Source organism: Coregonus clupeaformis, chromosome 17 (genome assembly GCF_020615455.1).
Source record: "Coregonus clupeaformis isolate EN_2021a chromosome 17, ASM2061545v1, whole genome shotgun sequence".
NCBI lineage: Eukaryota > Metazoa > Chordata > Actinopteri > Salmoniformes > Salmonidae > Coregonus > Coregonus clupeaformis.
Genome location: NC_059208.1, coordinates 59,515,708 through 59,587,796, shown reverse-complemented (window position 1 = coordinate 59,587,796; position 72,089 = coordinate 59,515,708). Strand labels below are relative to the sequence as shown.

At 45.7% G+C, this 72,089-nt stretch overlaps 1 protein-coding gene across 1 annotated transcript; it reads right to left on the bottom strand.

Annotated features, from left to right (window-relative positions):
* Window positions 1-16,008: 16,008 nt before the first annotated feature.
* On the bottom strand, window positions 16,009-64,013 carry LOC121558452 (tribbles homolog 2-like). The gene is made up of 3 exons (XM_045226587.1): window positions 63,711-64,013; window positions 58,643-58,935; window positions 16,009-16,489 (listed from the first exon to the last, which is right to left on the bottom strand). The coding sequence occupies exons 1-3, from the start codon at window positions 64,011-64,013 to the stop codon at window positions 16,009-16,011; spliced, it is 1,077 nt and encodes a 358-aa protein (XP_045082522.1).
* Between the last annotated feature and the right edge of the window lie 8,076 nt (window positions 64,014-72,089).

Genomic DNA, 72,089 nt, shown 5'->3' with positions numbered 1-72,089 from the left:
CAGTACTCAGGGTAGAAATAGTCAGATGTCAGTACAGTACTCAGGGTAGAAATAGTCAGATGTCAGTTCAGTACAGTACTCAGGGTAGAAATAGTCAAATGTCAGTAAAGTACTCAGGGTAGAAATAGTCAGATGTCAGTATAGTACTCAGGGTAGAAATAGTCAGATGTCAGTACAGTACAGTACTCAGGGTAGAAATAGTCAGATGTCAGTACAGTACAGTACTCAGGGTAGAAATAGTCAGATGTCAATACAGTACTCAGGGTAGAAATATTCAGATGTCAGTACAGTACTCAGGGTAGAAATAGTCAGATGTCAGTACAGTACTCAGGGTATAAATAGTCAGATGTCAGTAGAGTACTCAGGGTATAAATAGTCAGATGTCAATACAGTACTCAGGGTAGAAATAGTCAGATGTCAGTACAGTACTCAGGGTAGAAATAGTCAGATGTCAGTACAGTAATCAGGGTAGAAATAGTCAGATGTCAGTACAGTAATCAGGGTAGAAATAGTCAGGTGTCAGTACAGTACAGTACTCAGGGTAGAAATAGTCAGATGTCGGTACAGTACTCAGGGTAGAAATAGTCAGATGTCAGTAGAGTACAGTACTCAGGGTAGAAATAGTCAGATGTCAGTACAGTACAGTACTCAGGGTAGAAATAGTCAGATGTCAGTTCAGTACAGTACTCAGGGTAGAAATAGTCAAATGTCAGTAAAGTACTCAGGGTAGAAATAGTCAGATGTCAGTACAGTACTCAGGGTAGAAATAGTCAGATGTCAGTACAGTACAGTACTCAGGGTAGAAATAGTCAGATGTCAGTACAGTACTCAGGGTAGAAATAGGCATATGTCAGTACAGTACTCAGGGTAGAAATAGTCAGATGTCAGTACAGTACTCAGGGTAGAAATAGTCAGATGTCAGTACAGTACTCAGGGTAGAAATAGTCAGATGTCAGTACAGTACAGTACTCAGGGTAGAAAAAGTCAGATGTCAGTACAGTACTAAGGGTAGAAATAGTCAGATGTCAGCACAGTACTCAGGGTAGAAATAGTCAGATGTCAGTACAGTAATCAGGGTAGAAATAGTCAGATGTCAGTACAGTACAGTACTCAGGGTAGAAATAGTCAGATGTCAGTACAGTACTCAGGGTATAAATAGTCAGATGTCAGTAGAGTACAGTACTCAGGGTAGAAATAGTCAGATGTCAGTACAGTACAGTACTCAGGGTATAAATAGTCAGATGTCAGTTCAGTACAGGACTCAGGGTAGAAATAGTCAGATGTCAGTACAGTACTCAGGGTAGAAATAGTCAGCTGTCAGTACAGTACTCAGGGTATAAATAGTCAGATGTCAGTACAGTACAGTACTCAGGGTAGAAATAGTCAGATGTCAGTACAGTACACAGGGTAGAAATAGTCAGATATCAGTACAGTACTCAGGGTAGAAATAGTCAGATGTCAGTACAGTACTCAGGGTAGAAATAGTCAGATGTCAGTTCAGTACAGTACTCAGGGTAGAAATAGTCAAATGTCAGTAAAGTACTCAGGGTAATAATAGTCAGATGTCAGTACAGTACTCAGGGTAGAAATAGTCAGATGTCAGTACAGTACTCAGGGTAGAAATAGTCAGATGTCAGTACAGTACAGTACTCAGGGTAGAAATAGTCAGATGTCAATACAGTACTCAGGGTAGAAATATTCAGATGTCAGTACAGTACTCAGGGTAGAAATAGTCAGATGTCAGTACAGTACTCAGGGTATAAATAGTCAGATGTCAGTACAGTACTCAGGGTATAAATAGTCAGATGTCAATACAGTACTCAGGGTAGAAATAGTCAGATGTCAGTACAGTACTCAGGGTAGAAATAGTCAGATGTCAGTACAGTAATCAGGGTAGAAATAGTCAGATGTCAGTACAGTAATCAGGGTAGAAATAGTCAGATGTCAGTACAGTACAGTACTCAGGGTAGAAATAGTCAGATGTCAGTACAGTACTCAGGGTAGAAATAGTCAGATGTCAGTACAGTAATCAGGGTAGAAATAGTCAGATGTCAGTACAGTACAGTACTCAGGGTAGAAATAGTCAGATGTCAGTACAGTACTCAGGGTATAAATAGTCAGATGTCAGTAGAGTACAGTACTCAGGGTATAAATAGTCAGATGTCAGTACAGTACAGTACTCAGGGTAGAAATAGTCAGATGTCAGTTCAGTACAGTACTCAGGGTAGAAATAGTCAAATGTCAGTAAAGTACTCAGGGTATAAATAGTCAGATGTCAGTACAGTACAGTACTCAGGGTAGAAATAGTCAGATGTCAGTACAGTACAGTACTCAGGGTAGAAATAGTCAGATGTCAGTTCAGTACAGTACTCAGGGTAGAAATAGTCAAATGTCAGTAAAGTACTCAGGGTAGAAATAGTCAGATGTCAGTACAGTACTCAGGGTAGAAATAGTCAGATGTCAGTACAGTACAGTACTCAGGGTAGAAATAGTCAGATGTCAGTACAGTACTCAGGGTAGAAATAGTCAGATGTCAGTACAGTAATCAGGGTAGAAATAGTCAGATGTCAGTACAGTACTCAGGGTAGAAATAGTCAGATGTCAGTACAGTACAGTACTCAGGGTAGAAATAGTCAGATGTCAGTACAGTACTCAGGGTAGAAATAGTCAGATGTCAGTACAGTAATCAGGGTAGAAATATTCAGATGTCAGTACAGTAATCAGGGTAGAAATAGTCAGATGTCAGTACAGTACTCAGGGTATAAATAGTCAGATGTCAGTACAGTACAGTACTCAGGGTAGAAATAGTCAGATGTCAGTACAGTAATCAGGGTAGAAATAGTCAGATGTCAGTACAGTACAGTACTCAGGGTAGAAATAGTCAGATGTCAGTACAGTAATCAGGGTAGAGATAGTCAGATGTCAGTACAGTAATCAGGGTAGAAATAGTCAGATGTCAGTACAGTACTCAGGGTATAAATAGTCAGATGTCAGTACAGTACAGTACTCAGGGTAGAAATAGTCAGATGTCAGTACAGTACTCAGGGTAGAAATAGTCAGATATCAGTACAGTACTCAGGGTAGAAATAGTCAGATGTCAGTACAGTACAGTACTCAGGGTAGAAATAGTCAGATGTCAGTACAGTACTCAGGGTAGAAATAGTCAGATGTCAGTTCAGTACAGTACTCAGGGTAGAAATAGTCAAATGTCAGTAAAGTACTCAGGGTAGAAATAGTCAGATGTCAGTACAGTACTCAGGGTAGAAATAGTCAGATGTCAGTACAGTACAGTACTCAGGGTAAAAATAGTCAGATGTCAGTACAGTACAGTACTCAGGGTAGAAATAGTCAGATGTCAGTACAGTAATCAGGGTAGAAATATTCAGATGTCAGTACAGTAATCAGGGTAGAAATAGTCAGATGTCAGTACAGTACAGTACTCAGGGTAGAAATAGTCAGTTGTCAGTACAGTAATCAGGGTAGAAATAGTCAGATGTCAGTACAGTAATCAGGGTAGAAATAGTCAGATGTCAGTACAGTACTCAGGGTAGAAATAGTCAGATGTCAGTACAGTACAGTACTCAGGGTAGAAATAGTCAGATGTCAGTACAGTACTCAGGGTAGAAATAGTCAGATATCAATACATTACTCAGGGTAGAAATATTCAGATGTCAGTACAGTACTCAGGGTAGAAATAGTCAGATGTCAGTACAGTACTCAGGGTTGAAATAGTCAGATGTCAGTACAGTACTCAGGGTATAAATAGTCAGATGTCAATACAGTACTCAGGGTAGAAATTGTCAGATGTCAGTACAGTAATCCGGGTAGAAATAGTCAGATGTCAGTACAGTAATCAGGGTAGAAATAGTCAGATGTCAGTACAGTAATCAGTTTAGAAATAGTCAGATGTCAGTACAGTACTCAGGGTATAAATAGTCAGATGTCAGTACAGTAATCAGGGTAGAAATAGTCAGATGTCAGTACAGTAATCAGGGTAGAAATAGTCAGATTTCAGTACAGTACAGTACTCAGGGTAGAAATAGTCAGATGTCAGTACAGTACTCAGGGTAGAAATAGTCAGATGTCAGTACAGTAATCAGGGTAGAAATAGTCAGATGTCAGTACAGTACAGTACTCAGGGTAGAAATAGTCAGATGTCAGTACAGTACTCAGGGTATAAATAGTCAGATGTCAGTAGAGTACAGTACTCAGGGTAGAAATAGTCAGATGTCAGTACAGTACAGTACTCAGGGTAGAAATAGTCAGATGTCAGTTCAGTACAGTACTCAGGGTAGAAATAGTCAGATGTCAGTACAGTAATCAGGGTAGAAATAGTCAGATGTCAGTACAGTACTCAGGGTAGAAATAGTCAGCCGTCAGTACAGTACTCAGGGTATAAATAGTCAGATGTCAGTACAGTACAGTACTCAGGGTAGAAATAGTCAGATGTCAGTACAGTACACAGGGGTAGAAATAGTTAGATATCAGTACAGTACTCAGGGTAGAAATAGTCAGATGTCAGTACAGTAGTCAGGGTAGAAATAGTCAGATGTCAGTTCAGTACAGTACTCAGGGTAGAAACAGTCAAATGTCAGTAAAGTACTCAGGGTAGAAATAGTCAGATGTCAGTATAGTACTCAGGGTAGAAATAGTCAGATGTCAGTACAGTACAGTACTCAGGGTAGAAATAGTCAGATGTCAGTACAGTACAGTACTCAGGGTAGAAATAGTCAGATGTCAATACAGTACTCAGGGTAGAAATATTCAGATGTCAGTACAGTACTCAGGGTAGAAATAGTCAGATGTCAGTACAGTACTCAGGGTATAAATAGTCAGATGTCAGTACAGTACTCAGGGTATAAATAGTCAGATGTCAATACAGTACTCAGGGTAGAAATAGTCAGATGTCAGTACAGTACTCAGGGTAGAAATAGTCAGATGTCAGTACAGTAATCAGGGTAGAAATAGTCAGATGTCAGTACAGTAATCAGGGTAGAAATAGTCAGGTGTCAGTACAGTACAGTACTCAGGGTAGAAATAGTCAGATGTCAGTACAGTACTCAGGGTAGAAATAGTCAGATGTCAGTAGAGTACAGTACTCAGGGTAGAAATAGTCAGATGTCAGTACAGTACAGTACTCAGGGTAGAAATAGTCAGATGTCAGTTCAGTACAGTACTCAGGGTAGAAATAGTCAAATGTCAGTAAAGTACTCAGGGTAGAAATAGTCAGATGTCAGTACAGTACTCAGGGTAGAAATAGTCAGATGTCTGTACAGTACAGTACTCAGGGTAGAAATAGTCAGATGTCAGTACAGTACTCAGGGTAGAAATAGGCATATGTCAGTACAGTACTCAGGGTAGAAATAGTCAGATGTCAGTACAGTACTCAGGGTAGAAATAGTCAGATGTCAGTACAGTACTCAGGGTAGAAATAGTCAGATGTCAGTACAGTACAGTACTCAGGGTAGAAATAGTCAGATGTCAGTACAGTACTAAGGGTAGAAATAGTCAGATGTCAGTACAGTACTCAGGGTAGAAATAGTCAGATGTCAGTACAGTAATCAGGGTAGAAATAGTCAGATGTCAGTACAGTACAGTACTCAGGGTAGAAATAGTCAGATGTCAGTACAGTACTCAGGGTATAAATAGTCAGATGTCAGTAGAGTACAGTACTCAGGGTAGAAATAGTCAGATGTCAGTACAGTACAGTACTCAGGGTATAAATAGTCAGATGTCAGTTCAGTACAGTACTCAGGGTAGAAATAGTCAGATGTCAGTACAGTACTCAGGGTAGAAATAGTCAGCTGTCAGTACAGTACTCAGGGTATAAATAGTCAGATGTCAATACAGTACTCAGGGTAAAAATAGTCAGATGTCAGTACAGTAATCCGGGTAGAAATAGTCAGATGTCAGTACAGTAATCAGGGTAGAAATAGTCAGATGTCAGTACAGTAATCAGGGTAGAAATAGTCCGATGTCAGTACAGTACTCAGGGTAGAAATAGTCAGATGTCAGTACAGTAATCCGGGTAGAAATAGTCAGATGTCAGTACAGTAATCAGGGTAGAAATAGTCAGATGTCAGTACAGTAATCAGGGTAGAAATAGTCAGATGTCAGTACAGTACTCAGGGTATAAATAGTCAGATGTCAGTACAGTACAGTACTCAGGGTAGAAATAGTCAGATGTCAATACAGTACTCAGGGTAGAAATATTCAGATGTCAGTACAGTACTCAGGGTAGAAATAGTCAGATGTCAGTACAGTACTCAGGGTATAAATAGTCAGATGTCAGTACAGTACTCAGGGTATAAATAGTCAGATGTCAATACAGTACTCAGGGTAGAAATAGTCAGATGTCAGTACAGTACTCAGGGTAGAAATAGTCAGATGTCAGTACAGTAATCAGGGTAGAAATAGTCAGATGTCAGTACAGTAATCAGGGTAGAAATAGTCAGATGTCAGTACAGTACAGTACTCAGGGTAGAAATAGTCAGATGTCAGTACAGTACTCAGGGTAGAAATAGTCAGATGTCAGTACAGTAATCAGGGTAGAAATAGTCAGATGTCAGTACAGTACAGTACTCAGGGTAGAAATAGTCAGATGTCAGTACAGTACTCAGGGTATAAATAGTCAGATGTCAGTAGAGTACAGTACTCAGGGTAGAAATAGTCAGATGTCAGTACAGTACAGTACTCAGGGTAGAAATAGTCAGATGTCAGTTCAGTACAGTACTCAGGGTAGAAATAGTCAGATGTCAGTACAGTAATCAGGGTAGAAATAGTCAGATGTCAGTACAGTACTCAGGGTAGAAATAGTCAGCTGTCAGTACAGTACTCAGGGTATAAATAGTCAGATGTCAGTACAGTACAGTACTCAGGGTAGAAATAGTCAGATGTCAGTACAGTACACAGGGTAGAAATAGTCAGATATCAGTACAGTACTCAGGGTAGAAATAGTCAGATGTCAGTACAGTACTCAGGGTAGAAATAGTCAGATGTCAGTTCAGTACAGTACTCAGGGTAGAAATAGTCAAATGTCAGTAAAGTACTCAGGGTAGAAATAGTCAGATGTCAGTATAGTACTCAGGGTAGAAATAGTCAGATGTCAGTACAGTACAGTACTCAGGGTAGAAATAGTCAGATGTCAGTACAGTACAGTACTCAGGGTAGAAATAGTCAGATGTCAATACAGTACTCAGGGTAGAAATATTCAGATGTCAGTACAGTACTCAGGGTAGAAATAGTCAGATGTCAGTACAGTACTCAGGGTATAAATAGTCAGATGTCAGTACAGTACTCAGGGTATAAATAGTCAGATGTCAATACAGTACTCAGGGTAGAAATAGTCAGATGTCAGTACAGTACTCAGGGTAGAAATAGTCAGATGTCAGTACAGTAATCAGGGTAGAAATAGTCAGATGTCAGTACAGTAATCAGGGTAGAAATAGTCAGGTGTCAGTACAGTACAGTACTCAGGGTAGAAATAGTCAGATGTCGGTACAGTACTCAGGGTAGAAATAGTCAGATGTCAGTAGAGTACAGTACTCAGGGTAGAAATAGTCAGATGTCAGTACAGTACAGTACTCAGGGTAGAAATAGTCAGATGTCAGTTCAGTACAGTACTCAGGGTAGAAATAGTCAAATGTCAGTAAAGTACTCAGGGTAGAAATAGTCAGATGTCAGTACAGTACTCAGGGTAGAAATAGTCAGATGTCAGTACAGTACAGTACTCAGGGTAGAAATAGTCAGATGTCAGTACAGTACACAGGGTAGAAATAGGCATATGTCAGTACAGTACTCAGGGTAGAAATAGTCAGATGTCAGTACAGTACTCAGGGTAGAAATAGTCAGATGTCAGTACAGTACTCAGGGTAGAAATAGTCAGATGTCAGTACAGTACAGTACTCAGGGTAGAAAAAGTCAGATGTCAGTACAGTACTAAGGGTAGAAATAGTCAGATGTCAGTACAGTACTCAGGGTAGAAATAGTCAGATGTCAGTACAGTAATCAGGGTAGAAATAGTCAGATGTCAGTACAGTACAGTACTCAGGGTAGAAATAGTCAGATGTCAGTACAGTACTCAGGGTATAAATAGTCAGATGTCAGTAGAGTACAGTACTCAGGGTAGAAATAGTCAGATGTCAGTACAGTACAGTACAGTACTCAGGGTATAAATAGTCAGATGTCAGTTCAGTACAGGACTCAGGGTAGAAATAGTCAGATGTCAGTACAGTACTCAGGGTAGAAATAGTCAGCTGTCAGTACAGTACTCAGGGTATAAATAGTCAGATGTCAGTACAGTACAGTACTCAGGGTAGAAATAGTCAGATGTCAGTACAGTACACAGGGTAGAAATAGTCAGATATCAGTACAGTACTCAGGGTAGAAATAGTCAGATGTCAGTACAGTACTCAGGGTAGAAATAGTCAGATGTCAGTTCAGTACAGTACTCAGGGTAGAAATAGTCAAATGTCAGTAAAGTACTCAGGGTAATAATAGTCAGATGTCAGTACAGTACTCAGGGTAGAAATAGTCAGATGTCAGTACAGTACTCAGGGTAGAAATAGTCAGATGTCAGTACAGTACAGTACTCAGGGTAGAACTGGTCAGATGTCAATACAGTACTCAGGGTAGAAATATTCAGATGTCAGTACAGTACTCAGGGTAGAAATAGTCAGATGTCAGTACAGTACTCAGGGTATAAATAGTCAGATGTCAGTACAGTACTCAGGGTATAAATAGTCAGATGTCAATACAGTACTCAGGGTAGAAATAGTCAGATGTCAGTACAGTACTCAGGGTAGAAATAGTCAGATGTCAGTACAGTAATCAGGGTAGAAATAGTCAGATGTCAGTACAGTAATCAGGGTAGAAATAGTCAGATGTCAGTACAGTACAGTACTCAGGGTAGAAATAGTCAGATGTCAGTACAGTACTCAGGGTAGAAATAGTCAGATGTCAGTACAGTAATCAGGGTAGAAATAGTCAGATGTCAGTACAGTACAGTACTCAGGGTAGAAATAGTCAGATGTCAGTACAGTACTCAGGGTATAAATAGTCAGATGTCAGTAGAGTACAGTACTCAGGGTATAAATAGTCAGATGTCAGTACAGTACAGTACTCAGGGTAGAAATAGTCAGATGTCAGTTCAGTACAGTACTCAGGGGTAGAAATAGTCAAATGTCAGTAAAGTACTCAGGGTAGAAATAGTCAGATGTCAGTACAGTACTCAGGGTAGAAATAGTCAGATGTCAGTACAGTACAGTACTCAGGGTAGAAATAGTCAGATGTCAGTACAGTACTCAGGGTAGAAATAGGCATATGTCAGTACAGTACTCAGGGTAGAAATAGTCAGATGTCAGTACAGTACTCAGGGTAGAAATAGTCAGATGTCAGTACAGTACTCAGGGTAGAAATAGTCAGATGTCAGTACAGTACAGTACTCAGGGTAGAAATAGTCAGATTTCAGTACAGTACTAAGGGTAGAAATAGTCAGATGTCAGTACAGTACTCAGGGTATAAATAGTCAGATGTCAATACAGTACTCATGGTAGAAATAGTCAGATGTCAGTACAGTACTCAGGGTAGAAATAGTCAGATGTCAGTACAGTAATCAGGGTAGAAATAGTCAGATGTCAGTACAGTAATCAGGGTAGAAATAGTCAGATGTCAGTACAGTAATCAGGGTAGAAATAGTCAGATGTCAGTACAGTACTCAGGGTAGAAATAGTCAGATGTCAGTACAGTACAGTACTCAGGGTAGAAATAGTCAGATGTCAGTACAGTACTCAGGGTAGAAATAGTCAGATATCAATACAGTAATCAGGGTAGAAATATTCAGATGTCAGTACAGTACTCAGGGTAGAAATAGTCAGATGTCAGTACAGTACTCAGGGTAGAAATAGTCAGATGTCAGTACAGTACTCAGGGTATAAATAGTCAGATGTCAGTACAGTACAGTACTAAGGGTAGAAATAGTCAGATGTCAGTACAGTAATCAGGGTAGAAATAGTCAGATGTCAGTACAGTACTGTACTCAGGGTAGAAATAGTCAGATGTCAGTACAGTAATCAGGGTATAAATAGTCAGATGTCAGTACAGTAATCAGGGTAGAAATAGTCAGATGTCAGTACAGTACTCAGGGTATAAATAGTCAGATGTCAGTACAGTACAGTACTCAGGGTAGAAATAGTCAGATATCAGTACAGTACTCAGGGTAGAAATAGTCAGATGTCAGTACAGTACAGTACTCAGGGTAGAAATAGTCAGATGTCAGTACAGTACTCAGGGTAGAAATAGTCAGATGTCAGTTCAGTACAGTACTCAGGGTAGAAATAGTCAAAGGTCAGTAAAGTACTCAGGGTAGAAATAGTCAGATGTCAGTACAGTACTCAGGGTAGAAATAGTCAGATGTCAGTACAGTACAGTACTCAGGGTAGAAATAGTCAGATGTCAGTACAGTACAGTACTCAGGGTAGAAATAGTCAGATGTCAGTACAGTACTCAGGGTAGAAATAGTAATATGTCAGTACAGTACTCAGGGTAGAAATAGTCAGATGTCAGTACAGTACTCAGGGTAGAAATAGTCAGATGTCAGTACAGTACTCAGGGTAGAAATAGTCATATGTCAGTACAGTACAGTACTCAGGGGTAGAAATAGTCAGATGTCAGTACAGTAATCAGGGTAGAAATAGTCAGATGTCAGTACAGTAATCAGTGTAGAAATAGTCAGATGTCAGTACAGTACTCAGGGTATAAATAGTCAGATGTCAGTACAGTACAGTACTCAGGGTAGAAATAGTCAGATGTCAGTACAGTATTCAGGGTAGAAATAGTCAGATATCAGTACAGTACTCAGGGTAGATATAGTCAGATGTCAGTACAGTAATCAGGGTAGAAATAGTCAGATGTCAGTACAGTAATCAGGGTAGAAATAGTCAGATGTCAGTACAGTACAGTACTCAGGGTAGAAATAGTCAGATGTCAGTACAGTACAGTACTCAGGGTAGAAATAGTCAGATGTCAGTACAGTACTCAGGGTAGAAATAGTAATATGTCAGTACAGTACTCAGGGTAGAAATAGTCAGATGTCAGTACAGTACTCAGGGTAGAAATAGTCAGATGTCAGTACAGTACTCAGGGTAGAAATAGTCATATGTCAGTACAGTACAGTACTCAGGGGTAGAAATAGTCAGATGTCAGTACAGTAATCAGGGTAGAAATAGTCAGATGTCAGTACAGTAATCAGTGTAGAAATAGTCAGATGTCAGTACAGTACTCAGGGTATAAATAGTCAGATGTCAGTACAGTACAGTACTCAGGGTAGAAATAGTCAGATGTCAGTACAGTATTCAGGGTAGAAATAGTCAGATATCAGTACAGTACTCAGGGTAGATATAGTCAGATGTCAGTACAGTAATCAGGGTAGAAATAGTCAGATGTCAGTACAGTAATCAGGGTAGAAATAGTCAGATGTCAGTACAGTACAGTACTCAGGGTAGAAATAGTCAGATGTCAGTACAGTAATCAGGGTAGAAATAGTCAGATGTCAGTACAGTAATAAGGGTAGAAATAGTCAGATGTCAGTACAGTACTCAGGGTATAAATAGTCAGATGTCAGTACAGTACAGTACTCAGGGTAGAAATAGTCAGATGTCAGTACAGTAATCAGGGTAGAAATAGTCAGATGTCAGTACAGTACAGTACTCAGGGTAGAAATAGTCAGATGTCAGTACAGTAATCAGGGTAGAAATAGTCAGATGTCAGTACAGTACTCAGGGTAGAAATAGTAAGCTGTCAGTACAGTACTCAGGGTAGAAATAGTCAGATGTCAGTACAGTACTCAGGGTAGAAATAGTCAGATATCAGTACAGTACTCAGGGTAGAAATAGTCAGATGTCAGTACAGTACAGTACTCAGGGTAGAAATAGTCAGATGTCAGTACAGTACTCAGGGTAGAAATAGTCAGATGTCAGTTCAGTACAGTACTCAGGGTAGAAATAGTCAAATGTCAGTAAAGTACTCAGGGTAGAAATAGTCAGATGTCAGTACAGTACTCAGGGTATAAATATTCAGATGTCAGTAGAGTACAGTACTCAGGGTAGAAATAGTCAGATGTCAGTACAGTACAGTACTCAGGGTAGAAATAGTCAGATGTCAGTTCAGTACAGTACTCAGGGTAGAAATAGTCAAATGTCAGTAAAGTACTCACGGTAGAAATAGTCAGATGTCAGTACAGTACTCAGGGTAGAAATAGTCAGATGTCAGTACAGTACAATACTCAGGGTAGAAATAGTCAGATGTCAGTACAGTACTCAGGGTAGAAATAGGCATATGTCAGTACAGTACTCAGGGTAGAAATAGTCAGATGTCAGTACAGTAGTCAGGGTAGAAATAGTCAGATGTCAGTATAGTACTCAGGGTATAAATAGTCATATGTCAGTACAGTACAGTACTCAGGGTAGAAATAGTCAGATGTCAGTACAGTACTCAGGGTAGAAATAGTCAGATATCAATACAGTACTCAGGGTAGAAATATTCAGATGTCAGTACAGTACTCAGGGTAGAAATAGTCAGATGTCAGTACAGTACTCAGGGTAGAAATAGTCAGATGTCAGTACAGTACTCAGGGTATAAATAGCCAGATGTCAATACAGTACTCATGGTAGAAATAGTCAGATGTCAGTACAGTACTCAGGGTAGAAATAGTCAGATGTCAGTACAGTAATCAGGGTAGAAATAGTCAGATGTCAGTACAGTAATCAGGGTAGAAATAGTCAGATGTCAGTACAGTAATCAGGGTAGAAATAGTCAGATGTCAGTACAGTACTCAGGGTAGAAATAGTCAGATGTCAGTACAGTACAGTTCTCAGGGTAGAAATAGTCAGATGTCAGTACAGTACTCAGGGTAGAAATAGTCAGATATCAATACAGTAATCAGGGTAGAAATATTCAGATGTCAGTACAGTACTCAAGGTAGACATAGTCAGATGTCAGTACAGTACTCAGGGTAGAAATAGTCAGATGTCAGTACAGTACTCAGGGTAGAAATAGTCAGATGTCAGTACAGTACAGTACAGTACTCAGGGTAGAAATAGTCAGATGTCAGTACAGTAATCAGGGTAGAAATAGTCAGATGTCAGTACAGTACAGTACTCAGGGTAGAAATAGTCAGATGTCAGTACAGTAATCAGGGTAGAAATAGTCAGATGTCAGTACAGTAATCAGGGTAGAAATAGTCAGATGTCAGTACAGTACTCAGGGTATAAATAGTCAGATGTCAGTACAGTACTCAGGGTAGAAATAGTCAGATATCAGTACAGTACTCAGGGTAGAAATAGTCAGATGTCAGTACAGTACAGTACTCAGGGTAGAAATAGTCAGATGTCAGTACAGTACTCAGGGTAGAAATAGTCAGATGTCAGTTCAGTACAGTACTCAGGGTAGAAATAGTCAAATGTCAGTAAAGTACTCAGGGTAGAAATAGTCAGATGTCAGTACAGTACTCAGGGTAGAAATAGTCAGATGTCAGTACAGTACAGTACTCAGGGTAGAAATAGTCAGATGTCAGTACAGTACAGTACTCAGGGTAGAAATAGTCAGATGTCAGTACAGTACTCAGGGTAGAAATAGTCAGATGTCAGTACAGTAATCAGGGTAGAAATAGTCAGATGTCAGTACAATAATCAGGGTAGAAATAGTCAGATGTCAGTACAGTACAGTACTCAGGGTAGAAATAGTCAGATGTCAGTACAGTACTCAGGGTAAAAATAGTCAGATGTCAGTACATTACAGTCCTCAGGGTAGAAATAGTCAGATGTCAGTACAGTACTCAGGGTAGAAATAGTCAGATGTCAGTACAGTACAGTACTCAGGGTAGAAATAGTCAGATGTCAGTACAGTACAGTACTCAGGGAAGAAATAGTCAGATGTCAGTACAGTACAGTACTCACGGTAGAAATAGTCAGATGTCAGTTCAGTACAGTACTCAGGGTAGAAATAGTCAAATGTCAGTAACGTACTCAGGGTAGAAATAGTCAGATGTCAGTACAGTACTCAGGGTAGAAATAGTCAGATGTCAGTACAGTACAGTACTCAGGGTAGAAATAGTCAGATGTCAGTACAGTACTCAGGGTAGAAATAGTCATATGTCAGTACAGTACTCAGGGTAGAAATAGTCAGATGTCAGTACAGTACTCAGGGTAGAAATAGTCAGATGTCAGTACAGTACTCAGGGTCGAAATAGTCAGATGTCAGTACAGTACTCAGGGTAGAAATAGTCAGATGTCAGTACAGTACTCGGGGTAGAAATAGTCAGATGTCAGTACAGTACTCAGGGTAGAAATATTCAGATGTCAGTACAGTACAGTACTCGGGGTGTAAATAGTCAGATATCAGTACAGTGTTCAGGGTAGAAATAGTCAGATGTCAGTACAGTACTCAGGGTAGAAATAGTCAGATGTCAGTACAGTACTCAGGGTAGAAATATTCAGATGTCAGTACAGTACTCAGGGTAGATATAATTAGATGTCAGTACAGTACTCAGGGTAGAAATTGTCAGGTGTCAGTACAGTACAGTACTCAGGGTAGAAATAGTCAAATGTCAATACAGTACAGTACTCAGGGTGTAAATAGTCAGATATCAGTACAGTGTTCAGGGTAGAAATAGTCAGATGTCAGTACAGTACTCAGGGTATATATATTTAGATGTCAGTACAGTACAGTACTCAGGGTAGAAATTGTCAGGTGTCAGTACAGTACTCAGGGTAGAAATAGTCAGATGTCAGTACGGTACTCAGGGTAGAAATAGTCAGATGTCAGTACGGTACTCAGGGTAGAAATAGTCAGATGTCAGTACAGTACTCAGGGTAGAAATAGTCAGATGTCAGTACAGTACTCAGGGTATAAATAGTCAGATGTCAGTACAGTACTCAGGGTAGAAATAGTCAGATGTCAGTACAGTACTCAGGGTAGAAATAGTCAGATGTCTGTACAGTACAGTACAGTACTCTGGGTATAAATAGTCAGATGTCAGTACAGTACTCAGGGTAGAAATAGTCAGATGTCAGTACAGTACTCAGGGTAGAAATAGTCAGATGTCTGTACAGTACAGTACTCGGGGTAGAAATAGTCAGATGTCAGTACAGTACTCAGGGTAGAAATAGTCAGATGTCAGTACAGTACTCAGGGTAGATGTACTTAGATGTCAGTAAAGTACTCAGGGTAGATATAGTCAGATGTCAGGACAGTAATCAGGGTAGAAATAGTCAGATGTCAGTACAGTACAGTACTCAGGGTAGAAATAGTCAGATGTCAGTACAGTACTCAGGGTAGATATAGTCAGATGTCAGTACAGTACAGTACTCAGGGTAGAAATAGTCAGATGTCAGTACAGTACTCAGGGTATAATGGTGTCAGATGTCAGTACAGTACTCAGGGTAGAAATAGTCAGATGTCAGTATAGTACTCAGGGTAGAAATAGTCAGATGTCAGTACAGTACTCAGGGTAGAAATAGTCAGATGTCAGTACAGTACTCAGGGTAGAAATAGTCAGATGTCAGTACAGTACTCAGGGTAGAAATAGACACTCTCCCACCCTTCTATTAGCCCCTGAGTTTCAACTCTGTTAATCCCTCAGCTGTTTACCAAAACAATGGCAGGGTGTTGGCTTTTTTATGGTTTGAACTGCAGATTTGATCTTTAATCTACTCTAATAAAACATCATCATGTGATTGTGAGCTGGTTTTCAGCACCAAATGACTTCTTGTGAACACACACAACGCACAATGATGGTGGAGTTCTTACACAATGCCCTTAATCTAACACACATAGATGAGACACTACAGCACTTTGAGTTTAAAGCTTGTGTCTGAGGTGCGGCAGTATACGACCAGAACAACAACAAAACATCTAAATAAAATAAAAACCCTCTTGAAGGTAACATTTCAACATGTTTTGGTCCGATTCCACTCGAGGGGTTGAGTCAGTCACGGTGATGCGTCCCATTGATCAACAGAACCGATCATCCTCCTCTTCCATATCACAGCAAGGCACTGTCTGTTCCACCGAGCCCACTTCCTGTTCACTGACCCCTGTTTCCTGTGCGTTGACGTTGGCGGCAGTGGTGTAGAACCACGGATGGATAAGCACCTCGGCGGCGGTCAGTCTGTCCCATGGATCTTTCCTCAACAGGCAGCGCAGCAGGCACTTGGCCCGGGAAGAGAGGCCCTCTGGTAGGCAGCAATGGCCCCGGCGGATCTTGGAGAAGAGGGTAGCTGGGTCTGGGTCGTGGAAAGGGTAGCGTCCCACCAGCATGGTGTAGAGCATCACCCCTAGCGACCAGACGTCCGCCTGCTTTCCGGAGTAGGAGCTGGAGCCATTCAGGATCTCTGGGCTGATGTAGGCTGGGCAGCCGTGGGTGTATGACATGGAGTCATCATCTCCTTCTAAAACCCTGCAGTCCTCCAGGCCTTCCAGCTTCACATGGGTCCTACAGGACAACAAAGAGCATGGGTTGGTTACTAGCAGAGAGGAAGAGGCGAAGCGAGAGGCTCCACTCTACTGATATAAGTGGACTTTGAGAAAATCTATTTTATACTGGAGTTGTGTCTGTTGTTCACATGCGTATCTGCCCTCTCATTGGCTAGAATGTTCCCACTTGATCTCGCTTCCTCCCGCCTGCCTTTCTGCCTTTGCGACAACAACTCCCTGTTAGAGGCCATCTCGTCATTATATAACGTATCTCTGTTATTAGTAATTGGATGGTAGATCCTAAGGCAGAAGGATCACCGGTCACACTTTATTTGGATAGTCCGGATTTTCCATCTGTAGATGTTCTGCAGATGGTCATACTATCAACAAACTATCTGTTGATAAGCAACTGCTTGCTAAGGTTAGGGTTAAGGTTAGGTTTAGAATAAGGGTTAGGGTAAGGGTTAAGTTTAGAATAAGGGTAAGGGTTAAGGTTACGGTTAGGATAAGGGTTAAGGTAAGGTTTAGAATAAGGGTTAGGGTAAGGGTTAGGATTAGTGCTAGGGTAAGGGTTAAGGTTACGGTTAGGATAAGGGTTAAGGTTAGGTTTAGAATAAGGGTTAGGGTAAGGGTTAAGGTAAGGTTTAGAATAAGGGTTAGGGTAAGGGTTAGGTTTAGTGCTAGGATAAGGGTTAAGATTACGGTTAGGGTAAGGGTAATGGCATCAACCAATTCAGATTAAGATCACCCGCTATTATTAATTCTGAGTTAGTGTAACTGATGTGAAATGGCTAGTTAGTGGTGCGAGGAGAGGGACGGACGCAACACTGTTACATTGATGCTATTGTTGTGGAAAAGGAGGAGGTCAAAGGGGGGTGAGTGTAACTGGTGTGAAATGGCTAGCTAGTTAGCGATGCGTGCTAGCAGTGTTTCAAGTGGTGACGTCACTCGCTCTGAGACCTTGAAGTAGTTGGTTCCCTTGCTCTGCAAGGACTGCGGCGTTTGTGGAGCGACGGGTAACGGTGCTTCAAGGGTGACTGTTGTCAAGCCCAGGTAGGCTCCCGAGTGGTGTAGTGGTCTAAGGCACTGCATCGCAGTGCTAGCTGTTCCACTAGAGATCCTGGTTCAAATCCAGGCTCTGTCGTAGCCGGCCGCGACCGGGAGACCCATGGGGCGGCGCACAATTGGCCCAGGGTAGGGGAGGGAATGGCTGGCAGGTATGTAGCTCAGTTGGTAGAGCATGGCGTTTGCACCGCCAGGGTTGTGGGTTCGATTCCCACGGGGGGCCAGTATTAAAAAATGTATGTATGCACTCACTAACTGTAAGTTAGTCGCTCTGGATAAGAGCGTCTGCTAAAATGTAGGGGCAAGGAGAGGGATGGAAGCAACACTGTAACATTAGCATATAGGTAGACAGCAGGTCAGACCAGTCTCTAAAACGCAGAGGGAGGGCGATAAATTATGCCCACATTTAGGACTAGACAATCAAATGAATGGAATGGTAATGGATACAGAAACATTTAAGTTGCTCTTTATATATATGGCGACCCCCCCCCCCTCCTCTGCCAACTCTATCAGATGAAAAAACTATTATAAACAGTCAGAGACACATCAGTCTGGTATAAACTTCTTTAACCAACATTCAGTTATATCCAGAATGTCTTTGGTTTGAGAAGCAACAGTTACAATAAAATACATTTTCGAAATCAAACTTCTAGCCTTTACATGAATAGGTCGAAGGCCACAGCTGCAGGATTTTCAGATCAGAGTCTCTAATAGGAACCATGTTCAGCAGGTAAATATCATGGGTTTAGCTTGAACTGGAATAGAGACAAGATTGAACTGAACCATCAGGTCTTGAACGAGAACGTGGATTAAAACAAGAGTCAATAATGGTTCCCTGTTGCGAGCAAGGACTGATATCCCATCATTTTTGTAGTATCTCTTCGATACTAGCCCCCTAGCTCCACTCCTGTTCGGGTGCAAGCCGTCCCTTTTTAAGAACTGAGGACAATAAAATAAAATCCTATGGGACGTGATCTGGTGGCTGCTGCAGGGTCTGGATGGGAGGGCAGAGGGCAGAGGGCAGAGGGCAGAGGGCAGAGGGCAGAGGGCAGAGGGCAGAGGGCAGAGGGAGGATGTGTTGGAATGATCCTCCTCCCCTACCTCTAACTCCATTCCACTTCGCTTCCAATGGTCTACACCAGGGTTCTTCAATTCCGGTCCTGGAGGGCCGAAACACCTCTGTTTTTCATCCTCTCCTTCTAATCAGGGGCTAATTCAGACCTGGGACACCAGGTGAGTGCAATTAACTACCAGGTAGAAATAAAAAACAGAAGTGTTTCGGCCCTCCAGGACCGGAATTGAAGAACCCTGGTGTAGACCAAGACGCAGTAGATTTCCGGTTCTCGTCGGCGTTAATACGGGATCCAAGGTAATATCTTCAGTAGCTGCTGCAGAGGAGCCCAGTCTCATAGAACACCCTGGAATTAGAATTGTTGCATCAAAAACAGCATGTAGTCTTGAAGTCTCCTTAGTCCGAGCGAGACGTCCTCTTAGGACCCTATTCTCCTCCAACAGCTCAATGATCCGCTCCTTTGAGGCACGAAGATGCATTTTATCACAAATATATAGGTCAGTATACTCAACCTCTTTGACTACAATGAACATGTCCCAGGTCTCACATGTTATGGCTTAACTGTCCATCTCCGGATATGACTCCAAAACAGAGGAGTCTTACATGCTTATACTCAGGTCAGAGACGGCGGTCCCAGCTACAAGAGCCAACCGCGATATGAGACGAGCTTTGCTGGTGACAGCCAGGTATCCTAGCTAGTCGGCGCTAACCAAGGCTAGCCTGCTAATGTTTGCTCCAGGAGACGGTAAAATCCAGCCGAACACGGTGTGTTTAGAAAAGCACAAAGACTATGGTCCCAGAAATAAAACACTTAAAACCAAGGTTTTAAAGGTATACAATTGTATAAAATGTGTCTTAAAACACTAAAGCACTGTATCAACACACCAAACGTTCTGCTTCATACTTCTGCTTCTGTTTCCTTGGTTATTAGTAGACCTTACAATGCTGTCCTACAGGACAATATAGAACATGGGTTGGTTTTAAGCAAGATATTTAAGCTTGTATGAAGGACAAGGGGCTAGGGCATGCCACCATCCTTACAGACAACACAGCATGGTTATTAGAGATAGGACAACACAGCATGGTTATTAGAGATAGGACAACACAGCATGGTTATTAGAGATAGGACAACACAGCCTGGTTATTAGAGATAGGACAACACAGCATGGTTATTAGAGATAGGACAACACAGCATGGTTATTATAGATAGGACAACACAGCATGGTTATTAGAGATAGGACAACACAGCATGGTTATTAGAGATAGGACAACACAGCATGGTTATTAGAGATAGGACAACACAGCATGGTTATTAGAGATAGGACAACACAGCATGGTTATTAGAGATAGGACAACACAGCAAGGTTTGGTTATTAGAGATAGGACAACACAGCATTGTTATTAGAGATAGGACAACACAGCATGGTTATTAGAGATAGGACAACACAGCAAGGTTTGGTTATTAGAGATAGGACAACACAGCATTGTTATTAGAGATAGGACAACACAACATGGTTATTAGAGATAGGACAACACAGCAAGGTTTGGTTATTAGAGATAGGACAACACAGCATTGTTATTAGAGATAGGACAACACAACATGGTTATTAGAGATAGGACAACACAACATGGTTATTTTGAGATAGGACAACACAGCAAGGTTTGGTTATTAGAGATAGGACAACACAGCATGGTTATTAGAGATAGGACAACACAGCATGGTTATTAGAGATAGGACAACACAGCATGGTTATTAGAGATAGGACAACACAGCATGGTTATTAGAGATAGGACAACACAGCAAGGTTTGGTTATTAGAGATAGGACAACACAGCATTGTTATTAGAGATAGGACAACACAGCATGGTTATTAGAGATAGGACAACACAGCAAGGTTTGGTTATTAGAGATAGGACAACACAGCATTGTTATTAGAGATAGGACAACACAACATGGTTATTAGAGATAGGACAACACAGCAAGGTTTGGTTATTAGAGATAGGACAACACAGCATTGTTATTAGAGATAGGACAACACAACATGGTTATTAGAGATAGGACAACACAACATGGTTATTTTGAGATAGGACAACACAGCAAGGTTTGGTTATTAGAGATAGGACAACACAGCATTGTTATTAGAGATAGGACAACACAACATGGTTATTAGAGATAGGACAACACAGCATGGTTATTAGAGATAGGACAACACAGCATGGTTATTAGAGATAGGACAACACAGCAAGGTTAGGTTATTAGAGATAGGACAACACAGCATTGTTATTAGAGATAGGACAACACAACATGGTTATTAGAGATAGGACAACACAGCATGGTTTGCTTATTAGAGATAGGACAACACAGCATGGTTTGGTTATTAGAGATAGGACAACACAGCATGGTTTGGTTATTAGAGATAGGACAACACAGCATGGTTTGGTTATTAGAGATAGGACAACACAGCATGGTTTGGTTATTAGAGATAGGACAACACAACATGGTTTGGTTATTAGAGATAGGACAACACAGCATGGTTATTAGAGATAGGACAACACAGCATGGTTTGGTTATTAGAGATAGGACAACACAGCATGGTTTGGTTATTAGAGATAGGAAAACACAGCATGGTTTGGTTATTAGAGATAGGACAACACAGCATGGTTTGGTTATTAGAGATAGGACAACACAGCATGGTTTGGTTATTAGAGATAGGACAACACATCATGGTTTGATTATTAGAGATAGGACAACACAGCATGGTTTGCTTATTAGAGATAGGACAACACAGCATGGTTTGGTTATTAGAGATAGGACAACACAGCATGGTTTGGTTATTAGAGATAGGACAACACAGCATGGTTTGGTTATTAGAGATAGGACAACACAGCATGGTTTGGTTATTAGAGATAGGACAACACAACATGGTTTGGTTATTAGAGATAGGACAACACAGCATGGTTATTAGAGATAGGACAACACAGCATGGTTTGGTTATTAGAGATAGGACAACACAGCATGGTTATTAGAGATAGGACAACACAGCATGGTTATTAGAGATAGGACAACACAGCATGGTTTGGTTATTAGAGATAGGACAACACAGCATGGTTATTAGAGATAGGACAACACAGCATGTTTATTAGAGATAGGACAACACAGCATGGTTTGGTTATTAGAGATAGGACAACACAGCATGGTTTGGTTATTAGAGATAGGACAACACAGCATGGTTTGGTTATTAGAGATAGGACAACACAGCATGGTTTGGTTATTAGAGATAGGACAACACAGCATGGTTTGGTTATTAGAGATAGGACAACACAACATGGTTTGATTATTAGAGATAGGACAACACAGCATGGTTTGGTTATTAGAGATAGGACAACACAGCATGGTTTGGTTATTAGAGATAGGACAACACAGCATGGTTTGGTTATTAGAGATAGGACAACACAGCATGGTTTGGTTATTAGAGATAAGACAACACAGCATGGTTTGGTTATTAGAGATAGGACAACACAGCATGGTTTGGTTATTAGAGATAGGACAACACAACATGGTTTGATTATTAGAGATAGGACAACACAGCATGGTTTGGTTATTAGAGATAGGACAACACAGCATGGTTTGGTTATTAGAGATAGGACAACACAGCATGGTTATTAGAGATAGGACAACACAGCATGGTTATTAGAGATAGGACAACACAGCATGGTTTGGTTATTAGAGATAGGACAACACAGCATGGTTTGGTTATTAGAGATAGGACAACACAACATGGTTTGATTATTAGAGATAGGTCAACACAGCATGGTTTGGTTATTAGAGATAGGACAACACAACATGGTTTGATTATTAGAGATAGGACAACACAGCATGGTTATTAGAGATAGGACAACACAGCATGGTTTGGTTATTAGAGATTGGACAACACAGCATGGTTTGGTTATTAGAGATAGGACAACACAACATTGTTTGGTTATTATAGATAGGACAACACAACATGGTTTGCTTATTAGAGATAGGACAACACAGCATGGTTTGGTTATTAGAGATATGACAACACAACATGGTTTGGTTATTAGAGTTAGGACAACACAGCATGGTTTGGTTATTAGAGATAGGACAACACAGCATGGTTTGGTTATTAGAGATAGGACAACACAACATGGTTATTAGAAATAGGACAACACAACATGGTTTGGTTATTAGAGATAGGACAACACAGCATGGTTATTAGAGATAGGACAACACAGCATGGTTATTTGAGATAGGACAACACAGCATGGTTTGGTTATTAGAGATAGGACAACACAGTATGGTTATTAGAGATAGGACAACACAGCATGGTTATTTGAGATAGGACAACACAGCATGGTTATTAGAGATAGGACAACACAGCATGGTTTGGTTATTAGAGATAGGACAACACAGCATGGTTTGATTATTAGAGATAGGACAACACAGCATGGTTATTAGAGATAGGACAACACAGCATGGTTTGGTTATTAGAGATAGGACAACACAGCATGATTTGGTTATTAGAGATAGGACAACACAGCATGGTTAATAGAGATAGGACAACACAGCATGGTTATTAGAGATAGGACAACACAGCGTGGTTTGGTTATTAGAGATAGGACAACACAGCATGGTTTGGTTATTAGAGATAGGACAACACAGCATGGTTTGGTTATTAGAGATAGGACAACACAGCATGGTTTGGTTATTAGAGATAGGACAACACAGCATGGTTTGGTTATTAGAGATAGGACAACACAGCATGGTTTGGTTATTAGAGATTGGACAACACAGCATGGTTTGGTTATTAGAGATAGGACAACACAACATTGTTTGGTTATTATAGATAGGACAACACAACATGGTTTGGTTATTAGAGATAGGACAACACAGCATGGTTTGGTTATTAGAGATATGACAACACAACATGGTTTGGTTATTAGAGTTAGGACAACACAGCATGGTTTGGTTATTAGAGATAGGACAACACAGCATGGTTTGGTTATTAGAGATAGGACAACACAACATGGTTATTAGAAATAGGACAACACAACATGGTTTGGTTATTAGAGATAGGACAACACAGCATGGTTTGGTTATTAGAGATAAGACAACACAGCATGGTTTGGTTATTAGAGATAGGACAACACAGCATGGTTTGGTTATTAGAGATAGGACAACACAACATGGTTTGATTATTAGAGATAGGACAACACAGCATGGTTTGGTTATTAGAGATAGGACAACACAGCATGGTTTGGTTATTAGAGATAGGACAACACAGCATGGTTATTAGAGATAGGACAACACAGCATGGTTATTAGAGATAGGACAACACAGCATGGTTTGGTTATTAGAGATAGGACAACACAGCATCGTTTGGTTATTAGAGATAGGACAACACAACATGGTTTGATTATTAGAGATAGGACAACACAGCATGGTTTGGTTATTAGAGATAGGACAACACAACATGGTTTGATTATTAGAGATAGGACAACACAGCATGGTTATTAGAGATAGGACAACACAGCATGGTTTGGTTATTAGAGATTGGACAACACAGCATGGTTTGGTTATTAGAGATAGGACAACACAACATTGTTTGGTTATTATAGATAGGACAACACAACATGGTTTGGTTATTAGAGATAGGACAACACAGCATGGTTTGGTTATTAGAGATATGACAACACAACATGGTTTGGTTATTAGAGTTAGGACAACACAGCATGGTTTGGTTATTAGAGATAGGACAACACAGCATGGTTTGGTTATTAGAGATAGGACAACACAGCATGGTTATTAGAAATAGGACAACACAACATGGTTTGGTTATTAGAGATAGGACAACACAGCATGGTTATTAGAGATAGGACAACACAGCATGGTTATTTGAGATAGGACAACACAGCATGGTTTGGTTATTAGAGATAGGACAACACAGTATGGTTATTAGAGATAGGACAACACAGCATGGTTATTTGAGATAGGACAACACAGCATGGTTATTAGAGATAGGACAACACAGCATGGTTTGGTTATTAGAGATAGGACAACACAGCATGGTTTGATTATTAGAGATAGGACAACACAGCATGGTTATTAGAGATAGGACAACACAGCATGGTTTGGTTATTAGAGATAAGACAACACAGCATGGTTTGGTTATTAGAGATAGGACAACACAGCATGATTTGGTTATTAGAGATAGGACAACACAGCATGGTTATTAGAGATAGGACAACACAGCATGGTTATTAGAGATAGGACAACACAGCGTGGTTTGGTTATTAGAGATAGGACAACACAGCATGGTTTGGTTATTAGAGATAGGACAACACAGCATGGTTTGGTTATTAGAGATAGGACAACACAGCATGGTTTGGTTATTAGAGATAGGACAACACAGCATGGTTTGGTTATTAGAGATAGGACAACACAGCATGGTTTGGTTATTAGAGATAGGACAACACAGCATGGTTTGGTTATTAGAGATAGGACAACACAACATGGTTTGATTATTAGAGATAGGACAACACAGCATGGTTTGGTTATTAGAGATAGGACAACACAGCATGGTTTGGATATTAGAGATAGGACAACACAGCATGGTTTGGTTATTAGAGATAGGACAACACAGCATGGTTTGGTTATTAGAGATAAGACAACACAGCATGGTTTGGTTATTAGAGATAGGACAACACAGCATGGTTTGGTTATTAGAGATAGGACAACACAGCATGTTTATTAGAGATAGGACAACACAGCATGGTTATTAGAAATAGGACAACACAACATGGTTTGGTTATTAGAGATAGGACAACACAGCATGGTTATTAGAGATAGGACAACACAGCATGGTTATTTGAGATAGGACAACACAGCATGGTTTGGTTATTAGAGATAGGACAACACAGTATGGTTATTAGAGATAGGACAACACAGCATGGTTATTTGAGATAGGACAACACAGCATGGTTATTAGAGATAGGACAACACAGCATGGTTTGGTTATTAGAGATAGGACAACACAGCATGGTTTGATTATTAGAGATAGGACAACACAGCATGGTTATTAGAGATAGGACAACACAGCATGGTTTGGTTATTAGAGATAGGACAACACAGCATGGTTTGGTTATTAGAGATATGACAACACAGCATGATTTGGTTATTAGAGATAGGACAACACAGCATGGTTATTAGAGATAGGACAACACAGCATGGTTATTAGAGATAGGACAACACAGCGTGGTTTGGTTATTAGAGATAGGACAACACAGCATGGTTTGGTTATTAGAGATAGGACAACACAGCATGGTTTGGTTATTAGAGATAGGACAACACAGCATGGTTTGGTTATTAGAGATAGGACAACACAACATGGTTATTAGAGATAGGACAACACAGCATGGTTATTAGAGATAGGACAACACAGCATGGTTATTAGAGATAGCACAACACAGCATGGTTATTAGAGATAGGACAACACAGCATGGTTATTAGAGATAGGACAACACAGCATGGTTTGGTTATTAGAGATAGAACAAAACACCATGGTTTGATTATTAGAGATAGGACAACACAGCATGGTTTGATTATTAGAGATAGGACAACACAGCATGGTTATTAGAGATAGGACAACACAGCATGGTTTGGTTATTAGAGATAGGACAACACAGCATGGTTTGGTTATTAGAGATAGGACAACACAGCATGATTTGGTTATTAGAGATAGGACAACACAGCATGGTTATTAGAGATAGGACAACACAGCATGGTTATTAGAGATAGGACAACACAGCGTGGTTTGGTTATTAGAGATAGGACAACACAGCATGGTTTGGTTATTAGAGATAGGACAACACAGCATGGTTTGGTTATTAGAGATAGGACAACACAACATGGTTATTAGAGATAGGACAACACAGCATGGTTATTAGAGATAGGACAACACAGCATGGTTATTAGAGATAGCACAACACAGCATGGTTATTAGAGATAGGACAACACAGCATGGTTATTAGAGATAGGACAACACAGCATGGTTTGGTTATTAGAGATAGGACAACACAGCATGGTTTGATTATTAGAGATAGGACAACACAGCATGGTTTGATTATTAGAGAGATTATTAGAGATAGGACAACACAGCATGGTTATTAGAGATTTGGTTATTAGAGATAGGACAACACAGCATGGTTTGATTATTAGAGATAGGACAACACAGCATGGTTATTAGAGATAGGACAACACAGCATGGTTTGGTTATTAGAGATAGGACAACACAGCATGGTTTGATTATTAGAGATAGGACAACACAGCATGGTTATTAGAGATAGGACAACACAGCATGGTTTGGTTATTAGAGATAGGACAACACAGCATGGTTTGGTTATTAGAGATAGGACAACACAGCATGGTTTGGTTATTAGAGATAGGACAACACAGCATGGTTATTAGAGATAGGACAACACAGCATGGTTTGGTTATTAGAGATAGGACAACACAGCATGGTTTGGTTATTAGAGATAGGACAACACAGCATGATTTGGTTATTAGAGATAGGACAACACAGCATGGTTATTAGAGATAGGACAACACAGCATGGTTATTAGAGATAGGACAACACAGCGTGGTTTGGTTATTAGAGATAGGACAACACAGCATGGTTTGGTTATTAGAGATAGGACAACACAGCATGGTTTGGTTATTAGAGATAGGACAACACAGCATGGTTTGGTTATTAGAGATAGGACAACACAACATGGTTATTAGAGATAGGACAACACAGCATGGTTATTAGAGATAGGACAACACAGCATGGTTATTAGAGATAGGACAACACAGCATGGTTATTAGAGATAGGACAACACAGCATGGTTATTAGAGATAGGACAACACAGCATGGTTTGGTTATTAGAGATAGAACAAAACACCATGGTTTGATTATTAGAGATAGGACAACACAGCATGGTTTGATTATTAGAGATAGGACAACACAGCATGGTTATTAGAGATAGGACAACACAGCATGGTTTGGTTATTAGAGATAGGACAACACAGCATGGTTTGGTTATTAGAGATAGGACAACACAGCATGATTTGGTTATTAGAGATAGGACAACACAGCATGGTTATTAGAGATAGGACAACACAGCATGGTTATTAGAGATAGGACAACACAGCGTGGTTTGGTTATTAGAGATAGGACAACACAGCATGGTTTGGTTATTAGAGATAGGACAACACAGCATGGTTTGGTTATTAGAGATAGGACAACACAACATGGTTATTAGAGATAGGACAACACAGCATGGTTATTAGAGATAGGACAACACAGCATGGTTATTAGAGATAGCACAACACAGCATGGTTATTAGAGATAGGACAACACAGCATGGTTATTAGAGATAGGACAACACAGCATGGTTTGGTTATTAGAGATAGGACAACACAGCATGGTTTGATTATTAGAGATAGGACAACACAGCATGGTTTGATTATTAGAGATAGGACAACACAGCATGGTTATTAGAGATAGGATAACACAGCATGGTTTGGTTATTAGAGATAGGACAACACAGCATGGTTTGATTATTAGAGAGATAGGACAACACAGCATGGTTATTAGAGATAGGACAACACAGCATGGTTTGGTTATTAGAGATAGGGACAACACATCATGGTTTGATTATTAGAGATAGGACAACACAGCATGGTTATTAGAGATAGGACAACACAGCATGGTTTGGTTATTAGAGATAGGACAACACAGCATGGTTTGGTTATTAGAGATAGGACAACACAGCATGGTTTGGTTATTAGAGATAGGACAACACAGCATGGTTATTAGAGATAGGACAACACAGCATGGTTTGATTATTAGAGATAGGACAACACAGCATGGTTTGGTTATTAGAGATAGGACAACACAGCATGGTTATTAGAGATAGGACATAACAGCATGGTTATTAGAGAAAGGACATCACAGCATGGTTATTAGAGATAGGACAACACAGCATGGTTATTAGAGATAGGACAACACAGCATGGTTATTAGAGATAGGACAACACAGCATGGTTATTAGAGATAGGACAACACAGCATGGTTATTAGAGATAGGACAACACAGCATGGTTTGGTTATTAGCGATAGGACAACACAGCATGGTTATTAGAGATAGGACAACACAGCATGGTTTGGTTATTAGAGATAGGACAACACAGCATGGTTTGGTTATTAGAGATAGGACAACACAGCATGGTTTGGTTATTAGAGATAGGACAACACAGCATGGTTTGGTTATTAGAGATAGGACAACACAGCATGGTTTGGTTATTAGAGATAGGACAACACAACATGTTTTGGTTATTAGAGATAGGACAACACAGCATGGTTATTAGAGATAGGACAACACAGCATGGTTTGGTTATTAGAGATAGGACAACACAGCATGGTTATTAGAGATAGGACAACACAGCATGGTTATTAGAGATAGGACAACACAGCATGGTTATTAGAGATAGGACAACACAGCATGGTTATTAGAGATAGGACAACACAGCATGGTTTGGTTATTAGAGATAGGACAACACAGCATGGTTATTAGAGATAGGACAACACAGCATGGTTTGGTTATTAGGAGATAGGACAACACAGCATGGTTTGGTTATTAGAGATAGGACAACACAGCATGGTTTGGTTATTAGAGATAGGACAACACAGCATGGTTTGGTTATTAGAGATAGGACAACACAGCATGGTTTGGTTATTAGAGATAGGACAACACAACATGGTTTGGTTATTAGAGATAGGACAACACAGCATGGTTATTAGAGATAGGACAACACAGCATGGTTTGGTTATTAGAGATAGGACAACACAGCATGGTTATTAGAGATAGGACAACACAGCATGGTTATTAGAGATAGGACAACACAGCATGGTTATTAGAGATAGGACAACACAGCATGGTTATTAGAGATAGGACAACACAGCATGGTTTGGTTATTAGAGATAGGACAACACAGCATGGTTATTAGAGATAGGACAACACAGCATGGTTATTAGAGATAGCACAACACAGCATGGTTATTAGAGATAGGACAACACAGCATGGTTATTAGAGATAGGACAACACAGCATGGTTTGGTTATTAGAGATAGGACAACACAGCATGGTTTGATTATTAGAGATAGGACAACACAGCATGGTTTGATTATTAGAGATAGGACAACACAGCATGGTTATTAGAGATAGGATAACACAGCATGGTTTGGTTATTAGAGATAGGACAACACAGCATGGTTTGATTATTAGAGATAGGACAACACAGCATGGTTATTAGAGATAGGACAACACAGCATGGTTTGGTTATTAGAGATAGGACAACACAGCATGGTTTGATTATTAGAGATAGGACAACACAGCATGGTTATTAGAGATAGGACAACACAGCATGGTTTGGTTATTAGAGATAGGACAACACAGCATGGTTTGGTTATTAGAGATAGGACAACACAGCATGGTTTGGTTATTAGAGATAGGACAACACAGCATGGTTATTAGAGATAGGACAACACAGCATGGTTTGATTATTAGAGATAGGACAACACAGCATGGTTTGGTTATTAGAGATAGGACAACACAGCATGGTTATTAGAGATAGGACATAACAGCATGGTTATTAGAGAAAGGACATCACAGCATGGTTATTAGAGATAGGACAACACAGCATGGTTATTAGAGATAGGACAACACAGCATGGTTATTAGAGATAGGACAACACAGCATGGTTATTAGAGATAGGACAACACAGCATGGTTATTAGAGATAGGACAACACAGCATGGTTTGGTTATTAGCGATAGGACAACACAGCATGGTTATTAGAGATAGGACAACACAGCATGGTTTGGTTATTAGAGATAGGACAACACAGCATGGTTTGGTTATTAGAGATAGGACAACACAGCATGGTTTGGTTATTAGAGATAGGACAACACAGCATGGTTTGGTTATTAGAGATAGGACAACACAGCATGGTTTGGTTATTAGAGATAGGACAACACAACATGTTTTGGTTATTAGAGATAGGACAACACAGCATGGTTATTAGAGATAGGACAACACAGCATGGTTTGGTTATTAGAGATAGGACAACACAGCATGGTTATTAGAGATAGGACAACACAGCATGGTTATTAGAGATAGGACAACACAGCATGGTTATTAGAGATAGGACAACACAGCATGGTTATTAGAGATAGGACAACACAGCATGGTTTGGTTATTAGAGATAGGACAACACAGCATGGTTATTAGAGATAGGACAACACAGCATGGTTTGGTTATTAGAGATAGGACAACACAGCATGGTTTGGTTATTAGAGATAGGACAACACAGCATGGTTTGGTTATTAGAGATAGGACAACACAGCATGGTTTGGTTATTAGAGATAGGACAACACAGCATGGTTTGGTTATTAGAGATAGGACAACACAACATGGTTTGGTTATTAGAGATAGGACAACACAGCATGGTTATTAGAGATAGGACAACACAGCATGGTTTGGTTATTAGAGATAGGACAACACAGCATGGTTATTAGAGATAGGACAACACAGCATGGTTATTAGAGATAGGACAACACAGCATGGTTATTAGAGATAGGACAACACAGCATGGTTATTAGAGATAGGACAACACAGCATGGTTTGGTTATTAGAGATAGGACAACACAGCATGGTTATTAGAGATAGGACAACACAGCATGGTTATTAGAGATAGGACAACACAGCATGGTTTGGTTATTAGAGATAGGACAACACAGCATGGTTTGGTTATTAGAGATAGGACAACACAGCATGGTTTGGTTATTAGAGATAGGACAACACAGCATGGTTTGGTTATTAGAGATAGGACAACACAGCATGGTTTGGTTATTAGAGATAGGACAACACAACATGGTTATTAGAGATAGGACAACACAGCATGGTTATTAGAGATAGGACAACACAGCATGGTTTGGTTATTAGAGATAGGACAACACAGCATGGTTTGGTTATTAGAGATAGGACAACACAACATGGTTTGATTATTAGAGATAGGACAACACAGCATGGTTTGGTTATTAGAGATAGGACAACACAACATGGTTTGATTATTAGAGATAGGACAACACAGCATGGTTATTAGAGATAGGACAACACAGCATGGTTTGGTTATTAGAGATTGGACAACACAGCATGGTTTGGTTATTAGAGATAGGACAACACAACATTGTTTGGTTATTATAGATAGGACAACACAACATGGTTTGGTTATTAGAGATAGGACTACACAGCATGGTTTGGTTATTAGAGATATGACAACACAACATGGTTTGGTTATTAGAGTTAGGACAACACAGCATGGTTTGGTTATTAGAGATAGGACAACACAGCATGGTTTGGTTATTAGAGATAGGACAACACAACATGGTTATTAGAAATAGGACAACACAACATGGTTTGGTTATTAGAGATAGGACAACACAGCATGGTTTGGTTATTAGAGATAGGACAACACAGCATGGTTATTAGAGATAGGACAACACAGCATGGTTATTAGAGATAGGACAACACAGCATGGTTTGGTTATTAGAGATAGGACAACACAGCATGGTTTGGTTATTAGAGATAGGACAACACAACATGGTTTGATTATTAGAGATAGGACAACACAGCATGGTTTGGTTATTAGAGATAGGACAACACAACATGGTTTGATTATTAGAGATAGGACAACACAGCATGGTTATTAGAGATAGGACAACACAGCATGGTTTGGTTATTAGAGATTGGACAACACAGCATGGTTTGGTTATTAGAGATAGGACAACACAACATTGTTTGGTTATTATAGATAGGACAACACAACATGGTTTGGTTATTAGAGATAGGACTACACAGCATGGTTTGGTTATTAGAGATATGACAACACAACATGGTTTGGTTATTAGAGTTAGGACAACACAGCATGGTTTGGTTATTAGAGATAGGACAACACAGCATGGTTTGGTTATTAGAGATAGGACAACACAACATGGTTATTAGAAATAGGACAACACAACATGGTTTGGTTATTAGAGATAGGACAACACAGCATGGTTATTAGAGATAGGACAACACAGCATGGTTATTTGAGATAGGACAACACAGCATGGTTTGGTTATTAGAGATAGGACAACACAGTATGGTTATTAGAGATAGGACAACACAGCATGGTTATTTGAGATAGGACAACACAACATGGTTATTAGAGATAGGACAACACAGCATGGTTTGGTTATTAGAGATAGGACAACACAGCATGGTTTGGTTATTAGAGATAGGACAACACAGCATGGTTTGGTTATTAGAGATAGGACAACACAACATGGTTTGATTATTAGAGATAGGACAACACAGCATGGTTTTGTTATTAGAGATAGGACAACACAACATGGTTTGATTATTAGAGATAGGACAACACAGCATGGTTATTAGAGATAGGACAACACAGCATGGTTTGGTTATTAGAGATTGGACAACACAGCATGGTTTGGTTATTAGAGATAGGACAACACAACATTGTTTAGTTATTATAGATAGGACAACACAACATGGTTTGGTTATTAGAGATAGGACAACACAGCATGGTTTGGTTATTAGACATATGACAACACAACATGGTTTGGTTATTAGAGATAGGACAACATAGCATGGTTATTAGAGATAGGATATCACAGCATGGTTTGGTTATTAGAGATAGGACAACACAGCATGGTTTGGTTATTAGAGATAGGACAACACAGTGTGATTTGGTTATTAGAGTAGGAAAACACAGCATGGTTATTAGAGATAGGACAACACAGCATGGTTATTAGAGATAGGACAACGCAGCATGGTTATTAGAGATAGGACAACACAGCATGATTATTAGAGATAGGACAACACAGCATGGTTATTAGAGATAGGACAAAACAGCATGGTTATTAGAGATAGGACAACACAGCATGGTTTGGTTATTAGAGATAGGACAACACAGCATGGTTTGGTTATTAGAGATAGGACAACACAACATGGTTTGATTATTAGAGTTAGGACAACACAGCATGGTTATTAGAGATAGGACAACACAGCATGGTTTGGTTATTAGAGATAGGACAACACAACATGGTTTGGTTATTAGAGATAGGACAACACAACATGGTTTGGTTATTAGAGATAGGACAACACAACATGGTTTGGTTATTAGAGATAGGACAACACAACATGGTTATTAGAGATAGGACAACACAGCATGGTTATTAGAGATAGGACAAAACAGCATGGTTATTAGAGATAGGACAACACAGCATGGTTATTAGAGATAGGACAACACAGCAAGGTTTGGTTATTAGAGATAGGACAACACAGCATGGTTATTAGAGATAGGACAACACAGCATGGTTATTAGAGATAGAACAACACAGCATGGTTATTAGAGATAGAACAACACAGCATGGTTATTAGAGATAGGACAACACAGCATGGTTATTAGAGATAGGACAACACAGCATAGTTATTAGAGATAGGACAACACAGCATTGTTATTAGAGATAGGACAACACAGCATGGTTATTAGAGATAGGACAACACAACATGGTTATTAGAGATAGGACAACACAGCATGGTTATTAGAGATAGGACAACACAGCATTTTTTGGTTATTAGAGATAGGACAACACATCATGGTTATTAGAGACAGGACAACACAGCATGGTTATTAGAGATAGGACAACACAGCATGGTTATTAGAGATAGGACAACACAGCATGGTTATTAGAGATAGGACAACACAGCATGGTTATTAGAGATAGGACAACACAGCATTGTTATTAGAGATAGGACAACACAGCATGGTTATTAGAGATAGGACAACACAGCATGGTTATTAGAGATAGGACAACACAGCATGGTTATTAGAGATAGGACAACACAGCATTGTTATTAGAGATAGGACAACACAGCATGGTTATTAGAGATAGGACAACACAACATGGTTATTAGAGATAGGACAACACAGCTTGGTTATTAGAGATAGGACAACACAGCATGGTTATTAGAGATAGGACAACACAGCATGGTTATTAGAGATAGGACAACACAGCATGGTTATTAGAGATAGGACAACACAGCATGGTTTGGTTATTAGAGATAGGACAACACAGCATGGTTATTAGAGATAGGACAACACAGCATGGTTATTAGAGATATAACAACACAGCATGGTTATTAGAGATAGAACAACACAGCATGGTTATTAGAGATATGACAACACAGCATGGTTATTAGAGATAGGACAACACAGCATGGTTATTAGAGATAGGACAACACAGCATTGTTATTAGAGATAGGACAACACAGCATGGTTATTAGAGATAGGACAACACAGCATGATTTGGTTATTAGAGATAGGACAACACAGCATGGTTATTAGAGATAGGACAACACAGCATGGTTATTAGAGATAGGACAACACAGCATGGTTATTAGAGATAGGACAACACAGCATGGTTATTAGAGATAGGACAACACAACATGGTTATTAGAGATAGGACAACACAGCATGGTTATTAGAGATAGGACAACACATCATGGTTATTAGAGATAGGACAAAACAGCATGGTTATTAGATATAGGGCAACACAGCATGATTTGGTTATTAGAGATAGGACAACACAGCATGGTTATTAGATATAGGGCAACACAGCATGATTTGGTTATTAGAGATAGGACAAAACAGCATGGTTATTAGAGATAGGACAACACAGCATGGTTTGGTTATTAGAGATAGGACAACACAGCATGGTTTGGTTATTAGAGATAGGACAACACAGCATGGTTTGGTTATTAGAGGGAATAGGGTGCCATTCTCTGGTCTAAAGTAGTGCACTAGATAGGGAATAGGGTGCCATTCTCTGGTCTAAAGTAGTGCACTATTTGGGAATAGGGTGCCATTCTCTGGTCTAAAGTAGTGCACTATATAGGGAATTGGGTTCCATTCTCAGTTCTAAAGTAGTGCACTATATAGGGAATAGGGTGCCATTCTCTGGTCTAAAGTAGTGCACTATATAGGGAATAGGGTTCCATTCTCAGTTCTAAAGTAGTGCACTATATAGGGAATAGGGTGCCATTCTCTGGTCTAAAGTAGTGCACTATATAGGGAATAGGGTTCCATTCTCGGGTCTAAAGTAGTGCACTATATAGGGAATAGGGTGCCATTCTCTGGTCTAAAGTAGTGCACTAGATAGGGAATAGGGTGCCATTCTCTGGTCTAAAGTAGTGCACTAGATAGGGAATAGGGTGCCATTCTCTGGTCTAAAGTAGTGCACTATTTGGGAATAGGGTGCCATTCTCTGGTCTAAAGTAGTGCACTAGATAGGGAATAGGGTGCCATTCTCTGGTCTAAAGTAGTGCACTATATAGGGAATAGGGTTCCATTCTCTGGTCTAAAGTAGTGCACTAGATAGGGAATAGGGTGCCATTCTCTGGTCTAAAGTAGTGCACTATTTGGGAATAGGGTGTCATTCTCTGGTCTAAAGTAGTGCACTATATAGGGAATAGGGTTCCATTCTCTGGTCTAAAGTAGTGCACTAGATAGGGAATAGGGTGCCATTCTCTGGTCTAAAGTAGTGCACTATTTGGGAATAGGGTGTCATTCTCTGGTCTAAAGTAGTGCACTATATAGGGAATAGGGTTCCATTCTCTGGTCTAAAGTAGTGCACTATATAGGGAATAGGGTGCCATTCTCTGGTCTAAAGTAGTGCACTATATATGGAATAGGGTGCCATTCTCTGGTCTAAAGTAGTGCACTACATAGGGAATAGGGTGCCATTCTCTGGTCTAAAGTAGTGCACTATATAGGGAATAGGGTTCCATTCTCTGGTCTAAAGTAGTGCACTATATAGGGAATAGGGTGCCATTCTCTGGTCTAAAGTAGTGCACTATATATGGAATAGGGTACCATTCTCTGGTCTAAAGTAGTGCACTACATAGGGAATAGGGTGCCATTCTCTGGTCTAAAGTAGTGCACTATATAGGGAATAGGGTTCCATTCTCTGGTCTAAAGTAGTGCACTATATAGGGAATAGGGTTCCATTTGGGACACAGCCTTTTCCATCCATATTCATTATCTATGACCAATACAACCATCTGTTACTGGTCTGAGTTAGAGTGTCTCTTCCTGACAGTGATTACTGTCATATTACACTGACTGACTGAAGTCACAGATTGTTGTAAAATTGAAAACACTGTCTGTCTGCGTCCCTCAAAGAGTTCAGGCCAGAGGAAGCAAGGCCCTCACACACACAAACACGCTGAACAAACTAATTCAGTATGGATGGATCACTATCTATTAATGGCCTTGTTAAGAAAAGGGAAGCACCCAACTTTCCACCCAGCTTTCCTTCAACCCCCTTCCTTATCAAGGCTCACACTCGCAGACGTACTACACAAATATACACAGTTATATACATCACTTCACACCCAGACACATCCAGCCAAACACGCATTCACTCATACACTGTGCTGTGCTATAGCAATATTATTGGGCAGAGCTTCAATCCATGGGTGTCCCTGTGGACATTAACAGATCCTGGAGAGGACACGTTAACGATCTGAGGCGGCATGAGATGCATCCCATATAGAACCCTAGAGAGGACACGTTAACGATCTGAGGCGGCATGAGATGCATCCCATATAGAACCCTAGAGAGGACACGTTAACGATCTGAGGCGGCATGAGATGCATCCCATATAGAACCCTAGAGAGGACACGTTAGCGATCTGAGGCGGCATGAGATGCATCCCATATAGAACCCTAGAGAGGACACGTTAACGATCTGAGGCGGCATGAGATGCATCCCATATAGAACCCTAGAGAGGACACGTTAACGATCTGAGGCGGCATGAGATGCATCCCAAATAGAACCCTAGAGAGGACACGTTAACGATCTGAGGCGGCATGAGATGCATCCCATATGAACCCTAGAGAGGACACGTTAACGATCTGAGGCGGCATGAGATGCATCCCAAATAGAACCCTAGAGAGGACACGTTAACGATCTGAGGCAGCATGAGATGCATCCCAAATAGAACCCTAGAGAGGACACGTTAACGATCTGAGGCGGCATGAGATGCATCCCATATAGAACCCTAGAGAGGACACGTTAACGATCTGAGGCGGCATGAGATGCATCCCATATAGAACCCTAGAGAGGACACGTTAACGATCTGAGGCGGCATGAGATGCATCCCAAATAGAACCCTAGAGAGGACACGTTAACGATCTGAGGCGGCATGAGATGCATCCCAAATAGAACCCTATTCCCAACCTAGGGCCCTTAGGGCTCTGGTCAAAAGTAGTGATTATACAGGATACTGTATATAGGGAATAGAGTGCCATTTGGGCCCCATGTAGAGTATGGGGTTCCAACAGTGGCTAACAGTGTCTGGTCTGTCTGAGAGAGAGGCCTCAAACAGCCCTGGTGCACAGCGACAGAGAGAAAGAGAGTGAGTCATCTCCAGGTGGAGTGGTAGAGATCTCCCCTCCCCTCCTCTCTTCTCTCTTTCCTCCTCCCCTCTCTTCGCCTCCACTCCTCTCCTCTCCTCTCTTCCCCTCCCCGCTCGTCCTCTCCTCTCCTCTCCTCTCCTCTCCTCTCCTCTCCTCTCCCCTCCTCTCCTCTCCTCCTCCCCTCTCCTCTCTTCCCCCTCTCCTCCCTCCTCTCCTCTCCTCCTCTCTCCTCTCCTCTCCTCTCCTCTCCTCTCCTCTCCTCTCCCCTCTCTCCTCCTCTCCTCTCCTCCTCTCCTCTCTCCCTCTCCTCTCCTCCTCCTCCCTCTCCTCCTCCCTCTCTCCTCCTCCTCCTCCTCCTCCCTCCTCCTCTCCCCTCCTCCTCCCTCCTCCTCCCTCCTCCTCTCCTCTCCTCCCTCCTCCTCCCTCCTCTCCTCTCCTCCCTCTCCTCTCCTCTCTTCCCTCCTCCTCTCCTCCTCCCCTCCTCCTCCCTCTCCTCCTCTCCCCTCCCTCTCCTCTCCTCTCCTTCCCTCTCTCCCTCTCCTCTCCTCCTCCCTCTCTCCTCCTCTCCTCCTCTCCTTCCTCCCCTCCCTCTCCTCCTCCTCTTCCTCTCCTCCTCCTCCTCCCTCCCTCCCTCCTCCTCCTCTCCCCTCCCTCCCTTCCTCCTCCTCTCCTCCCTCCCTTCTCCTCTCCTTCTCCTTTCCTTCTCCTCTCCTCCTCTCCCTCCTCCTCCTCCTCTCCTCTCCTCCCTCCTCTCTCTCTTCCCCCTCCTCCCTCATCCTCCTCCCCTCCTCTCCTCTTTTTCCTTCCTCTCCTCTCCCCTCCAGAGCAGTGGGGAGAGCAGTGCTGAGAGGAGAGCAGTGGGGAGAGGAGAGCAGTGGGGAGAGGAGAGCAGTGGGAAGAGGAGAGCAGTGCTGAGAGGACATTAGTTGGGAGAGGAGAGTAGTGGGGACAGGAGAGCAGTGAAGAGAATAGAGCAGCGCTGATAGGAGAGCAGAGTGGAGAGGAGAGCAGTGGGGAGAGGAGAGTAGTGGGGAGAGGAGAGTAGTGGGGAGAGGAGAACAATGGGGAGAGGAGAGAAGTGGGGAGAGGAGAGCAGTGCCGAGAGGAGAGCAGTGGGGAGAGGAGAGCAGTGGAGAGAGGAGAGCAGTGCTGAGAGGACAGCAGTTGGGAGAGGAGAGCAGTGCTGAAAGGAGAGCAGTGCTGAGAGGAGAGCAGTTGGGAGAGGAGAGCAGTGGAGAGAGGAGAGCAGTGCTGAGAGGAGAGCAGTTGGGAGAGGGGAGCAGTGGGGAGAGCAGAGCAGTGCTAAGAGGGGAGCAGTGGGGAGAGCAGAATAGTGCTGAGAAGAGAACAGTGCTGAGAGGACAGCAGATGGGAGAGGAGAGAAGCGAGGAGAGGAGAGCAGTGGGAAGAGGAGAGCAGTGGGGAGAGGAGAACAGTGGGGAGAAGATAGCGGTGAGGAGAGGAGAGTAGTGGGTAAAGGAGAGCAGTTGGGAGAGTAGAGCAGTGGGGAGAAGTGAAGAGTGGGGAGAGGAGAGCAGTGCTGTGAGGAGATCAGTGCTGAGAGGAGAACAGTTTGGAGAGGAGAGCACTTGGGAGAGGAGGTCAGTGCTGAGAGGAGAGCAGTGCTGAGAGGAGATCAGTGCTGAGAGGAGAGCAGTGGGGAGAGTAGAGCAGTGGGGAGAGGAGAGTAGTGGGGAGAGGAGAGCAGTGTTGAGAGGAGAGAAGTGCTGTGAGGAAAGCAGTGGGGAGAAGATAGCAGTGAGGAGAGGTGAGCAGTGGGTAGAGGAGAGAAGTGATGTGAGGAGAGCAGTGGGGAGAAGATAGCAGTGAGGAGAGGTGAGCAGTGGGGAGAGGAGGGAAGTGGGGAGAGGAGAGCAGCACTGAGTGGAGAGCAGTGGGGAGAGGTGGACAGTGGGGAGAGGAGAGCAGTGCTGAGATGAGATCAGTGCTGAGAGGAGAGTATTGGGGAGAGGAGAGCAGTGAGGAGAGGAGAGCAGTGCTGAGAGGAGAGTAGTGGGGAGAGGAGATCATTGCTGAGAGGAGAGCAGTGGGGAGAGGAGAGCAGTGAGGAGAGGAGAGCAGTGCTGAGAGGAGAGCAGTGCTGAGAGGAGTGCAGTGGGGAGAGGAGAGCAGTGAGGAGAGGAGAGCAGTGAGGAGAGGTGAGCAGTGGGGAGAGGAGGGAAGTGGGGAGAGGAGAGCAGCACTGAGTGGAGAGCAGTGGGGAGAGGTGGACAGTGGGGAGAGGAGAGCAGTGAGGATAGGAGAGCAGTGCTGAGAGGAGAGCAGTGGGGAGAGGAGAGCAGTGAGGAGAGGAGAGCTGTGGGTAGAGGAGAGTAGCACTGAGTGGAGAGCTGTGGGGAGAGGAGAGCAGTGATGAGAGGACAGCAGTGGGGAAAGGAGAGCTGTGGGGAGAGGAGAGCAGTGGGGAGAGGAGACCAGTGCTGAGAGGAGAGCAGTGGAGAGAGGAGAGCAGTGCTGAGAGTAGAGCAGTGCGGAAAGGAGAGCATTGCTGAGAGGAGAGCATTGGGGAGAGTTGATCAGTGGGGAGAGGAGAGAAGTGCTGAGAGGATAGTAGTGGGGAGAGGAGAGCAGTTGGAAGAGTAGAGCAGTGGGGAGAAGTGAGCAGTGGTGAGAGGAGAGCAGTGGGGAGAAGAGAGCAGTGGGGAGAGGAGATCAGTGCTGAAAGGAGAGCAGTGCTGAGAGAAGAGCAGTGGGGAGAGGAGATGAGTGGGGAGAGGGGAGCAGTGGGGAGCGGAGAGCAGTGGGGAGAGAAGAGCAGTGCTGAGAGGAGAGCAGTTGGGAGAGGAGAGCATTTGGGGAGAGGAGAGCAGTGCTGAGAGGAGAGCAGTGCTGAGAGAAGAGCAGTGGGGAAAGGAGGGCAGTGGGGAGAGGTGAGCAGTGGGGAGAGGAGAGAAGTGCTGTGAGGAGAGCAGTGCTGAGAGAAGTGCAGTGGGGAGAGGAGAGCAGTGGGGAGAGGATAGCAGTGGTGAGAGAAAAGCAGTTGGGAGAGGAGAGAAGTGCTGTGAGGAGAGCAGTGGGGAGAAGATAGCAGTGAGGAGAGGTGAGCAGTGGGGAGAGGAGGGAAGTGGGGAGAGGAGAGCAGCACTGAGTGGAGAGCAGTGGGGAGAGGTGGACAGTGGGGAGAGGAGAGCATACCTGAGATGAGATCAGTGCTGAGAGGAGAGTATTTGGGAGAGGAGAGCAGTGAGGAGAGGAGAGCAGTGGAGAGAGGAGAGCAGTGCTGAGAGGAGAGCAGCGCTGAGAGGAGAGCAGTGGGGAGAGGAGAGCAGTGCTGATAGGAGAGCAGTTGGGATAGGAGAGCAGTGCTGAGAGGAGAGCAGTGCTGAGAGAAGAGCAGTGGGGAGAGGAGGGAAGTGGGGAGAGGAGAGCAGCACTGAGTGGAGAGCAGTGGGGAGAGGTGGACAGTGGGGAGAGGAGAGCAGTGATGAGAGGAGATCAGTGCTGAGAGGAGAGTAGTGGGGAGAGGAGGGAAGTGGGGAGAGGAGAGCAGCACTGAGTGGAGAGCAGTGGGGAGAGGTGGACAGTGGGGAGAGGAGAGCAGTGATGAGAGGAGATCAGTGCTGAGAGGAGAGTAGTGGGGAGAGGAGATCATTGCTGAGAGGAGAGCAGTGGGGAGAGGAGAGCAGTGAGGAGAGGAGAGCAGTGCTGAGAGGAGAGCAGCGCTGAGAGGAGAGCAGTGGGGAGAGGAGAGCAGTGGGGAGAGGAGAGCAGTGAGGAGAGGAGAGCAGTGCTGAGAGGAGAGCAGCGCTGAGAGGAGAGCAGTGGGGAGAGGAGAGCAGTGGGGAGAGGAGAGCAGTGGGGATAGGGGAGCAGTGGGGAGAGGAGAGCAGTGGGGAGAGGAGAGCAGTGCTGAGAGGAGAGCAGTGCTGAGAGGAGAGCAGTGGGGAGAGGAGAGCAGTGAAGAGAGGAGAGCAGTGGGGAGAGGATAGCGATGAGGAGAGGAGGGGAGTGGGGAGAGGAGGGCAGTGAAGAGAGGAGAGCAGTGGGGAGAGGATAGCGATGAGGAGAGGAGGAGAGTGGAGAGAGGATAGCAGTGAAGAGAGGAGAGCAGTGGGGAGAGGATAGCGATGAGGAGAGGAGGAGAGTGGAGAGAGGAGGGCAGTGGGGAGAGGTGAGCAGTGGGGAGAGGAGAGAAGTGGGGAGAGGAGAGCAGTGCTGAGAGGAGAGCAGTGGTGAGAGAAAAGCAGTTGGGAGAGGAGAGAAGTGCTGTGAGGAGAGCAGTGGGGAGAAGATAGCAGTGAGGAGAGGTGAGCAGTGGGGAGAGGAGTGAAGTGGGGAGAGGAGAGCAGCACTGAGTGGAGAGCAGTGGAAAGAGGTGGACAGTGGGGAGAGGAGAGCAGTGAGGATAGAAGAGCAGTGCTGAGAGGAGAGCAGTTGGGATAGGAGAGCAGTGCTGAGAGGAGAGTAGTGGGGAGAGGAGAGCAGTTGGGAGAGGAGAGCAGTGCTGAGAGGAGAGCAGTGCTGAGAGAAGAGCAGTGGGGAGAGGAGAGCAGTGCTGAGAGGAGAGTAGTGGGGAGAGGAGATCATTGCTGAGAGGAGAGCAGTGGGGAGAGGAGAGCAGTGAGGAGAGGAGAGCAGTGCTGAGAGGAGAGCAGCGCTGAGAGGAGAGCAGTGGGGAGAGGAGAGCAGTGCAGATGAGAGAAGTTTGGAGAGGAGGAGAGTGGGGAGAGGAGAGCAGTGCTGATAGGAGAGCAGTGGGAAAGGAGAGCAGTTGGGAGAGGAGAGCTCTGGGGAGAGGAGAGCAGTGGGGAGAGGAGACCAGTGCTGAGAGGAGAGCAGTGGGGAGAGGAGAAGAGTGGGGAGAGGAGAGCAGTGGGGAGAGTGGAGCAGTGGGGAGAGGAGAGCAGTGGGGAGAGGAGAGCAGTGGGGAGAGGAGAGCAGTTAAGAGAGGAGAGCAGTGCTGAGAGGAGAGCAGTGGGGAGAGGAGAAGAGTGGGGAGAGGAGAGCAGTGGGGAGAGTGGAGCAGTGGGGAGAGGAGAGCAGTGGGGAGAGGAGAGCAGTGGGGAGAGGAGACCAGTGCTGAGAGGAGAGCAGTGGGGAGAGGAGAAGAGTGGGGAGAGGAGAGCAGTGGGGAGAGGGGAGCAGTGGGGAGAGGAGAGCAGTGGGGAGAGGAGAGCAGTGGGGAGAGGAGAGCAGTTAAGAGAGGAGAGCAGTGGAGAGAGGAGAGCAGTGCTGAGAGTAGAGCAGTGTGGAAAGGAGAGCATTGCTGAGAGGAGAGCATTGGGGAGAGTTGATCAGTGGGGAGAGGAGAGAAGTGCTGAGAGGATAGTAGTGGGGAGAGGAGAGCAGTTGGAAGAGTAGAGCAGTGGGGAGAAGTGAGCAGTGGTGAGAGGAGAGCAGTGGGGAGAAGAGAGCAGTGGGGAGAGGAGAGCAGTGGGGAGAAGAGAGCAGTGGGGAGAGGATATCAGTGCTGAAAGGAGAGCAGTGGGGAGAGGAGATCAGTGCTGAAAGGAGAGCAGTGCTGAGAGAAGAGCAGTGGGGAGAGGAGATGAGTGGGGAGAGGGGAGCAGTGGGGAGAGGAGAGCAGTGGGAGAGAAGAGCAGTGCTGAGAGGAGAGCAGTTGGGAGAGGAGAGCATTTGGGGAGAGGAGAGCAGTGCTGAGAGGAGAGCAGTGCTGAGAGAAGAGCAGTGGGAAAGGAGAGCAGTGGGGAGAGGAGAGCAGTGCTGAGAGGATAGCAGTGGGGAGAGGAAATCAGTGCTGAGAGAAGAGCAGTGGGGAGAGGACAGCAGTGGGGAGAGGAGATCAGTGGGGAGAGGGGAGCAGTGGGGAGAGGAGAGCAGTGGGGAGAGGAGAGCACTGCTGAGAGGAGAGCAGTTGGGAGAGGAGAGCAGTGGGGAGAGGAGAGCATTCGGGGAGAGGAGATCAGTGCTGAGAAGAGAGCAGTGCTGAGAGAAGAGCAGTGGGAAGACGAGAGCAGTGGGGAGAGGAGAGCAGTGCTGAGAGGAGAGCAGTGGGGAGAGGAGATCAGTGCTGAGAGGAGAGCAGTGCTGAGAGAAGAGCAGTGGGGAGAGGACAGCAGTGGGGGAGAGGAGATCAGTGGGGATAGGGGGAGCAGTGGGGAGAGGAGAGCAGTGGGGAGAGGAGAGCAGTGCTGAGAGGAGAGGAGTGCTGAGAGGAGAGCAGTGGGGAGAGGAGAGCAGTGTTGAGAGGAGAGCAGTGTGGAGAGGAGAGCAGTGGGGAGAGTGGAGCAGTGGGGAGAGGAGAGCAGTGGGGAGAGGAGAGCAGTGGGGAGAGGAGAGCAGTTAAGAGGAGGAGAGCAGTGCTGAGAGGAGAGCAGTGGGGGAGAGGAGAAGAGGGGAGAGGAGAGCAGTGGGGAGAGTGGAGCAGTGGGGAGAGGAGAGCAGTGGGGAGAGGAGAGCAGTGGGGAGAGGAGACCAGTGCTGAGAGGAGAGCAGTGGGGAGAGGAGAAGAGTGGGGAGAGGAGAGCAGTGGGGAGAGTGGAGCAGTGGGGAGAGGAGAGCAGTGGGGAGAGGAGAGCAGTGGGGAGAGGAGAGCAGTTAAGAGAGGAGAGCAGTGGAGAGAGGAGAGCAGTGCTGAGAGTAGAGCAGTGTGGAAAGGAGAGCATTGCTGAGAGGAGAGCATTGGGGAGAGTTGATCAGTGGGGAGAGGAGAGAAGTGCTGAGAGGATAGTAGTGGGGAGAGGAGAGCAGTTGGAAGAGTAGAGCAGTGGGGAGAAGTGAGCAGTGGTGAGAGGAGAGCAGTGGGGAGAAGAGAGCAGTGGGGAGAGGAGAGCAGTGGGGAGAAGAGAGCAGTGGGGAGAGGAGATCAGTGCTGAAAGGAGAGCAGTGGGGAGAGGAGATCAGTGCTGAAAGGAGAGCAGTGCTGAGAGAAGAGCAGTGGGGAGAGGAGATGAGTGGGGAGAGGGGAGCAGTGGGGAGAGGAGAGCAGTGGGGAGAGAAGAGCAGTGCTGAGAGGAGAGCAGTTGGGAGAGGAGAGCATTTGGGGAGAGGAGAGCAGTGCTGAGAGGAGAGCAGTGCTGAGAGAAGAGCAGTGGGAAAGGAGAGCAGTGGGGAGAGGAGAGCAGTGCTGAGAGGATAGCAGTGGGGAGAGGAAATCAGTGCTGAGAGAAGAGCAGTGGGGAGAGGACAGCAGTGGGGAGAGGAGATCAGTGGGGAGAGGGGAGCAGTGGGGAGAGGAGAGCAGTGGGGAGAGGAGAGCACTGCTGAGAGGAGAGCAGTTGGGAGAGGAGAGCAGTGGGAGAGGAGAGCATTCGGGGAGAGGAGATCAGTGCTGAGAAGAGAGCAGTGCTGAGAGAAGAGCAGTGGGAAGACGAGAGCAGTGGGGAGAGGAGAGCAGTGCTGAGAGGAGAGCAGTGGGGAGAGGAGATCAGTGCTGAGAGGAGAGCAGTGCTGAGAGAAGAGCAGTGGGGAGAGGACAGCAGTGGGGAGAGGAGATCAGTGGGGATAGGGGAGCAGTGGGGAGAGGAGAGCAGTGGGGGAGAGGAGAGCAGTGCTGAGAGGAGAGGAGTGCTGAGAGGAGAGCAGTGGGGAGAGGAGAGCAGTGTTGAGAGGAGAGCAGTGTGGAGAGGATAGCAGTGAAGAGATGAGAGCAGTGCGGAGAGGAGAGCAGTGGAGAGAGGATAGCGATGAGGAGAGGAGGGGAGTGGGGAGAGGAGGGCAGTGGGGAGAGGAGAGCAGCGCTGAGTGGAGAGCAGTGGGGAGAGGAGGAGAGTGGAGAGAGGAGGGCAGTGGGGAGAGGTGAGCAGTGGGGAGAGGAGAGAAGTGCTGTGAGGAGAGCAGTGCTGAGAGAAGTGCAGTGGGGAGAGGAGAGCAGCGGGGAGAGGAGAGAAGTGGGGAGAGGAGAACAGTGCTGAGAGGAGAGCAGTTGGGAGAGGAGAGAAGTGCTGTGAGGAGAGCAGTGGGGAGAAGATAGCAGTGAGGAGAGGTGAGCAGTGGGGAGAGGAGGGAAGTGGGGAGAGGAGAGCAGCACTGAGTGGAGAGCAGTGGGGAGAGGTGGACAGTGGGGAGAGGAGAGCAGTGCTGAGATGAGATCAGTGCTGAGAGGAGAGTAGTGGGGAGAGGAGATCAGTGCTGAGAGGAGAGCAGTGGGGAGAGGAGAGCAGTGAGGAGAGGGGAGCAGTGAAGAGAGGAGAGCAGTGGGGAGAGGAGAGCAGTGAGGATAGGAGAGCAGTGCTGATAGGAGAGCAGTTGGGATAGGAGAGCAGTGCTGAGAGGAGAGTAGTGGGAGAGAGGAGAGCAGTTGGGAGAGGAGAGCTGTGGGTAGAGGAGAGCAGCACTGAGTGGAGAGCTGTGGGGAGAGGAGAGCAGTGATGAGAAGACAGCAGTGGGGAAAGGAGAGCGGTTGGGAGAGGAGAGCTGTGGGGAGAGGAGAGCAGTGGGGAGAGGAGACCAGTGCTGAGAGGAGAGCAGTGCCTAGAGAAGAGCAGTGGGGAGAGGAGAAGAGTGGGGAGAGGAGAGCAGTGGGGAGAGTGGAGCAGTGGGGAGAGGAGAGCAGTGTTGAGAGGAGAGCAGTGGGGAGAGGAGAGCAGTTAAGAGAGGAGAGCAGTGGAGAGAGGAGAGCAGTGCTGAGAGTAGAGCAGTGTGGAAAGAAGAGCATTGCTGAGAGGAGAGCAGTGGGGAGAGGAGAGCAGTGTTGAGAGGAGAGCAGTGGGGAGAGGATAGCAGTGGGGAGAGGAGATCAGTGGGGATAGGGGAGCAGTGGGGGAGAGGAGAGCAGTGCTGAGAGGAGAGGAGTGCTGAGAGGAGAGCAGTGGGGAGAGGAGAGCAGCGCTGAGTGGAGAGCAGTGGGGAGAGGAGGGGAGTGGAGAGAGGAGGGCAGTGGGGAGAGGTGAGCAGTGGGGAGAGGAGAGCAGTGGGGAGAGGAGAGCACTGCTGAGAGGAGAGCAGTTGGGAGAGGAGAGCAGTGGGGAGAGGAGAGCATTCGGGGAGAGGAGATCAGTGCTGAGAAGAGAGCAGTGCTGAGAGAAGAGCAGTGGGAAGACGAGAGCAGTGGGGAGAGGAGAGCAGTGCTGAGAGGAGAGCAGTGGGGAGAGGAGATCAGTGCTGAGAGGAGAGCAGTGCTGAGAGAAGAGCAGTGGGGAGAGGACAGCAGTGGGGAGAGGAGATCAGTGGGGATAGGGGAGCAGTCGGGAGAGGAGAGCAGTGGGGGAGAGGAGAGCAGTGCTGAGAGGAGAGGAGTGCTGAGAGGAGAGCAGTGGGGAGAGGAGAGCAGTGTTGAGAGGAGAGCAGTGTGGAGAGGATAGCAGTGGGGAGAGGATAGCAGTGAAGAGATGAGAGCAGTGCGAGAGGAGAGCAGTGGAGAGAGGATAGCGATGAGGAGAGGAGGGAGTGGGGAGAGGAGGGCAGTGGGGAGAGGAGAGCAGCGCTGAGTGGAGAGCAGTGGGGAGAGGAGGAGTGGAGAGAGGAGGGCAGTGGGGAGAGGTGAGCAGTGGGGAGAGGAGAGAAGTGCTGTGAGGAGAGCAGTGCTGAGAGAAGTGCAGTGGGGAGAGAGAGCAGCGGGGAGAGGAGAGAAGTGGGGAGAGAGAGCAGTGGGGAGAGGAGAGCAGTGGGGAGAGAAAAGCAGTTGGGAGAGGAGAGAAGTGCTGTGAGGAGAGCAGTGGGGAGAAGATAGCAGTGAGGAGAGGTGAGCAGTGGGGAGAGGAGGGAAGTGGGGAGAGGAGAGCAGCACTGAGTGGAGAGCAGTGGGGAGAGGTGGACAGTGGGGAGAGGAGAGCAGTGCTGAGATGAGATCAGTGCTGAGAGGAGAGTAGTGGGGAGAGGAGATCAGTGCTGAGAGGAGAGCAGTGGGGAGAGGAGAGCAGTGAGGAGAGGAGAGCAGTGAAGAGAGGAGAGCAGTGGGGAGAGGAGAGCAGTGAGGATAGGAGAGCAGTGCTGATAGGAGAGCAGTTGGGATAGGAGAGCAGTGCTGAGAGGAGAGTAGTGGGGAGAGGAGAGCAGTTGGGAGAGGAGAGCAGCACTGAGTGGAGAGCTGTGGGGAGAGGAGAGCAGTGATGAGAAGACAGCAGTGGGGAAAGGAGAGCGGTTGGGAGAGGAGAGCTGTGGGGAGAGGAGAGCAGTGGGGAGAGGAGACCAGTGCTGAGAGGAGAGCAGTGCCTAGAGAAGAGCAGTGGGGAGAGGAGAAGAGTGGGGAGAGGAGAGCAGTGGGGAGAGTGGAGCAGTGGGGAGAGGAGAGCAGTGTTGAGAGGAGAGCAGTGGGGAGAGGAGAGCAGTTAAGAGAGGAGAGCAGTGGAGAGAGTAGAGCAGTGTGGAAAGAAGAGCATTGCTGAGAGGAGAGCATTGGGGACAGTTGATCAGTGGGGAGAGGAGAGCAGTAATGAGAGGATAGTAGTGGGGAGAGGAGAGCAGTTGGGAGAGTAGAGCAGTGGGGAGAAGTGAGCAGTGGGGAGAGGAGAGCAGTGGGGAGAGGAGAGCAGTGGGGAGAGGAGAGCAGTGGGGAGAGGAGAGCAGTGTGGAGAGGAGAGCAGTGGGGAGAGGAGGGCAGTGGGGAGAGGAGAGCAGCGGGGAAAGGACAGCAGTGGGGAGAGGATACTAGACCCGAGAGGAGAGCAGTGGGGAGAGTAGAGCAGTGGGGAGTAGTGAGCAGTGGTGAGAGGAGAGCAGTGGGGAGAAGAGAGCAGTGGGGAGAGGAGATCAGTGCTGAAAGGAGAGCAGTGGGGAGAGGCGATCAGTGCTGAAAGGAGAGCAGTGCTGAGAGAAGAGCAGTGGGGAGAGGAGATGAGTGAGCAGTGGGGAGAGGAGAGCAGTGGGGAGAGAAGAGCAGTGCTGAGAGGAGAGCAGTTGGGAGAGGAGAGCATTTGGGGAGAGGAGAGCAGTGCTGAGAGGAGAGCAGTGGGGAGAGGAGATCAGTGCTGAGAGGAGAGCAGTGCTGAGAGAAGAGCAGTGGGGAGAGGAGAGCAGTTGGGAGAGGAGAGCAGTGTTGAGAAGAGAGCAGTGGGGAGAGGATAGCGATGAGGAGAGGAGACCAGTGGGAAGAGGAGAGAGGTGGGGAGAGGAGAGCAGTGGGGAAAGGAGAGCAGTGGGGAGAGGAGATCAGTGCTGAGAGGAGAGCAGTGGGGAGAGGATAGCGATGAGGAGAGGAGACCAGTGGGAAGAGGAGAGAGGTGGGGAGAGGAGAGCAGTGGGGAAAGGAGAGCAGCGCTGAGTGGAGAGCAGTGCTGAGAGAAGTGCAGTGGGGAGAGGAGAGCAGTGGGGAGAGGAGGGAAGAGGGGAGAGGAGAGCAGTGCTGAGAGGAGAGCAGTGGTGAGAGAAGAGCAGTTGGGAGAGGAGAGCAGTGGGTAGAGGAGAGTAGTGATGAGAGGAGACCAGTGGGGACAGGTGAGCAATGCTGAGAGGAGGGCAGTGGGGAGAGGAGGGCAGTGGGAAGAACAGAGCAGTGCTGAGAGGAGAGCAGTGGGGAGAGGAGAGCAGTGGGAGGAGCAGAGCAGTGGGGAGAGGAGAGCAGTGAAAAGAGGAGAGCAGTGCAGATGAGAGAAGTTGGGAGAGGAGGGCAGTGGGGACAGTAGAGCAGTGCTGAGAGGAGATGAGTGGGGAGAGGAGAGCAGTGGGGAGAGGAGAGCAGCGCTGAGTGGAGAGCAGTGGGGAGATGAGAGCAGTGGGGAGAGGAGGGCAGTGGTTAGAGGGGAGTAGTGCTGAGAGGAGACCAGTGGGGAGAGGAGAGCAGTGAAAAGAGGAGAGCAGTGCAGATGAGAGAAGTTTGGAGAGGAGGAGAGTGGGGAGAGGAGAGCAGTGCTGAGAGGAGAGCAGTGAAGAGAGGAGAGCAGTGCTGAGAGGAGCAGTTGAGAGATGAGAGCAGTGGGGAGCAGAAAAGCAGTGGGGAGAGGAGAGCAGTGGGGAGAGGAGAGCAGTGGGGAGAGGAGAGCAGTGGGGTGCTGAGAGGAGAGCAGTGGGTGAAGAGAGCATTGGGGAGAGTTGATCAGTGGGGAGAGGAGAGAAGTGCTGAGAGGATAGTAGTGGGGAGAGGAGAGCAGTTGGAAGAGTAGAGCAGTGGGGAGAAGTGAGCAGTGGTGAGAGGAGAGCAGTGGGGAGAAGAGAGCAGTGGGGAGAGGAGATCAGTGCTGAAAGGAGAGCAGTGGGGAGAGGAGATCAGTGCTGAAAGGAGAGCAGTGCTGAGAGAAGAGCAGTGGGGAGAGGAGATGAGTGGGGAGAGGGGAGCAGTGGGGAGAGGAGAGCAGTGGGGAGAGAAGAGCAGTGCTGAGAGGAGAGCAGTTGGGAGAGGAGAGCATTTGGGGAGAGGAGAGCAGTGCTGAGAGGAGAGCAGTGCTGAGAGAAGAGCAGTGGGGAAAGGAGAGCAGTGGGGAGAGGAGAGCAGTGCTGAGAGGATAGCAGTGGGGAGAGGAAATCAGTGCTGAGAGAAGAGCAGTGGGGAGAGGACAGCAGTGGGGAGAGGAGATCAGTGGGGAGAGGGGAGCAGTGGGGAGAGGAGAGCAGTGGGGAGAGGAGAGCACTGCTGAGAGGAGAGCAGTTGGGAGAGGAGAGCAGTGGGGAGAGGAGAGCATTCGGGGAGAGGAGATCAGTGCTGAGAAGAGAGCAGTGCTGAGAGAAGAGCAGTGGGAAGACGAGAGCAGTGGGGAGAGGAGAGCAGTGCTGAGAGGAGAGCAGTGGGGAGAGGAGATCAGTGCTGAGAGGAGAGCAGTGCTGAGAGAAGAGCAGTGGGGAGAGGACAGCAGTGGGGAGAGGAGATCAGTGGGGATAGGGGAGCAGTGGGGAGAGGAGAGCAGTGGGGGAGAGGAGAGCAGTGCTGAGAGGAGAGGAGTGCTGAGAGGAGAGCAGTGGGGAGAGGAGAGCAGTGTTGAGAGGAGAGCAGTGTGGAGAGGATAGCAGTGGGGAGAGGATAGCAGTGAAGAGATGAGAGCAGTGCGGAGAGGAGAGCAGTGGAGAGAGGATAGCGATGAGGAGAGGAGGGGAGTGGGGAGAGGAGGGCAGTGGGGAGAGGAGAGCAGCGCTGAGTGGAGAGCAGTGGGGAGAGGAGGAGAGTGGAGAGAGGAGGGCAGTGGGGAGAGGTGAGCAGTGGGGAGAGGAGAGAAGTGCTGTGAGGAGAGCAGTGCTGAGAGAAGTGCAGTGGGGAGAGGAGAGCAGCGGGGAGAGGAGAGAAGTGGGGAGAGGAGAACAGTGCTGAGAGGAGAGCAGTGGTGAGAGAAAAGCAGTTGGGAGAGGAGAGAAGTGCTGTGAGGAGAGCAGTGGGGAGAAGATAGCAGTGAGGAGAGGTGAGCAGTGGGGAGAGGAGGGAAGTGGGGAGAGGAGAGCAGCACTGAGTGGAGAGCAGTGGGGAGAGGTGGACAGTGGGGAGAGGAGAGCAGTGCTGAGATGAGATCAGTGCTGAGAGGAGAGTAGTGGGGAGAGGAGATCAGTGCTGAGAGGAGAGCAGTGGGGAGAGGAGAGCAGTGAGGAGAGGAGAGCAGTGAAGAGAGGAGAGCAGTGGGGAGAGGAGAGCAGTGAGGATAGGAGAGCAGTGCTGATAGGAGAGCAGTTGGGATAGGAGAGCAGTGCTGAGAGGAGAGTAGTGGGGAGAGGAGAGCAGTTGGGAGAGGAGAGCTGTGGGTAGAGGAGAGCAGCACTGAGTGGAGAGCTGTGGGGAGAGGAGAGCAGTGATGAGAAGACAGCAGTGGGGAAAGGAGAGCGGTTGGGAGAGGAGAGCTGTGGGGAGAGGAGAGCAGTGGGGAGAGGAGACCAGTGCTGAGAGGAGAGCAGTGCCTAGAGAAGAGCAGTGGGGAGAGGAGAAGAGTGGGGAGAGGAGAGCAGTGGGGAGAGTGGAGCAGTGGGGAGAGGAGAGCAGTGTTGAGAGGAGAGCAGTGGGGAGAGGAGAGCAGTTAAGAGAGGAGAGCAGTGGAGAGAGGAGAGCAGTGCTGAGAGTAGAGCAGTGTGGAAAGAAGAGCATTGCTGAGAGGAGAGCAGTGGGGAGAGGAGAGCAGTGTTGAGAGGAGAGCAGTGGGGAGAGGATAGCAGTGGGGAGAGGAGATCAGTGGGGATAGGGGAGCAGTGGGGAGAGGAGAGCAGTGGGGAGAGGAGAGCAGTGCTGAGAGGAGAGGAGTGCTGAGAGGAGAGCAGTGGGGAGAGGAGAGCAGCGCTGAGTGGAGAGCAGTGGGGAGAGGAGGAGAGTGGAGAGAGGAGGGCAGTGGGGAGAGATGAGCAGTGGGGAGAGGAGAGCAGTGGGGAGAGGAGAGCACTGCTGAGAGGAGAGCAGTTGGGAGAGGAGAGCAGTGGGGAGAGGAGAGCATTCGGGGAGAGGAGATCAGTGCTGAGAAGAGAGCAGTGCTGAGAGAAGAGCAGTGGGAAGACGAGAGCAGTGGGGAGAGGAGAGCAGTGCTGAGAGGAGAGCAGTGGGGAGAGGAGATCAGTGCTGAGAGGAGAGCAGTGCTGAGAGAAAAGCAGTGGGGAGAGGACAGCAGTGGGGAGAGGAGATCAGTGGGGATAGGGGAGCAGTGGGGAGAGGAGAGCAGTGGGGAGAGGAGAGCAGTGCTGAGAGGAGAGGAGTGCTGAGAGGAGAGCAGTGGGGAGAGGAGAGCAGTGTTGAGAGGAGAGCAGTGGGGAGAGGATAACAGTGAAGAGATGAGAGCAGTGCGGAGAGGAGAGCAGTGGAGAGAGGAGAGCAGTGGTGAGAGAAAAGCAGTTGGGAGAGGAGAGAAGTGCTGTGAGGAGAGCAGTGGGGAGAAGATAGCAGTGAGGAGAGGATAGCGATGAGGAGAGGAGGGGAGTGGGGAGAGGAGGGCAGTGGGGAGAGGAGAGCAGCGCTGAGTGGAGAGCAGTGGGGAGAGGAGGAGAGTGGAGAGAGGAGGGCAGTGGGGAGAGGTGAGCAGTGGGGAGAGGAGAGAAGTGCTGTGAGGAGAGCAGTGCTGAGAGAAGTGCAGTGGGGAGAGGAGAGCAGCGGGGAGAGGAGAGCAGTGGAGAGAGGAGAGCAGTGCTGAGAGTAGAGCAGTGTGGAAAGAAGAGCATTGCTGAGAGGAGAGCAGTGGGGAGAGGAGAGCAGTGTTGAGAGGAGAGCAGTGGGGAGAGGATAGCAGTGGGGAGAGGAGATCAGTGGGGATAGGGGAGCAGTGGGGAGAGGAGAGCAGTGGGGGAGAGGAGAGCAGTGCTGAGAGGAGAGGAGTGCTGAGAGGAGAGCAGTGGGGAGAGGAGAGCAGCGCTGAGTGGAGAGCAGTGGGGAGAGGAGGAGAGTGGAGAGAGGAGGGCAGTGGGGAGAGGTGAGCAGTGGGGAGAGGAGAGCAGTGGGGAGAGGAGAGCACTGCTGAGAGGAGAGCAGTTGGGAGAGGAGAGCAGTGGGGAGAGGAGAGCATTCGGGGAGAGGAGATCAGTGCTGAGAAGAGAGCAGTGCTGAGAGAAGAGCAGTGGGAAGACGAGAGCAGTGGGGAGAGGAGAGCAGTGCTGAGAGGAGAGCAGTGGGGAGAGGAGATCAGTGCTGAGAGGAGAGCAGTGCTGAGAGAAAAGCAGTGGGGAGAGGACAGCAGTGGGGAGAGGAGATCAGTGGGGATAGGGGAGCAGTGGGGAGAGGAGAGCAGTGGGGGAGAGGAGAGCAGTGCTGAGAGGAGAGGAGTGCTGAGAGGAGAGCAGTGGGGAGAGGAGAGCAGTGTTGAGAGGAGAGCAGTGGGGAGAGGATAGCAGTGAAGAGATGAGAGCAGTGCGGAGAGGAGAGCAGTGGAGAGAGGAGAGCAGTGGTGAGAGAAAAGCAGTTGGGAGAGGAGAGAAGTGCTGTGAGGAGAGCAGTGGGGAGAAGATAGCAGTGAGGAGAGGATAGCGATGAGGAGAGGAGGGGAGTGGGGAGAGGAGGGCAGTGGGGAGAGGAGAGCAGCGCTGAGTGGAGAGCAGTGGGGAGAGGAGGAGAGTGGAGAGAGGAGGGCAGTGGGGAGAGGTGAGCAGTGGGGAGAGGAGAGAAGTGCTGTGAGGAGAGCAGTGCTGAGAGAAGTGCAGTGGGGAGAGGAGAGCAGCGGGGAGAGGAGAGAAGTGGGGAGAGGAGAGCAGTGGGGAGAGGAGAGCAGTGGTGAGAGAAAAGCAGTTGGGAGAGGAGAGAAGTGCTGTGAGGAGAGCAGTGGGGAGAAGATAGCAGTGAGGAGAGGTGAGCAGTGGGGAGAGGAGGGAAGTGGGGAGAGGAGAGCAGCACTGAGTGGAGAGCAGTGGGGACAGGTGGACAGTGGGGAGAGGAGAGCAGTGCTGAGATGAGATCAGTGCTGAGAGGAGAGTAGTGGGGAGAGGAGATCAGTGCTGAGAGGAGAGCAGTGGGGAGAGGAGAGCAGTGAGGAGAGGAGAGCAGTGAAGAGAGGAGAGCAGTGGGGAGAGGAGAGCAGTGAGGATAGGAGAGCAGTGCTGAGAGGAGAGTAGTGGGGAGAGGAGAGCAGTTGGGAGAGGAGAGCTGTGGGTAGAGGAGAGTAGTGATGAGAAGACAGCAGTGGGGAAAGGAGAGCGGTTGGGAGAGGAGAGCTGTGGGTAGAGGAGAGTAGTGATGAGAAGACAGCAGTGGGGAAAGGAGAGCAGTTGGGAGAGGAGAGCAGCACTGAGTGGAGAGCTGTGGAGAGGAGAGCAGTGATGAGAAGACAGCAGTGGGGAAAGGAGAGCGGTTGGGAGAGGAGAGCAGTGGGGAGAGGAGACCAGTGCTGAGAGGAGAGCAGTGCCCAGAGAAGAGCAGTGGGGAGAGGAGAAGAGTGGGGAGAGGAGAGCAGTGGGGAGAGTGGAGCAGTGGGGAGAGGAGAGCAGTGTTGAGAGGAGAGCAGTGGGGAGAGGAGAGCAGTTAAGAGAGGAGAGCAGTGGAGAGAGGAGAGCAGTGCTGAGAGTAGAGCAGTGTGGAAAGAAGAGCATTGCTGAGAGGAGAGCAGTGGGGAGAAGTGAGCAGTGGGGAGAGGAGAGCAGTGGGGAGAAGAGAGCAGTGGGGAGAGGAGAGCAGCGGGGAAAGGAGAGCATTTGGGGAGAGGAGAGCAGTGGGGAGAGGAGAGCATTTGGGGAGAGGAGAGCAGTGCTGAGAGGAGAGCAGTTGGGAGAGGAGAGCATTTGGGGAGAGGAGAGCAGTGCTGAGAGGAGAGCAGTGGGGAGAGGAGATCAGTGCTGAAAGGAGAGCAGTGGGGAGAGGATACTAGACCCGAGAGGAGAGCAGTGGGGAGAGGATACTAGACCCGAGAGGAGAGCAGTGGGGAGAGTAGAGCAGTGGGGAGAAGTGAGCAGTGGTGAGAGGAGAGCAGTGGGGAGAAGAGAGCAGTGGGGAGAGGAGAGCAGTGGGGAGAGGAGAGCATTTGGGGAGAGGAGAGCAGTGGGGAGAGGAGAGCATTTGGGGAGAGGAGAGCAGTGCTGAGAGGAGAGCAGTGGGGAGAGGAGATCAGTGCTGAAAGGAGAGCAGTGGGGAGAGGCGATCAGTGGGGAGAGGAGAGCAGTGGGGAGAGAAGAGCAGTGCTGAGAGGAGAGCAGTTGGGAGAGGAGAGCATTTGGGGAGAGGAGAGCAGTGGGGAGAGGAGAGCAGTGCTGAGAGGAGAGCAGTGCTGAGAGAAGAGCAGTGGGGAGAGGAGAGCAGTGGGGAGAGGAGAGCAGTGTTGAGAGGAGAGCAGTGTTGAGAGGAGAGCAGTGGGGAGAGGATAGCGATGAGGAGAGGAGAGCAGTGGGAAGAGGAGAGAGGTGGGGAGAGGAGAGCAGTGGGGAAAGGAGAGCAGCGCTGAGTGGAGAGCAGTGCTGAGAGAAGTGCAGTGGGGAGAGGAGAGCAGTGCTGAGAGGAGAGCAGTGGTGAGAGAAGAGCAGTTGGGAGAGGAGAGCAGTGGGTAGAGGAGAGTAGTGATGAGAGGAGACCAGTGGGGACAGGTGAGCAATGCTGAGAGGAGGGCAGTGGGGAGAGGAGGGCAGTGGGAAGAACAGAGCAGTGCTGAGAGGAGAGCAGTGGGGAGAGGAGAGCAGTGGGAGGAGCAGAGCAGTGGGGAGAGGAGAGCAGTGAAAAGAGGAGAGCAGTGCAGATGAGAGAAGTTGGGAGAGGAGGGCAGTGGGGACAGTAGAGCAGTGCTGAGAGGAGATGAGTGGGGAGAGGAGAGCAGTGGGGAGAGGAGAGCAGCGCTGAGTGGAGAGCAGTGGGGAGAGGAGGAGAGTGGAGAGAGGAGGGCAGTGGTTAGAGGGGAGTAGTGCTGAGAGGAGACCAGTGGGGAGAGGAGAGCAGTGCAGATGAGAGAAGTTTGGAGAGGAGGAGAGTGGGGAGAGGAGAGCAGTGCTGAGAGGAGAGCAGTGAAGAGAGGAGAGCAGTGGGGAGCAGTTAAGCAGTGGGGAGAGGAGAGCAGTGGGGAGAGGAGAGCATTGGGGAGAGGAGATCAGTGGGGAGAGGAGAGCAGTGAGGAGTGGAGAGAAGTGGGAAGAGGAGATTAGTGGGGAGAGAATCGCAGTGAGGAGAGCAGTGCTGAGAGGAGAACAGTTGGGAGAGAAGAGCAGTGGAGAGAAGAGCAGTGGGGAGAGGAGGGCATTGCTGAGAGGAGAGCAGTGCGGAGAGGAGAGCATTGCTGAGAGGAGAGCATTGGGGAGAGGAGATCAGTGGGGAGAGGAGAGCAGTGCTGAGAGGAGCAGTGGGGAGAGGAGGGCAGTGGGGAGGGGAGAGTAGTGTTGAGAGGAGACCAGTGGGGAGAGGAGAGCAGTGGGGAGGGGAGAGTAGTGTTGAGAGGAGACCAGTGGGGAGAGGAGGGCAGTTGGGAGAGGAGAGCAGTTGGGAGAGGAGAGCAGTTGGGAGAGGAGAGCAGTGGGGAGAGGAGAGAAGTGCTGAGAGGAGATCAGTGCTGAGAGGAGAGGCCTACAAACCTGACTCAGTTACACCAGTTCTTCTGACCCACTGGGAATGTGATAAACTGAGATAAATCATTCTCTCTACTATTATTCTGACATTTTCACATTCTTAAAATAATGTGGTGATCCTAACTGACCTAAGACATGGAATTTTTACTAGGATTAAATGTCAGGAATTGTGAAAAAACTGAGTTCAGAATGAGACTGATGATGATTGATAATGATTGATATTTTGACTGTTTTTTACATATTGATAGGTAAAGACCTTTTAGAGTTTAATTCGGTAAATGTAACTCTATAAACAACTTATTCCGTGGTGCCCCGAATCGTAATGAGTGAATTGTTACATTATTAATTTAATAGAGTAACAATTAAACATAGTTAGTTGATTCGATAAATAACAGTTATGATATTAATGAAAGTCACGTCACGACCCCCTTATAATGCCTTATTACATCCTCCGCTGCCCACCCTGTCTTGCTGGGTACACTAGGGCCCTTTCACAGAGCTAAACTGAGCCAGGCTGAGCCAAGCTGAGTCAAGCTGAGCCAAGCTGAGTCAAGCTGAATCAAGCTGAGCCAAGCTGAGCCAAGGTGAGCCAAGCTGAGTCAAGCTGAGCCAAGCTGAGTCAAGCTGAATCAAGCTGAGCCATGCTGAGCAAAGCTGAGTCAAGCTGAGCCATGCTGAGTCAAGCTGAGTCAAGCAGAGCCAAGCTGAGTCAAGCTGAATCAAGCTGAGCCAAGCTGAGCCAAGGTGAGCCAAGCTGAGTCAAGCTGAGTCAAGCTGAGCCAAGCTGAGCCAAGCTGAGTCAAGCTGAGTCAAGCTGAGCCAAGCTAGGCCATGCTGAGTCAAGCTGAGTCAAGCTGAGTCAAGCTGAATCAAGCTGAGCCAAGCTGAGTCAAGCTGAGCCAAGGTGAGCCAAGCTGAGTCAAGCTGAGCCAAGGTGAGCCAAGCTGAATCAAGCTGAGCCAAGCTGAGTCAAGCTGAGTCAAGCTGAATCAAGCTGAGCCAAGCTGAGTCAAGCTGAGTCAAGCTGAATCAAGCTGAGCCAAGCTGAGTCAAGCTGAGTCAAGCTGAGCCAAGCTGAGCCAAGCTTAGTCAAGCTGAATCAAGCTGAGCCAAGCTGAGTCAAGCTGAATCAAGCTGAGCCAAGCTGAGTCAAGCTGAGTCAAGCTGAGCCAAGCTGAGTCAAGCTGAGCCAAGCTGAGCCAAGGTGAGCCAAGCTGAACCAAGCTGAGTCAAGCTGAGCCAAGCTGAGCCAAGCTGAGTCAAGCTGAGTCAAGCTGAGCCAAGCTGAGTCAAGCTGAGTCAAGCTGAGTCAAGGTGAGCCAAGCTGAGTCAAGCTGAGTCAAGGTGAGCCAAGCTGAGTCAAGCTGAGCCAAGTTGAGCCAGGCTGAGCCAAGCTGAGCCAAGCTGAGCCAAGCTGAGTCAAGCTGAGTCAAGCTGAGCCAAGCTGACTCAAGATGAGCCAAGCTGAGCCAAGATGAGCCAAGGTGAGCCAAGCTGAGTCAAGCTGAGCCAAGCTGAGCCAAGCTGAGCCAAGCTGAGTCAAGCTGAGCAAAGCTGAGCCAAGCTGTGCTGGGCCAAGCTGTGCTGAGCTTGCTTGGTTATATATCCACCATAAGTGCTGGAACGGTCAAAAGAAAGGCAATATCCGGTCCAGTCCGGTTTGGCTTGACAGGATAGTGTGTGAAAACGGTACACGTGTCATCTCAAGTCTCTCTCACCTTTTCCTGTCGGAGAAGACAAACTTGCGTAGCTTCAGGTCTCCTAATACGAAGCCATGCTGGTGACAGTGTGCCACGGCCGACGCCACCTGGTGAAAGAGCTGTGCCGCCTGCTCCTCGTCCAGACGCTTGCAGCTCTTAACGAAGGTGTGCAGGTCCCCGTGATCCTTCTCTAGGAAGACGTATGCCCAGCGCTCCCCCAGGACAATGTCTCGGATACGGGCGATGTTCCTGTGGACTGGCAGGATGCTGTAGGTCTGGATCTTCTCCTGGTACAGACCCATATCAAACACCTGGGAGAATAGAGAGAGGAGACAGGATGTATCAGGGTGGATTCAGATGTATTAGTTTAGAGTTGTGCCCCATTGGTGTGAGGCAACACGTATTATAGTTGTCTAACAAATCCAAACCTTTGAAAACAACTGATAACAAATGTTTAGTATTGACACCCGAGGAGAGACAGATGGTGGAGGCTATCAGCTTATTAGGGGACACAGGTCTCCCAAAATACACCTGGTTTTAATCTCATATGTGATCAAGGTTGCTCTTTATTTAAGCACCCTGGAACAGGAGAATGATAACTCTCCATTTCCACTCCGATGTTTGCATATCATATTTCAGCCATGGTGTGGCATATTCTACTGACGTGAATGTAAATGAGAAGAGTTGATAGACAGGGGTGAGGGTGGGATGTGTGAAGTCATCGGCTACATAACATAAACTCTAATGAAAGGTGAAGTAGTCTTTTACTGTATGATTATGCTATTACCGTGTTATTAGGCTATTACCGTATTATTAGGCTATTACCGTATTATTAGGCTATTACCGTATTATTAGGCTATTACCGTATTATTAGGCTATTACCGTATTATTAGGCTATTACCATATTATTAGGCTATTACCGTATTATTAGGCTATTACCGTATTATTAGGCTATTACCGTGTTATTAGGCTATTACCGTATTATTAGGCTATTACCGTATTATTAGGCTATTACCGTATTATTAGGCTATTACCGTATTATTAGGCTATTACCATATTATTAGGCTATTACCGTATTATTAGGCTATTACCATATTATTAGGCTATTACCATATTATTAGGCTATTACCGTATTATTAGGCTATTACCGTATTATTAGGCTATTACCGTATTATTAGGTTTTTATCGTATTATTAGGCTATTACCGTATTATTAGGCTATTACCGTATTATTAGGCTATTACCATATTATTAGGCTATTACCGTATTATTAGGCTATTACCATATTATTAGGCTATTACCGTATTATTAGGCTATTACCGTATTATTAGGCTATTACTGTATTATTAGGTTATTACTGTATTAGTAGGCTATTACCGTATTATTAGGCTATTACCATATTATTAGGCTATTACCGTGTTATTAGGCTATTACCGTATTATTAGGCTATTACCGTATTATTAGGCTATTACCATATTATTAGGCTATTACCGTATTATTAGGCTATTACCGTATTATTAGGTTTTTATCGTATTATTAGGCTATTACCGTATTATTAGGCTATTACCGTATTATTAGGTTTTTATCGTATTATTAGGCTATTACCGTATTATTAGGCTATTACCGTATTATTAGGCTATTACCATATTATTAGGCTATTACCGTATTATTAGGCTATTACCATATTATTAGGCTATTACCGTATTATTAGGCTATTACCGTATTATTAGGCTATTACTGTATTATTAGGTTATTACTGTATTAGTAGGCTATTACCGTATTATTAGGCTATTACCATATTATTAGGCTATTACCGTGTTATTAGGCTATTACCGTATTATTAGGCTATTACCGTATTATTAGGCTATTACCATATTATTAGGCTATTACCGTATTATTAGGCTATTACCGTATTATTAGGTTTTTATCGTATTATTAGGCTATTACCGTATTATTAGGCTATTACCGTATTATTAGGTTTTATCGTATTATTAGGCTATTACCGTATTATTAGGCTATTACCGTATTATTAGGCTATTACCATATTATTAGGCTATTACCGTATTATTAGGCTATTACCATATTATTAGGCTATTACCGTATTATTAGGCTATTACCGTATTATTAGGCTATTACTGTATTATTAGGTTATTACTGTATTAGTAGGCTATTACCGTATTATTAGGCTATTACCATATTATTAGGCTATTACCGTATTATTAGGCAATTACTGTATTATTAGGTTATTACTGTATTATTAGGCTATTACCATATTATTAAGCTATTACCATTAGGCTTTACCGTATTACTGTATTAGGCTATTACCATATTATTAGGCTATTACCATATTATTAGGCTATTACCATATTATTGGGCTATTACCATATTATTGGGCTATTACCATATTATTGGGCTATTACCATATTATTGGGCTATTAACATATTATTGGGCTATTACCATATTATTGGGCTATTACCATATTATTGGGCTATTACCGTATTATTAGGCTATTATCGTATTATTAGGCTATTACCGTATTATTAGGCTATTACCATATTATTAGGCTGTTACCGTATTATTAGGCTATTACCGTATTATTAGGTTTTTATCGTATTATTAGGCTATTACCGTATTATTAGGCTATTACCGTATTATTAGGTTTTTATCGTATTATTAGGCTATTACCGTATTATTAGGCTATTACCGTATTATTAGGTTTTTATCGTATTATTAGGCTATTACCGTATTATTAGGCTATTACCGTATTATTAGGCTATTACCATATTATTAGGCTATTACCGTATTATTAGGCTATTACCATATTATTAGGCTATTACCGTATTATTAGGCTATTACCGTATTATTAGGCTATTTCTGTATTATTAGGTTATTACTGTATTATTAGGCTATTACCGTATTATTAGGCTATTACCATATTATTAGGCTATTACCGTATTATTAGGCTATTACTGTAATATTAGGTTATTACTGTATTATTAGGCTATTACCATATTATTAAGCTATTACCATTAGGCTTTACCGTATTACTGTATTAGGCTATTACCATATTATTAGGCTATTACCATATTATTAGGCTATTACCATATTATTGGGCTATTACCATATTATTGGGCTATTACCATATTATTGGGCTTTTACCATATTATTGGGCTATTAACATATTATTGGGCTATTACCATATTATTGGGCTATTACCATATTATTGGGCTATTACCGTATTATTAGGCTATTACCGTATTATTAGGCTATTACCATATTATTGGGCTATTACCATATTATTAGGTTGTTACTGTATTATTAGGCTATTACCATATTATTAAGCTATTACCATTAGGCTTTACCGTATTACTGTATTAGGCTATTACCATATTATTAGGCTATTACCATATTATTAGGCTATTACCGTATTATTAGGCTATTACCATATTATTGGGCTATTACCATATTATTGGGCTATTACCATATTATTGGGCTATTACCGTATTATTAGGTTATTACTGTATTATTAGGCTATTACCATATTATTAAGCTTTTACCATTAGGCTTTACCGTATTACTGTATTAGGCTATTACCATATTATTAGGCTATTACCATATTATTAGGCTATTACCATATTATTGGGCTATTACCATATTATTGGGCTATTACCATATTATTGGGCTATTACCATATTATTGGGCTATTAACATATTATTGGGCTATTACCATATTATTGGGCTATTACCATATTATTAGGCTATTACCATATTATTGGGCTATTACCATATTATTAGGCTATTACCATATTATTAGGTTATTACCATATTATTAGGTTGTTACGGATACAGGCATCCTGTGTGTGTTTTTGTGTGTTTCCTCTCCTTCTGCCCTAATCACTGGTGTCCTTTATGTTCCTGATTGGTGGTCGTTGGGGTGTCTGCAGATTGCTGAGGTGGACCAGTCAGTGGACATTCCTCTGTATTGCACCACCTGTTTCTGTTTTTTTCACTCACATCACACCTCCCATTGTTTTAAAAGCCAGTCAGTTGTGTTTGCTGACAGAGACTCTTTTCGTTTGTGAGTATGGATACTGTGGTGTCCTGTGTTTTGTGTACTCACTCATTTGCTGGTTACTCTGTTTGGTAACTATGTTGTGTGTTTCTGGGAAAAGGGGAGTTTAAGCAAGTTGCCCTTGGGCGTACATTACCCGTAAGAAGACATTGTCTAAAAACATTAGTTAGACCTGAGCGGACCACCCACTGTAATTTTTGTATGGTTAGCAGAAGCTTAGCGGTTCTTGAGGCAGGCAAGATCAGTTTAGGGGTTTTTGACATTATTGTTTCATTCCTTGGGTCCTGCTCAGCCCTTTTTCCCAAACCTTTATTGTGTGTTCAAAATAAACATTTTGTGTTTGACGGTAGCTTATGGTTGTCGGTGTATTTTTTGTTCTCACTGTTTCCATGTCACGATTCTAATTTGCATTAATTATGTTACGGGTCTCTTTTCCATCCACCCTAGACTTTTAAAGCCACGGGGTTCGTAACAAGGTTATTACCGTATTATTAGGCTTTTATCATGTTATTAGGATATTACCATATTATTCAGTTTTTACGTTATTATTTTACCGTATTATTAGTCTATTACCTTATTATTAAGGTAGCTCAGTTGGTAGAGCATGGCGCTTGCAACGCCAGGGTTTTGGGTTCGTTACCCACGGGGAGCCAGTATGAAAATGTATGCGCTCACTAACTGTAAGTCGCTCTGGATAAGAGCGTCTGGTAAATGACTCAAATTTTTATGTAATTATTACTCAATGCACAAAAGGCGCAAGGGGTATTTGGATCATTGGCCATTTCTCATAAATGCATAACATAATGAAGAAATTAATGATTTGAGATTTTTTAAATAGGCTACTGTCACATTATTGTCTTAGTTAAAACATTGTATAATGACACCAAAGGGTTAATGAAGATCAGGATAGGGCATCATGTGAGATTGGTGCTGTTGAGCAACACACGACATCTTAGAAAACAGTAATTCATTCAAAGAAATTGCACAATGAATGGTTATGGTCTTTGGACTTACCTTGCACACCAGCGCGTCTCCCGTGTCAATGTTGAGTGCGCTGTGCATCCTGTCCTGATCGGCCATACGTAGGAGCAGAAACTGGCCTATCCGGGACGGACCTTGATGGGTCGGGCCGCTCATGGGGACCGGGGACAGCAGGGACCCTGGCGAGCTACCGAGGAGCCCCGCGTCACCCGGAGACTCACTCAGCCTGGCGTATTTGGACACCAGCTCTTCACGCGTTTCCGAGTCCACCCGTTTCTGTCCGACTCTTCTCGTGCGGATGCACGGGACCGGGTTGCTCCACTTAACGTTTATCATTCTAATACAGCAAATTATCACTCTGCAAAACGCGAATCATTGAACCGTGTATTGTATCCAAATCAGATTAATTTTATGATTAATGGGAAAATATGACTTTCATTATTGTAGCATCCTATGCGCGTGGAGCAGCTGCTGTCCCAACGGTTTTGACACAACTGCGACTCTTACTTCTCAGGCTAAAGCTATTTGTATGCTGCATCAAGAATCTGGTAGTGGAATGTTTCCTTCAAATACTACATTTTTTATTCCATCACCCAGTTTGGGGACAGCCCCAGTCCAGTCAGTCCCTAAAAAGTCTCCCAACGGTCCGTCTGGAATGGAGACAGATGTCCGGCGAGATCGCGTTGTACTTTCTGGTGTGAAATTCTCCCCGCTGTACCGAGTGAGAGACTGTCTAGCTCCAGCCCAGAGCAGAGAGAGCTACAGCACTGCTGATTCCAAAGCTCTACAGCGCCACTGGAACTCCACCCGGTCCAGCCTCCTTTTGAATGACACATGCTGCCTCTGGCGGATTGAGCAATGTGCGTGCACACACATACACACACATACACACACACACACAGTCTTTCTCTCTCTCTCTCTCTCTCTCTCTCTCTCTCTCTCTCTCTCTCTCTCTCTCTCTCTCTCTCTCTCTCTCTCTCTCTCTCTCTCTCTCTCTCTCTCTCTGTGTCTCTCTCGCTCTCTCTCTCTCTCTCTCTCTCTCTCTCTCTCTCTCTCTCTCTCTCTCTCTCTCTCTCTCTCTCTCTCTTCCTTCTCTCTCTCTCTCCCCCTCTCTCTCTCCCCTCTCTCTCTCTCTCTCTCTCTCTCTCTCTCTCTCTGATCTCACTCTCTCTCTCTCTCCCTCTCTCTCTCTCTCTCTCTCTCTCTCTCTCTCTCTCTCTCTCTCTCTCTCTCTCTCTCTCTCTCTCTCTCTCTCTCTCTCTCTCTCTCTCCTCTCTCTCTCTCTCTCTCTCTCTCTCTCTCTCTCTCTCTCTCTCTCTCTCTCTCTCTCACTCTCTCTCTCTCTCTCTCTCTCTCTGTCTCTCTCTCTCTCTCTCTCTCTCTCTCTCTCTCTCTCTCTCTCTCTCTCTCTCTCTCTCTCTCTCTCTCTCTCTCTCTCTCTCTCTCTCTCTCTCTCTCTCTCTCTCTCTCTCTCTCTCTCTCTCTCTCTCTCTCTCTCTCTCTCTCTCCCTCTCTGTCTCTCTCTCTCTCTCTCTCTCTCTCTCTCTCTCTCTCTCTCTCTCTCTCTCTCTCTCTCTCTCTCTCTCTCTCTCTCTCTCTCTCTCTCTCTCTCTCTCTCTCTCTCTCTCTCTCTCTCTCTCTCTCTCTCTCTCTCTCTCTCTCTCTCTCTCTCGCTCTCTCTCTCTGTCGATGTGCCCTTGAGCAAGGCACTTAACCCTAATTGCACGTATACATTTCTCTGGATAAGAGTGACTGCTAAATCAGTGGTTCCCAAACTGTGGGGTGTGTTGGCTCCCCCTCCCATAGAAAGCAAACACTTTTTAGCCAGGTTTTTTAGCCCATAGATTTTGTAGTAATGTTGTAGTCACTCAAATATCACATGAATACACAGTAGACAAAATGTATAGAATTGCAAGAAAATGTGCTTTAAAACTGCACAATTTTCTCTGCAACCCATGACAAAATGTGTAGAACTGCAGGAAATAAGTTTAAACCTGCACATTTCTCTCCGCCAACAAGAGGGGTGTGAACAGTTTGTGTCACCAACAGTGCTTGTGCCCATAGAAATAGATGTGGCGTGGGATGTTCCTCACTGCTGGAAGGGGGACCTGAGTGAAACAGTCTGGGAACCCTTGTGCTAAATGACTGAAATCTAAATGTCATTTAGCACAATGTGGTCCTCTGTAGCTCAGCTGGTAGAGCACGGCGCTTGTAACGCCAAGGTAGTGGGTTCGATCCCCGGGACCACCCATACACAAAAATGTATGCACGCATGACTGTAAGTCGCTTTGGATAAAAGCGTCTGCTAAATGGCATATTATTATTATATTATAAAAGGCTCAAAACTCTAGTAGGGATTTTCCATAGTAGAAGCAGCAGTATTTAGCAGCAGAACATGTCTCCCATGCAGTGCTTGTTAGTTGTGTTCATGACTCACCTCCATGAAGGTGCGAACCCTATAGTCTGACTCATTCACATACACTGCAGAACTTCTTGTTAACAAGACTATAGCTGGATCACAGAGAGGGAGAGAGAGAGGGAGAGAAAGAGAGAGAGAGAGAGAGAGAGAGAGAGAGAGAGAGAGAGAGAGGGGGGAGGAGAAAGAGAGAGAGAGAGAGAGAGAGAGAGAGAGAGAGAGGGGGGGATATATATATATAGAGAGAGAGAGAGAGAGAGAGAGAGAGAGAGAGAGAGAGAGAGAGAGGAGGGGAGAGAGAGAGAGAGAGAGAGAGAGAGAGAGAGAGAGAGAGAGAGAGAGGGGGGGATATATATATATATAGAGAGAGAGATAGAGAGAGAGAGAGAGAGAGAGAGAGAGAGGGGGGGAGAGAGAGAGAGAGAGAGAGAGAGAGAGAGAGAGAGAGAGAGAGTATTCCAATGGAGCCAGGGCTTAGTGTATGTCAACCAAAACCACAATGAACAAATCATGCTATAACAATAGCTACAGCACAATGAAATGTTTTCACAGCAGTAATCAAAGAGAATAGTCAGCATGACTGTAAAGTTAAAGTGAGAGTCAGAGGCTGTATCACAAATGGCACACAATCTATCCTGTACAGTGCACTACTTTTGTTAAAAAGTTATATAGCGAATAGGGTGCACATTTTCCACCTGCATGATGATGATGACTATCTGAGTATCTGTCTCCTGTCTGATGACCTGTATAGAGGGCCATGTGATGCCATATTGAATGGAGAAAGACAAAAGAGATTGGGCAATCCTCCCACCATAGCAGTGAGAGGTGCTGACCATAGCATAACATAACATAGCATAGCATAACATATCATAACATAGCATAGCATAGCATAACATAGCATAACATAGCATATCCTGTCATAATGTAACATAGCATAACATAGCATATCATAACATAGCATATCCTATCATAATGTAACATAGCATAACATAGCATAGCATAACATAGCATAACATAGCATAACATAGCATATCCTTTCATAATGTAGCATAGCAAAACATAGCATAGCATAACATAGCATAATTAAGTGATAATGCCAGAGAAGCCAGTGATTGGAGGATGTATTGGCAGGCAAACCATGCCAATTCATCCTCCAAACACCGGCTTCGAGGGCATTATCACTTTATACAAAGGGTAAATCAAATCAAATGTTATTTACATTTTATTTGTCACATGCGCCGAATACAACAGGTGTAGACCTTACCGTGAAATGCTTACTTACAAGCCAACAATGCAGTTTTAAGAAAAATAAGAGTTAAGAAAATATTTACTAAATAAACTAAAGCAAAAATAAGTAACACAATAAAATAACAATAATGAGGCTATATAAAGGGGTACCGGTACCGAGCCAATGTGAGGGGGTTACGGGTTAGTCGAGGTAATTGAGGTCATATGTACATGTAGGTGGGGGTAAGGGGGGTTCAATGTAAATAGTCCAGGAAGCCATTTGATTAACTGTTTAGCAGTCTTATGGCTTGGGGGTAGAAGCTGTTAAGAAGCCTTTTGTAACCAACATATTCAAATAATGATTAAAAACGTTATTTGATGAATTTATTCATACTATTTCATCCTTCCATGAGATATAGTCCTGACAGAAATCTAGGGTTGCTACCCAAGCAAGGCTGGTAGTTCGTTCTATCAGTTCGGTTGCCTGGTACGTGACCCAGGTGTTAAGTCTTTATGTTCTAAATCTATGGACGCGATCCAGTCTTCCGTTCTAAATGTTCTGTTCCATGATGGCTGGCAAAGTTCTTATCCGTTGCTTGCTAGCTAGCCAACTTCCTTCTAACACAGTCACGTCAAACAGTGCAGCCAGAATAACAGCAAAGTAGCTGCATTTTTGTTTGTTTAAGCTGTTTTCTAGAGATTTTTTGGGGATACATCCATAACAATGTGCTACTGTCGTCTACTGTCTGCTACTGTCTGCTACTGTCGTCTACTGTCGTCTACTGTCGTCTACTGTCGTCTACTGTCTTCTACTGTCTGCTACTGTCTGCTACTGTCGTCTACTGTCGTCTACTGTCGTCTACTGTTGTCTACTGTCTGCTACTGTCTGCTACTGTCGTCTACTGTCTGCTACTGTCTGCTACTGTCGTCTACTGTCGTCTACTGTCTGCTACTGTCGTCTACTGTCGTCTACTGTCGTCTACTGTCGTCTACTGTCTTCTACTGTCTTCTACTGTCTGCTACTGTCGTCTACTGTCGTCTACTGTCGTCTACTGTCGTCTACTGTCTGCTACTGTCTGCTACTGTCGTCTACTGTCTGCTACTGTCTGCTACTGTCGTCTACTGTCGTCTACTGTCTGCTACTGTCGTCTACTGTCGTCTACTGTCTGCTACTGTCGTCTACTGTCGTCTACTGTCGTCTACTGTCTGCTACTGTCGTCTACTGTCTGCTACTGTCTGCTACTGTCGTCTACTGTCGTCTACTGTCTGCTACTGTCGTCTACTGTCGTCTACTGTCTGCTACTGTCGTCTACTGTCGTCTACTGTCGTCTACTGTCTGCTACTGTCGTCTACTGTCTGCTACTGTCTGCTACTGTCTGCTACTGTCGTCTACTGTCGTCTATTGTCTGCTACTGTCTGCTACTGTCTGCTACTGTCGTCTACTGTCGTCTACTGTCGTCTACTGTCGTCTACTGTCTGCTACTGTCTGCTACTGTCTGCTACTGTCGTCTACTGTCGTCTACTGTCGTCTACTGTCTGCTACTGTCTGCTACTGTCGTCTACTGTCGTCTACTGTCGTCTACTGTCTGCTACTGTCGTCTACTGTCGTCTACTGTCGTCTACTGTCTGCTACTGTCTGCTACTGTCGTCTACTGTCTGCTACTGTCTGCTACTGTCGTCTACTGTCGTCTACTGTCTGCTACTGTCGTCTACTGTCGTCTACTGTCGTCTACTGTCTGCTACTGTCGTCTACTGTCGTCTACTGTCGTCTACTGTCGTCTACTGTCTGCTACTGTCGTCTACTGTCTGCTACTGTCTGCTACTGTCGTCTACTGTCTGCTACTGTCTGCTACTGTCTGCTACTGTCGTCTACTGTCGTCTACTGTCGTCTACTGTCGGCTACTGTCGTCTACTGTCGTCTACTGTCGTCTACTGTCTTCTACTGTCGTCTACTGTCGGCTACTGTCTGCTACTGTCGTCTACTGTCGTCTACTGTCGTCTACTGTCGGCTACTGTCTGCTACTGTCGTCTACTGTCGTCTACTGTCGTCTACTGTCGGCTCCTGTCTGCTACTGTCGTCTACTGTCTGCTACTGTCGTCTACTGTCGTCTACTGTCTGCTACTGTCTGCTACTGTCTGCTACTGTCGTCTACTGTCTGCTACTGTCTGCTACTGTCTGCTACTGTCTGCTACTGTCTGCTACTGTCGTCTACTGTCGTCTAAATTCGGGAGCATTCTGCATCAGTTCCATGAGGGGATGGTGAGTAACAGTTGGCGGTCAGGAGTCTGAACTCTTTGGAGTTGGCGCTAGTGAGGCAACGGGGTGTGCTTGTGCCGGTCCTATTCAATGTCTTCCTCCTGTGTGTCACAACACTCCTGCACAAGGACATGGAAAGAGTAGGGGGACCCTGGACTTCAGATTGGACATTAGGAGGCTCCAAGCTGCCACAAAGCTCAAATCTGAACTTGTACTTGAGCTCCAGTACGTGGATGACTTTGCACTTGTGGCACATACCACAGAAGCTTTATAAGCCACGCTCACAGCGTGAGAGCATACAGCAGAATGGGTCTGTCTGTTAACATCTCAAACAGAGGTCCTGTGGCAGTGGTCATCTGACCCTACACCTGAAACACATTCTCCATCTCAGACTCCTCACTGGCCATTGTACCACACTCTAAATACATTGGAAGCATCCTCTCGGAACATTGCAACGTCAAACAGGATATCCGGAATCGGATCAAATATGCCTCATCCTCCTTTGGATGGCTAAGGAAGAGGGTTTTTAACAATCTGCTGTACGGACAGCTACAACTGGGAGAGATGCTGTACGGACAGCTACAACTGGGAGAGATGCTGTACGGACAGCTACAACTGGGAGAGATGCTGTACGGACTGCTACAACTGGGAGAGATGCTGTACGGACAGCTACAACTGGGAGAGATGCTGTACGGACAGCTACAACTGGGAGAGATGCTGTACGGACAGCTACAACTGGGAGAGATGCTGTACGGACAGCTACAACTGGGAGAGATGCTGTACGGACAGCTACAACTGGGAGAGACGCTGTACGGACAGCTACAACTGGGCCATCGCTCTGCAGGTGGGCAGAACAAGTGGCAAAAGGACCAACTGAAGACATCACTGAAGATATGTGGGAGAAACCCTGTTGCTGCAGGCCTCTGTCTGTGGCAAACAGCGTGCATGGGATTACCCAGTCATCAGCGAAACCACAAACAGCATGCATGGGATAACACAGTCATCAGCGAACCCACAAACAGCGTGCATGGGATTACCCAGTCATCAGCGAACCCACAAACAGCGTGCATGGGATTACACAGTCATCAGCGAACCCACAAGCAGCGTGCATGGGATTACACAGTCATCAGCGAACCCACAAGCAGCATCAGATACCATGGACACAAAGGTGTGTGTGTGTTTGTACATGCACATTACTGCTACTAAAATCTCAACTGATGTGCAATGTTATTTATAGATGTAACCATGCAAACAAAAATAAGTAATTAGGATGTCCCCAGAATGTCACAAAATGGTCGCTTAAAGTGGTAAGGTTGTGTCATGGCCCCCTGGAGGTTTTTGCCTAGTTCCTGGGTTGTTCAGGTGACGTTCATGAGAACGTTTTTAGTACATTCATAGATTGTTGTATCATGGTTCTCCACCCCCCCCAAAAAACACTGCCAAAAGACAAAGAGCTGTGAATGGATCAAACACACACATTTTAAATACTTTATTTGAATCCACCAATCAAATATATATTAAAAAAGGTTCCAAACATTTCAAAGCCTGTATGCATGGCACTCCAGGGTACAGAAAGCACCTCCTTCTCTAAACAGCTAGGCTGCATTACGACAGCTGAAACAGAGCAGTACCTAAGTAACTGTTTGCCCTGGTCTTTGGTAGGCCCGCAATCTGGAGGCCACGCACTGCAAGCCTGGGTATGTGGCAGAGTCTGACAAATATCACTGCTACCAGTTTGCACCTGAGGCTGTCCAACCATAACAAGGGGCTGGTATTTAAGAAGCTTGCCGGCAAAGGTCTGCTCCATGTAGCTGTCAAATTAGCAGCCCACTTCCAAAATGAGCACCTCCCTTTGGCCTCCCACCACAATAACACAGGAAAACATATCAACATCAAACCAGCTTCCTCTTACAGAAGAATGTTTATGGATGTGTGCTGTTGGTGAAACAATCTGTCTCACCTTGTTGGCTATCAGGTCGGCAAGGCGGTCATGTCTAGCAATGTACAAATACTTGTATGAACAGCAACCATTCACAACATAGGCAACAGACTCCATTACATTTGATTAATGTGTAATACAAAATGCTTCATGGTTTGCAGGATACCATAGTGCTAGGTTATATTTTGTTGGTAAAACTTACAGCCTCGCCTTTCCAGTAAAGGTGAGAATGTCCTCGCCAATGGCAACATTCTGGTACATGGAATGGGAGACAGAGTGGACAGCACAGTCCAGAGTAGGGAGTTTCCCCTCCAGCCTCAGGACAGTCCAGTGTTGCAGTAGCTGCATCCGTCTGATAAAGAGGAGTGTTGTCCTGGATGTAGGATGAAATGTTCCATCATTGGTGACAGAAGCCTCCATGGCAACACAGGGGTCTGCCACAACTGCATCAGAGGCAGTCACTGGCTCAGTTTGTACGTCAGTCCGTGTCCATTTGAGCTCCACTCCAGTCTAGTTGCACAGGTCGTTGAGGTCCGGCCAGTGAGCCCACAGTGCGAGTGTCCAGTTTTCCAT

What these genes read in the sequence shown, in the direction of transcription:
- LOC121558452 (XM_045226587.1), bottom strand. Translation starts at nt 64,013, where the DNA reads ATGATAAACGTTAAGTGGAGCAACCCGGTCCCGTGCATCCGCACGAGA. An exon ending in GAGACGCGCTGGTGTGCAAG is followed by an intron (nt 58,936 to 63,710) that starts GTAAGTCCAAAG and finishes CTATTCTCCCAG; the next exon opens with GTGTTTGATATGGGTCTGTA. An exon ending in GTCTTCTCCGACAGGAAAAG is followed by an intron (nt 16,490 to 58,642) that starts GTGAGAGAGACT and finishes GTTGTCCTGTAG; the next exon opens with GACCCATGTGAAGCTGGAAG.